At 38.3% G+C, this 72,089-nt stretch overlaps 3 protein-coding genes across 3 annotated transcripts; 2 read left to right on the top strand and 1 right to left on the bottom strand.

The window, feature by feature from the left end:
• The first annotated feature begins 51,208 nt into the window (after positions 1-51,208).
• On the top strand, positions 51,209-53,864 carry LOC142626242 (1,4-dihydroxy-2-naphthoyl-CoA thioesterase 1). Its single transcript, XM_075800045.1, has 3 exons — positions 51,209-51,606; positions 51,693-51,884; positions 53,492-53,864. Exons 1-3 carry the CDS (start codon positions 51,478-51,480, stop codon positions 53,642-53,644), a joined length of 474 nt encoding a protein of 157 aa, XP_075656160.1. The 5' UTR covers positions 51,209-51,477; the 3' UTR covers positions 53,645-53,864.
• Positions 53,865-54,176: 312 nt separating this feature from the next.
• Positions 54,177-55,511, bottom strand: LOC142626241 (uncharacterized). Its single transcript, XM_075800044.1, has 4 exons — positions 55,072-55,511; positions 54,918-54,968; positions 54,702-54,835; positions 54,177-54,587 (listed from the first exon to the last, which is right to left on the bottom strand). Exons 1-4 carry the CDS (start codon positions 55,420-55,422, stop codon positions 54,539-54,541), a joined length of 585 nt encoding a protein of 194 aa, XP_075656159.1. The 5' UTR covers positions 55,423-55,511; the 3' UTR covers positions 54,177-54,538.
• Positions 55,512-68,384: 12,873 nt separating this feature from the next.
• On the top strand, positions 68,385-71,506 carry LOC142626291 (guanosine deaminase-like). The gene is made up of 5 exons (XM_075800103.1): positions 68,385-68,578; positions 68,798-68,857; positions 69,180-69,370; positions 71,032-71,136; positions 71,219-71,506. The coding sequence occupies exons 1-5, from the start codon at positions 68,563-68,565 to the stop codon at positions 71,405-71,407; spliced, it is 561 nt and encodes a 186-aa protein (XP_075656218.1). The 5' UTR covers positions 68,385-68,562; the 3' UTR covers positions 71,408-71,506.
• The last annotated feature ends 583 nt before the right edge of the window (positions 71,507-72,089 follow it).

Below are 72,089 nucleotides of genomic sequence, written 5' to 3'. Positions count from 1 at the left end.
ATATTTCTTTTCTTATTGCCTTTGAATAGTGACCAGAAGTTTCAGTTCTACTGTTCAGGGGTCACTTCCCCATTAATGCGGCTAGGGAGGTAGGTGCAGAGTCTTTAATGTGGAGGTGGAAGCCTTTACTCTTGGTATTTTTCTAACACTGGTATATCTAAAAGGTCCAGGGTTTCCCCCTTTTAACCAACAGTCTTTCCAGAATTCTGCCTTGACCTTCGTAGTGAATCTCTGAGTTCTCTTGAATCTGTCCGAGGAGAAACTCACCATGAGCTGTATCCTCGAACCCTCGCAATATGGGCCGATTCGCAGTACTAACAAATCCTTAGCTCAAGAGCAGTTCGGCTCTCCTTGCTAGAGCCCAAAGGCCCAAATGCCTGCTTGGGTCCTTTACTCCCCACAATAGCCCCTCAAAACTCTATTTTTCAGCATCCGAGGAGAAAAATAGGGTTTTGATCCAACGAGAACTTACCCCACACGTTTTGTAAATAACTGCGCGTGTGAAGATCGTTTCGTGTTCCAGAGGATGCCACTTGGAGGTTTTATTTTCAAAAATGCGCGCATTTATTACCGTAAGTTACACTCTGTCTCCCACGTTCAACGGTGAGATGAATATCCAACGGCCCTTGTTACCCCTTGAAAATTTGGGAGGGACGAATACAATTTCGAGGCCGCTTTCCCGCACGTCGTGACGCTTTGGGAACCTGCGCCTTCATTTATTTCTTCAGAAGCTAATCCCATCAAAACATCAGTAATCACCTTTTCTCTGCAGAAATCCGTGGAAATTCGTACAACTTCAGATCTGTAAGTGCTTATTCTTTTTCCTTAACCCATTCTCCTCGGATCCTGTCCTCAATTCCCCTCTTTACCGTTCTCCCTCTTAGAACTTAATCTTTCATTCCTTTCTAATGGGAAAGTTTAAGTGTCTAGTTGATACCGTCGCTGGGATGGAAGGTTTTAGAGCTAAGTATCATATTCCCAGTGACGTAGGTTTAAAATATTGCCTGGCGGAAGCGGTGGCCGGTTCTAGGAAAACTGGAAAGGTCATCATCCCGATGGTCGCCTTCGTAGAAGGTAGGATGACCCTTCCAATGAAAAGCGTAACCAGGGAGTACCTTCGCAACCACCGGTTGTGCCCCAATCAATGCGCTCCCAACGTTTTTAGAGTCTTAGGAAGCGTCGACGCTCTAAACGAGCAGATGGGTCTGAACCTCACCTGGCATGATGTCGCTTTTATGTACGAATGCCACAAACTCACTAGAGTAGGATACTATATCAAATCCCGCTCTAGCGTAGTTAGGTTAATCTCCTATCTGCCCAAGTCCAATAAAGGCATGAAGGACGACTACCTCATCGTCTCAGGCAATTGGCACAACGGACCCCACTGCCTAGTTGAGTGGGGAGATCCAGGTGCGACACCTTAGGATCTAACTTCCCGCCCCATAACTCCATCTAAACATCTTAGAATGTCATTTGCCTTTACAAAATATTTGACTTTAGTTTATTACATGTTCTACGAATCTGACCATGTTTGTTTGTTTTGGTGTCTTTCTTTGCAGATAAACAACACATGCACTCCCGCTTGAGCCACTGCAACATCGCAGATTTGAACAGAGTGCTTCGCTCAGAAGTGTTCACAAGTGCAGACTTACAACTTAAGGCGGCTCATTTGATACTAGGGTACGACCCTATCTCCTCGGACTTCCAGGAGATCGAGAATGCCATTATTGCCGATGACTGGCGGCGTAGGAGGATTCACGTAGCCAGACCACACTTCCTGGCCGACCACGACCTTCCTGACGACCCCCACACCATACTGTACTCACAACCGATTGCTGCGATCCCTCTCGCTACGCACTCTTAGGCAATTGTTGTCCCGGAGGAGCAGGTGTCTTCTTCGAACACGTTGGACGAGGAGATAGAACAATTTCGATTCGAGGACGCCCCACGACCTCGTGGAAACCCGTTCGTTGTTCTTTCGATGAGGAAGAAGAAGCAGCCGAGACCTCTGAGATCGCGGGCTTAGTGATAGCGCATCCAGACGATAGCTCCATTGAGGAAAACATGGACGAGCTTAAGGACCTTGTGACCGCGAGAGGTGCGAGAGTGGCCAAAAAGGGAACGAGGGGGTCCCAAGCTCCCCCAGCCTTGCCACCACCCCCTCCTCCAACCGACCCCAAACCTCCCGCCGACGATCTGAAGAAGAAAAGGAAGGTGGAGGTCGAGGGGGCCGGTGGCGAGAAGCAAAAGAAGCCACGACAACAACCACAACTAGCTCAGCAACAGAAGCTGGACAAGGGCAAAGGCCGGGCTCGCTCAGTCAAGAGTGGGGAGATCAGAGACATGGCCGAAGTGCGCCGAGCACCGACTACCTGGTCTCCTGACCTAAGACTGGACGACACACCAATCCCCTGCCACTCTAGTATCAGGGCAATCCAACAAGGCCACGCCCACTACTTGGCCGAGGCGTTGGAGCGTCCTCTTCTGCTGCCCAAGGACATGGAAACCTTGGAGAAGATGGGCCAGCCTCAGTTGTTCCTTTCATTAAAAATGGATTTAGCTCTGGTAAGTTCCACCTCACACTTGTACTCTAGATTCATTTGTAAACACTTTACCATATTTTAACCTCTTGACATTTTTTGCAGGCCATCCAAGAAGTTTTCGCTGCCGAGAAGTTCGTGGAGGATTCTCAGAAGCGCGCTGGGATGGAGCAAGAGCTACGGCTAGAGGCAGAAAGGTCCCTAGGCCAGGTCCTAGCAGAGAATGGAAAGATCACATCGCAGCTGGCCGACTTAAAAAGAGAGAAGGATGGTGCCGAGGCCAGCTTAAAGACGATGGAGAACCAAGTGGAGGGGCAACGTAAGCTTCTTCACCAAAAGGACGACGAGCTCTCTCAAGCCCAACGGGCACGCTTTGATTTGGAGAAGGAGCTTACGCGGGCGAAGGAGGAGGCTCGCGCCCACAAGCACGCACTAGAGGCCGCGAAGAAGGCCAGCTATCAGGAGGGAGTAAATGCAACATAAGAACGGTTGACAGAAGCCTTTACGGCCTTGTGCCGAGAGTACTGTCAACAGGTCTGGGGAGAGGCCATGAATGCAGCAGGGGTTCCTTAAGCTTCCAAGCTGAGGAAGCCCGAGAACATTTGGCTTCCCCTAGACATACAGGAGATAGAAGACTCTCCTGTTGTTGCCTCATCTGCCCTTCCTCCTGTGGTACAAGAACTCGTTCCTGATCCTACAGAACTTGAAGGTTCCCATAAAGAGAAGGACGAGTGTGGCGGTGCCGAGAAGGAGCAAATTCAGAACGTGGAGCCCCTCATTCCTTCAACAGACAAAGGGAACCAAGTTCTGTCTACCTTTGAGCTGGAACTGAAGAGCACTGAGGCTGGCAGCAGCTCCCTCCAAGACCCCTCTCCCCAAGCTTAGGGCCTAGCATAGGACTTTCATGTACTCCTTTTTTGATGATGTATATAATTAATGAAGAACAATTTTATTCAACTTTCACTCATGTCGTATTTGTTTTACTTTATTCTTTTTGTGCTTGTCATGAAAGTTCTCACTAATACATAGTTAAAGGAAGAACAGAATAAACAAATCTAACTCCAAGAGTTGCACAATTATAACCTCCAAACAGCCATGCGCATATTTGCTTTGCAAAGTAGAATATTTAAGAACCTGACAGAGATTAACTTAGTTTGGATATTTAAATAATGCCTTAGTTAAAAAACTCATATGATGGTTAGACTTTTGTAATCTGAGGTATTACTTTCAGTAGGATGTAAGGTCCGAGGGCCATTCCTTACAAAAATTTGTTTAACACTTAAAGATATAGAACTTAAGATCTAAGTCAATGAATGGTAAGATACTGATTTCCACAAAACGTGTGATAAGAATAAGAACAGTGACTAAGGTGCTGTTTAACAAATGAAAAGATATCAATTTCCACGAGGTTTATGATCCGAGGACCATACTTAACCAAGTTTCTGTTTAACACTTAAGAATAGTAATTTCAAATATTAATTTCCCCAAAGTAGAAGGTCCGAGGACCCGGCATAACTAAGGTTCTATTTAACAAATGATAAGGTATCAATTTCCACAAAGTTTGTGGTCCGAGGACCATACTTAACCAAGTTTCTGTTTGACACTTAAGAATAGTAACTTCAAATGTTAATTTCCCCAAAGTAGAAGGTCGGAGGACCCGGCATAACTAAGGTTCTGTTTAACAAATGATAAGATATTAATTTCCACAAGGTTTGTGGTCCGAGGACCATATTTAACCAAGTTTCTGTTTGACACTTAAGAATAGTAACTTCAAATGTTAATTTCCCCAAAGTAGAAGGTCCGAGGACCCGGCATAACTAAGGTTCTGTTTAACAAATGATAAGATATCAATTTCCATAAGGTTTGTGGTCTGAGGACCATACTTAACCAAGTTTCTGTTTGACACTTAAGAATAGTAACTTCAAATGTTAATTTCCCCAAAGTAGAATGTCCGAGGACCCGGCATAACTAAGGTTCTGTTTAACAAATGATAAGATATCAATTTCCACAAGGTTTGTGGTCCGAGGACCATACTTAACCAAGTTTCTGTTTGACACTTAAGAATTGTAATTTCAAATGTTAATTTTCCCAAAGTAGAAGGTCCGAGGACCCGGCATAACTAAGGTTCTGTTTAACAAATGATAAGATATCAATTTCCACAAGGTTTGTGGTCCGAGGACCATATTTAACCAAGTTTCTGTTTGACACTTAAGAATAGTAACTGCAAGCCCCTGAGGTATTTATAACTTTGAACTGCTAACTAACAAAAGCACACTTTATTAATAATAATATCTTCGAAGGTTATTTACATTCCATGGGCGTGGTACAATTCTTTCATTTAGGTCAGCTAGCCGATACGACCCTATGCCTGCTACTGAAACAATGCGATAGGGGCCTTCCCAGTTTGGTCCTAGCTTACCCCAGGCCAGGTTCTTAGAAGTGCCCACAACTTTTCTTAGTACAAGATCCCCAGGTGCAAGTGACCTTAGCTTCACGTGGGCATCATATCCCCGTTTAAGCTTCTGTTGATAATAAGCCATTTGGACCATAGCTGCCTCGTGCCGTTCCTCAATTAAATCAAGACCTTTTTCCAGGAGGCCATCGTTATTCTCCGAGCTAAAAGAACTCGTCTTCAAGGTGGGAAAACCTGATTCCAGAGGTATCACCGCCTTGGTTCCATAAGTCATAGAGAATGGCATTTCTCCCGTGAACCTGCGCGGTGTAGTCCGATACGTCTAGAGAACATGTGGGAGTTCTTCTACCCACCTGCCTTTCGCATCGTCCAACCTTTTCTTGAGCCCACTGACTATGACCTTGTTAACGGCCTCGGTTTGCCCATTTTCTTGAGGATAAGTTGGGGTGGAGTATCTATTTATGATGCCCATATCACCACAATATTTCCTAAAAGCCTTGTTATCGAATTGAACGCCATTGTCTGAGATAAGTGTATGTGATATACCGAATCTAGTGACGATGTTTTTCCAGACAAACTTCTTGGAATCAACGTCTCTGATATTTGCTAAGGGCTCGGCCTCAACCCATTTAGTGAAGTAGTCTGTTCCCACGAGAAGCCATCTTTTGTTTCCTGCAGCCCTCGAAAATGGCCCCACTATGTCCAATCCCCATTGTGTGAAAGGCCAAGGACTGGAGAGAGGGTTGAGAACCCCTCCAGGTTGATGAATATTAGGGGCGAACCTCTGGCACTGATCACATTTCCTGGCATAGTCCTGAGCCTCCCTCTGCATATTGCGCCATCAATAACCCTGAGTCAGAGCTTTGTGGGCTAAGGATCTTCCCTCAGTGTGGCTCCCACAAATCCCTTCATGCAGTTCTTCCAGAAGTGCTTCCGTTGATTCAGGGTGCACACACAATAAGTACGGTCCTGAGAAGGATCGTTTATACAGTTTCTGATCCTCGGACAACCAGAAACGTGGCGCCTTTCGACGTATCTTATATGCTTCAGATTTGTCCTTAGGAAGGATGTCATTCTTAAGAAAAGATATGACCGGGTCAATCCAACTAGGTCCAGGCCTTATCAGATGGATGCGAGCTGCGTTGACCACTGTAAGAGTTGGCTCTAGCAAATCCTCTACAAGGATAATTCTGGGTAAGCACTAAGCCAAGGGCGTGGCTAATGTGGCTAAAGAATCTGCATGGGTGTTTCCACTCCTAGAGATGTGAGACAAGACAAAGGAATCAAATTTAGCTTGCTGACGTTTGACCTGGGTCAAGTATTCTTGCATTCTTGGGTCCCTAGCCTCCATGGTCCCCATGACCTGGCCGACCACCAACTGTGAATCCGAAAACACATGAACTTCCTTTCCACCCATACTGTGTACCATGTTCATGCCCACCAAGACTGCTTCATACTCAGCCTCATTATTAGTAGTCGAGAAGGCCAGTCTCAAAGACTTTTCAAAGACAATTCCCTCAGGGGATATTAGGACAAGTCCAATACCAGACCCTCTCTGATTAGCTGCTCCATCCACATACACTTTCCAAGTCGGAGGTACTGTGGCTGTGATCACACCAACTGATTTTTCATCCATGTGTGCTTCTTTCAGAGTTTCTTCTAGCAATGGTTCAGTAAACTCTGCCACCAAGTCAGCGAGGACCTGGCCCTTCACCGAGGTGCGAGGCCTGTATTTAACGTCAAAGGCTCCCAGAATGGTTCCCCACTTTGCCACCCTGCCAGAGTAATCGGCACTGCTGCAACTGGGTAAGAACCACCACCGTGTGGGACTGGAAATAATGAGGAAGCTTCCGCGTGGCATGAACTATGGCCAGAAGTGCTTTCTCCAAGAGTAGATAGCACACCTCCGCCTCATTCAAAGACTTACTAACGTAGTAGACTGGTCTTTGCACCCCGCTTTCATCCCTTATAAGGACCAGACTGATCGCATGGATGGCCACTGCCAGATGAGCAAACAAAACCTCGTCCGTCTCGGGGCGAGACAATATAGGTGGCCGAGAAAGATATTGCTTAAGCTGTTGGAAGGCTAACATGCAGTCCTCGGTCCATTGAAACCCCTTCCATTTATTCAACAACTGGAAGAAAGGACGGCACCGGTCAGCTGACCGAAAGATAAATCTGTTCAGTGTGGCAATCATTCCGGTCAATTTCTGGATTTTTTTTGGGTTCCGAGGCGGCTGCAAATCCTGAATAGCCTTGACCTGCGCTGGGTTTACCTCTATGCCTCTATAAGTAATCATATATCCCAAGAACTTTCCAGATCCCACGCCAAAAGAGCACTTTGAGGCATTAAGGCGCAACATGTACTTTCTTAGCACCTGGAAGGTGTCAGCCAAATCTTTAACGTGTGAAGGTGTTGTTTTACTCTTCACCACCATATCATCCACATAAATCTCAATGGTCTTTCCTAGTTGCTGTTCGAACATTCTGGTCATCATTCTTTGGTAGGTAGCCCCAGCATTTTTCAACCCAAACGACATGACCTTATAGTGGTAGTTCCCTGTTGGAGTAATGAAAGCAGTCTTCTCTTGATCCTCCAATGCCAATGGAATCTGATGGTAACCCTGGAAGGCATCCAAAAAACTCATACGAGGATGTCCGACAGTCGCGTCCACAAGCTGGTCAATACGCGGCATTGGGAACGAATCCTTGGGGCAGACCTTATTCAAATTCGTGAAGTCCACACATACTCTCCACGCTCCATTCTTCTTTTTGACCACAACTGTATGCGCCAACCATTCGGGGTAGAAAACTTCTTTAATAGCCCCAGCCCTCTTGAGTTTGATCACCTCCTCCTTGATAGTATCAGAATGTTCCTTGGAAGAACGCTGAGGTGGCTGCCTTCTCAGAACAATGGCGGAGTTGACATTTAAATAATGACAAATGAAGCTCGGATCTACGCCGGGAGCCTCATAAGGGTCCCACGCGAAAACATCTATATTGCCTTTCAGAAATTCCAACAACTCCATCTTCTCCTGGTGCGGCAAACGCATGCCGACTTGGAAGAACCTCTCTAGGTCATCCGCTATCAAAAACTTCTCTAACTCCTCACAAACAGCCTCCTCTCCTGTCACCGCTCCAGGTGCATCCGAAGCTGTTAATTGCTATGAGTCTTGGATGAGCAAAGCCGATGACTCGGCTTCTGTCTGATGAAGCACTGCGGCCGACATGCATTTCCTGGCCATCGATTGGCTGCCGAGGATCTCTTCAACATGTTCCCGAGAGGGGAACTTAACCTTAACATGCAAGGTAGAGGAGACGGCTCCCAGAGCGTGCAGCCATGGCCTGGCGAGGATGGCTGTATATGGGGAGTACGCGTCAACCACAATGAAATCCACCTCAATCGTTTCTGAGCCGGATTGAACGGGCAAACGAATCTGTCCCTTCGGCACAATGGCATTTCCTTCAAAGCTTATGAGTGGCGAGTCATAAGGAGTAAGATCTTCCAGCTTCAACCTCATCCCCTTAAATAAATCAGGGTACATGATATCTGCACCACTGCCCTGATCAATCATCACCCTCTTCACATCATAATTCCCTATCCTGAGAGTGACCACCAGAGCATCGTCATGGGGTTGAATGGTACCAACCTTATCCTCCTCCGAAAATCCCAAGACGGGTAAATTCACCTTCAACCTCTTCAGCCTGGAGCCTGCCTCTTCGGCCTGAGAATGGGAAACCACCATTACCCTAGTGGGACCTGAGCCGGTCCTGCCAGGTGTAGCAAATATAACGTTAATTGTTCCCAATGCCGGCCGAGATGGATTATTCTTCTGATTGTTTGAGCCAGATTGACTGCCCTGCCCATTAGTTTGACACAGGTGATGCTTCAGTTTTCCTTCGCTGACAAGCTGCTCCAAGTGGTTCCAAAGGGTCCGATAGTTCTCGGTAGTGTGGCCCACGTCCTGATGGTACTGACAAAAGAGGTTGTGATTCCTCTTCGCGGGGTCTCCTGCCATCTTACTAGGCCATCTGAAGAAGGGCTCCTTACGAACTTTCTCCAATAATTGGTGTATTGGTTCTCGGAACACAGTGTTCACGGCTTGAGGTACTGCCGAGCCGAACTGCCCTATGTAATCTCTCCTCAGCTTGTTGTTGTGGTATCTGTCCGACCTGAAATCCCTTCTCTCCTGCAGGATAACCTTCTCCTTACCCTTTCCTTGCTGCTGGTCTTCCTCTACTCTTTTGTATTCATCAATAAGGTCCATGAGGCGACGTACGCTGCGGACGGACTTTTTGGTCAAGAACTTCCTCAAATTGTGGTCAGTAGGAAGACCTACCTTGAAGGTATTGAGCGCCACCTCATCAAAATCACCATCAATCTCGTTAAACATCTCCCAGTACCGGTCGGAATATGCTTTCAACGTCTCTCCTTCCCTCATGGTCATGGATAACAGCGAGTCCAATGGCCGAGGCACTCTACTACACGTGATAAACCGCGAAGCGAATGCTCTAGTAAGCTCCCTGAACGAACCTACAGACCTCGATTTAAGGCCGTTGAACCACCTCATAACAACAGGTCCCAAGCTAGAGGGGAAAACTTTACACATCAGGATCTCGTTATGAGAGTGCACCGCCATCCTCTGGTTAAAGTGACTCACGTGCTCCACCGGATTAAACCGGCCATTGTAGATGGTAAAGGTGGGCTGGGTAAACCTCCTGGGAAGCCTCCCTTTCTCAATCCTCCGTGAAAATGGAGATTTGGAGAGTTAGTGCAATGCCCGACTCAAAGCATCGTTCCCTAAGCCCCTAGAAGGAAGTTTCTTGTGTCTGCGAGCTGGCGGGTCGTCCTCTTCACCAGAGGACATTGCGCTGGGGGGTGAGCATGACCTCGAGCTGTAACTGCCTCCCCGGACCTCCGCTGAAGAAGGATTAGATGAGGATGGTGAAGACTTACGTCTGGCGCAGCGCAGCTTTCTTTTCAAACGATTAATCTCCTTCTGCATGGCTTTAGCACCGTCCTCATGGGTGGCGCTGCCCCCGCCATGAGTATGGCTAGCCCTAGGGTATTCTGTATGGATACTTCCCTCACGATCCATTCGACGCTCAAAACGCTCGAAAAGATCTTCCGGTTGTGATCCTTGAGACTCTGCATGGTGTGAGCCTAGGTCTTCCATAGTATCCCAGCTCCTTTCAGACTAGATTCCCACAGACGGCGTCAATTGTAAGTGCACAATTGCACCTGGACCCAAAGAAAATTATGGGCTCAGGCCCAATGAGCCTTAAACAATGAAATTTGTAGCGTGTGGGCTTGAAATCTAGACTAAAGGTATTGAGAACTTGATAACAGGCTTTGGCGTGCAAACACTTGTAAATAACAAATGATAATTGCAAAAAGTCCTCCTCGGACGTAAGCCGAGGACTACCTCCGTATTATTTCTCTTTCTTTTTTAAAGATTACAATTCTTAATTTTTTTTTTTTGAGCCCCTTCTTTTTTGGCCTTCACCCCCTTAAATACTTCTTTTCCTGATACTTTATCCACGTGTTGCTCAAACCCCCTCTAGATATTTCTTTTCTTAGTGCCTTTGAATAGTGACCAGAAGTTTCAGTTCTACTATTCATGGGTCACTTCCCCATTAAGGCGGCCAGGGAGGTAGGTGCAGAGTCTTTAATGTGGAGGTGACAGCCTTTGCTCTTGGTATTTTTCTAACACCGGTGTATCTAGAAGGTTCAGGGTTTCCCCCTTTTAACCAACATTCTTTCCAGAATTTTGCGTTGACCTTCGTAGTGAATCTCCGAGTTCTCTTGGATCTGTCCGAGGAGAAACTCATCCTCGGCTGTATCCTCGGACCCTCGGCGTATGGGCCGATTCGCAGTACTAACAAATCCTTAACTCAAGAGCAGTTCGACTCTCTTTACTAGAGCCCAAAGGCCCAAATGCCTGCTTGGGTCCTTTACTCCCCACAGATACATATTTTGAAAATTTAATAATTGAATTGTATGTTCTTTATATTTTTAAAACACATTTCAAATTTCATTACAATCAGATGTTATTTAACATTAGATCCATAAATTTTCTTTATGTGTAATTTTAAATTATAAATTTTAACATTTGATTGATGATATGAGGATTGATCTTTGATTTGCTTGAAATTTTACAAGAGAAAATATAATTTAATTATAAATTTATCAAAATTCACATCTAATAAAAAATATTGAGCGAAATTATAGTCTTAATTTTCAATTTTTTTTAAATAATTATAATAGCTCGTTAATCTCAGCTGCTCGAATTCTTTTCTTAGCAATATTAAGTAGATGGTAAAGATTTTTAATTTAATTTTTTTTAATGGGAACGGGTGGTAGAGATTTGATTGGTGACTTTGCAATAAATTCTTGGCCATTACAATGATGTCGCTACCGTTGTTTTTGCTGCCAGTACAATTGTCACTGTTGTCATTAAGAAAGAATAACGAAGACCTATGTGGTTGCTTTAGATTAAAGAGAAACTGAATGTCTGAGAAGAAACAAACTAAGGTTGGAAAAGTGAAGAAACATTACGAGAAAGAGACGTTGAATCTCAGTCATGTGCAAAAATTAGGCCCCACCCACACATGTTAGCTCAAGTCATAACTTTCTGTTTTGGGAATTCTCACCCTTTTTTTTTTTTGAAAAAGATACTTTCAAATAAAACAAATTAACCAAGCTCAGTTAAGGGAATAGAGTTGATACGTGGAGGGACATTTTTTATCTACACAATGACCGCTAACATGTCTTGTAAGGTAATTGTGTTGCTCATAACCTTACTTACAAATATATAAAAAATAAAAATAAAAAAAATAAATAAATAAACTAAAATTAAAGGAAGCCATATAAAGTTTAGCCTAAAAAATAAAGTGACCATAAGAGAAAAAAGACTCATCTTCACTACAAAGAGCTTTGATGACTATCTCGGAATTGCCCTAAAAGACAATCAAAGAGAAGCAGAGTTCTTAAGCAAAATTTACAGCTTTCACAACAATAATGGCTTCCACCTCTGTCACAGAATTGGGAAGAGGCATCTCTTCGAACATTGAAGCCAAAACCATCTCATGTGTATCACAAACCATGACACCAACACCTGCTTTGCCGAGATCTTGGAACACAGTGCCTGTGAAAGACTGAGGAAATTTCAGTGCTCTCAAAAAAGATATTTGGGTGCTTTTTCAGAGCATCTCTCTTTTTGGATAAGTGGTGTGGAGTCGCTACTTATTTTCTATACATAAAAAAATAAGAAAAAATTAAATACAACTTTACATGACCAAAATATTTCATTGTCATTAATTGTATAAAAATAAATACAAACTCGATAGATTGAATATTACATGGTTTTGAGTCCTAGTTACAATCTACCCAAAAGTGAAAATAAAGACAAAGCATAGGTCTACTTATCCAAAAGAAACTAAGTTCAGAAACTAGGTTACGGAATGGAAAGGTGTTAGGCACCCATTCTACCTAGAGAGAGTTTGGTCTTCTAGACTCTCGTGACCAATATACCCTTTATGCATGATATGAATGATATGTTGCATACATGACAAACTTAACCCTAAACTAACTCACTTAAATCCATTTTATGAGTGTGTCCTCTTCTTTTAGAAAAAAATTCAGATTTGGTTTTGTAAATAAAAAATTTGATTTGATTCATTAAAAAGGAACCAGATCTATTTTTGTATATGTAAAAAAAAAATTAGTTTTGTAAAGAAAATCATATATGTTTTTGTTAAGTGAAAAGAACAATGTTTTTTGCAAAAAAATATCAGAACTATTTTGAAGTAATGTAAAAATGGTTTTTGATTTATATGTAAAAAAAATCAGATCCATTTTGTAAGTAAAAAAAAAAATCTAGATTTGTAAAAAAGAAAAAAAAAATAGTGTTTTTTTATGACTAAGATGAGATAAAGACTTTATTAGAGGAAGACTACACTCATGAAATAAATCTACATTATCAATTCCAACTCTAAAACTGTATTTGGACTAATTTCAAAGTTATTTTCATGATAAACCTCATTCCAAAGTGATAATTAGGACTTTTAAATTTTGAATATAATCATCCCAAATGCCTAATTATCTACAGTCTTTAAATATTATCAGCTTAACTACTGTTGTCATCACTATTGATGTTGTTGTGACCATCATCATGTCCACTATCATTGCTGTTGTTGTCACTACTTCTATCACTCTTGTCATCGCTTTCATTTTCATCATCACTAGGGGCTACTCCCCCTTCCTCATTTTTGTTATGGGCTCTTAGTTCATATGGGCTCTTCAATGCATGCTGACTAGCCTCCCAATACTCTTCATCTTTGATGTTACATAGGATCTCCAAGAAGCGTAGTCATGGCATCAAGATCCATGTAATTGGCACAATCAGTAGGAACCCACGTTGTGTCTTCTTTCTTCAATTTTGGAACCATTTTGTAGCAATCAAGTAGCATCTCGAACCCAGACACTATTGTTCATGTCATAGGATCAAATCTCCATTCGGGGAATCCCCAATAACATTGACTTTCTCCAGCTTTTACAAACTTCCCATTCAATGTAGAAATGTAGGGCTTTAGAGGTTCTGGAGGACAAAGGAGTCCTTTTGCTTTAACTTTGGCTCGGGTCATCATTCTTACTTCCATCTTTAGTAAATCATTATCAGTGGGCTTGTAGCCTAGCCCAAAAGGTGGTGTGGCAATAGGGATCGTCGAATCCTAAACAGTTGGCCTCTTCACAGTTTTTCCCAAATTCATCCCCAGAAGGTAGTTTATTCTTCTCATCATTGCTACCACATTGTTGTTACGATAAGGAGCAAAGTCCATTGGGATCTTCTCAACTTCTCCTCTCTCTTTTCAAAAATGGGTCTTCAATCATGAAGCCATCCAAGGTCAATGGCTCTTTCTCAGAATCAATACCATAAATAGGTTTAGGCACAGTCAAAGTATCCCCATAAATGGTCATAATAGCTCCTTCATGTAGAAACTGAACCTTTTGATATAGGGAAGAAGGTACGGCCTCTATGTCATGAATCCAGGGTCACCTAAGGAGCATGTTGAAGCATAAGGCTATGTTAAGGACTTAAAAATCCACCTTCTTGACCATCGGTCCTATGGCAAGCTCTAGTGTTATGGTTCCCAAGACTTCTCTTCTACTATTGTCGTATGCCCTTACATGTTGATCAGTAGGCACAAAATCTTCAATGCTGAAGCCTAGGCGGCTTGCAGTCTTCAAAGGACACACATTCAAAGCGCTTCCATCATCTATCAAAACCATCAGTATCCTCTTCCCTATGGAATCTACAATGATATGCAAAGGGTCGTTGTGGTGCTTCCCCTTCTTGGTCAGATCCTTGTCGGAATAAGAGATAGTGAGTTCCCTGTTTATGGACCCAATCATAGCATTTAGATCCTAGGAAGTTGGGGTTGTAGGAACTTGGATTTGGTTGAGCATGTCTACTAGGTTTTGTTGGTGTTTGTATGAGGCCATGAGTAAACCCCCATAAGGATATGTTGGCTTGTGTCTTCTATAATAGCTTAAGGACTTCATCTTCTTTGGTAGGTGTTTGTTAGGTAGATCTATTCAAAGCTTTCACTGGGTTGTCGGTCTCTAAATGTGGGGGTTTGAAGTGTCTCCCCCCACTTGTCGGTGTTTGGTTGTTTTCTTGGGGTTTAAAGTGTCTCCCCCCACTTGTGGATGTTTGGTGGTTTCCTTGGGGTTTGAAGTGTCTCCCCTCACTTGTAGATGTTTGGTTGTTTTCGGGTTCTGGTATTTCATTCCATATGTCATATCCTGTGGTGGTAGTAGAGGTCCTATCCATTAATTCTTCCCATATCATCATGAAGCATTTGGGTAGGTCATAGATCAGGTTGGATGGGTCTTCCTTATTCTCTTCTTCGGTCATTAAGCAATTAATCCTTGGTCCTTTCCCAAAATTGTGATTGGGCAAGGGATTGTTAGTGATGCTAGGCCTTGTAGGCATCGCAATCACTTTGTTGTATATTAAGTATTGAATTGCATGACGAAGGGTGAAACAATGGTTAGTATCATGACCAGGTACTTGGTGGTAGGCACATCTTTTATTTACATCAAACCTTGAGGGAAAGGGTTAGGAATTGGTCTTGGGTCTAAGGGCTTCAGTAACCCTTTTTCTTTTAGCTTATCAAACACTTGGCTCATGGGCATGTACAACTCATGAATTTTTCTTTTAGGCCTAGGCCCTTGTGGTACTTGAACAAGTGCAACGGGTGCAATCAATTGAAATGGATCATTTTTATGAATATTAGAAATTTCTGCAACCTTGGAATTGGATCCTATATTCTTTCTAAACCTTGGAAGGTCATCAATCTTTATAGTTCCATTGTTTACGGCATCCTCAATTTGGGTTCCGACAGCAATTAAAGCTTTAAAATTGGGAAAATACTGTACAAACAAATATTTATGATACACAAGTAACAAATTCTTTACAACCGTGGCTAACTGTTCTTTCTCACTAGGCCTACTCATCAGCTGTGCGGCTTTGGCTCTCCACTTAGTAATGAAAGCAGAGAAGGATTCTTTCGGTCTTGCTTGGTAGTCTCAAGGTCTCTTCTTGTGATGTCAACTTCCATATTGTACTTGTATTGCTTGTGGAACTCTCGGCAGATGTCTTCCCAACTTCTTGCTCTTGCATCGTCCATGTTGAGGAACCGCCTAAGTGCGGCTCTGGTCAGTGTGATTTGGAACTGTTAGGACATATGTGATTCATGTTAGGAACATATGTCAAAGTTTTATGTAATTGTCTAATCCTTTGACAAAACGCATTTTACTTGTAATTGGGTAGATCTAGGACGTGTTTAGTGCTTTAAGAAACAATGTTTCAAGTTCAAGTGTTAAGGCTATGCAAGTCTATCCAAGAATCAAGTGAAGAAGTGTTGTTCAATAAAGCTCGACAGCTAGTATCTACGAGGTTTAAGAAGCTGCTTCAGCCCGAGGCTCGACAGCTACTCGATAGATAGGGTATCTGTCGAGGTTTATGAAAAACAGATTTTCAATTCTGATTTTCATCCAATTCGTGAATGTATGTTTGGGTTTTCTTTTCTCACAACCCTAAACATATATAAGGATTATTTTAAAGGCCGTCACACAGAGCACAGTTTCACAAGAGCACAATTGCATAAGTGTGAAGAAAAGTGTGACCGAAAACCTAGTTTGCCCTAGTTCATCTTGAAGAAGCTGTTGTGTTTGTATACCGTAGGGTATTGTGACCAAGCAACTTCATGATCTTCATCGTGTGATGAACTGAAGAACTTTGCAGCCAACATCCTTCTCAAGTTGGTGATAAAGTCATGTACTAGGATCCGTGCATTTATTGGTTAGTCACGTACTAGGAGCCGTGCAATAGAAGAACAGATTGTCACTACAGAACAAGTCCAATTGGGTATTGGGGTAAGGGTGCAACTGTAGGTTGGTATAAGGTACTGGGATTCCTTTACTTGTAACCGCTTGTTTTGATAATAGTGGATTCTCGGAAGTGGTGACCTTAAAATCACCCAGCATGGTTTTTGCCTCGGAGGTTTTCCCCATTCGTAAACAAATCACCCGTGTCAAATTTAATTTTCGCTGTATTTAGTTATTTGGTGATTTATTTTTGCTACCACGCATTTTGCATGTTAATTGGATTAATTACTTAACTTGGATAATTAATTGGTTAATCCATCACAAAGGGTCAATACATTCTTGACCTGTCAAGAACATTTGAGCAAGTACTTCCTCGGTCGCGCCTAAGGGATGCATAGCCCTCATATACATCTTCAGATGGGACTTTGGGTAGCCAGTCCCATCAAACTTGTCCAGGGCTGGCATCTTGAACTTGGGTGGTAACCTTACATTAGGGAACAGTGAGAGAGAATTGTAGTCCATAAGGTCCTCCATCTTACGGGCTCTTCTAATCATCTCATCCATTTTATTCATCCTCTCGTTGATCTTTTTCTCACTTTCTATGGTTGGTGGATCATGATCAATCTTGTCTTCCTCTTAACTACTCTTCAGATTCTTGAACTGTTGCATCATACAATTCACGTCTTCCCTCAGCTGAATCTGACTAGCTACCATAGTGTTAAGTAGCTCTTAGGTGTTCATGGGTTCCTCTGTATTTGGGTGTTCTCCTTTTTCTGCCATATTGTGGGGAGCTTTAAATTTCTGGTGGCTTGAACTATCTTGAAGGTCAAAGATGGGGTTGTGATGTTGCAGCAGTGGAGTTTCTTCTATGCTTGACGGCTTCAGTATGGTGATGGGAGTGACGAGCTTGGAACTGGAGCTACTGGCTTAAGTGTCAGACTTAGGTTCTCTTTGTAGCCTTCCTTCAGATCTTGACCAAATTCTCTAATGACAGGCTTGGTTGGGTTAATCAAACCTAAGACCCTATCCATATCCATCAATCAACCAAAACAAACACATACAGCATGCAATGCAATTTTAACGGGACCGACCTAGGATAGGTTCTAAGTCATTACGTTGTAAGGTGAGTTTGTTGTTTCATTGTTTCCCATAGCTAGGACGTTACACCTCCCAACTTGTAATGTAATGAACATTGTGTTGGTCCGAACGACATGATTTGTCCTTTACAATCAACAAGAAATGATTCAATAACTTTGGGCTATGAGTTGGTGAGTTTACCACTCGGTACCCGAATCTAATGAAGACCGGTGATCCATGGTTACTACCACCACAAAATTGTTGAAAATGGGTGCATACATATTGTTTGAATGGCACACACAATGACAGTTAGGGAAAGATTTTAACAAACAATACAAACAACAAATTCCATATACTAAAATATCATACAATATCCCATCAAACATAAATAAACAAACAAACAACTATATCATGTAAGACCATGCAAAATAATGGTACATATTTGGTCACTTAAGTCTAATATGAAGCTTAGCCCTCGACATCCTCAGCAGAGTCGCCACTGTGAGAGACCTCGAAAAAAAGCGTCCCTCAAAAAAGAGATTCGGGTACCTTTTAGGGCACCTCTCTTTTTGGGTAAGTGGTGTGGAGTCGCCACTTATTTTTTGTACAAAAAATAAGAAAAACTAATATACAAATACATGACTGAATTGCTTCGTTTCATTGATTGAATAAAAAAAAATACAACTTTGAAAATTTGAACTTTATATGGCTTTGGGTCCAAGTTAAAAACTACCAAATATACATGGTTTTTTGTCCTAGTTACAATCTACCCAAAATAGATAAAGACAATACTAGATTTGCTTAACCAAAAATCTAAATCCGGAGGCTAGGTTACAAAATGGGAAGGTGTTAGGCACCCATTCCGCGCAGACAGAGTCTGGTCTTCTAGACACTTTTGACCAATGTACCATTTTAGGCATATCATGAATGATATGTTGAACATGTGAAATAAACAAAACAACACAAAACCATATATGAATGTATCCTCTTTTGTTTTAAAAATTCAGATCTGTTTTAATGATTAAAAAAAAATTGATTTTGATTTATAAAAAAAATCAGATTTGTTTTGTATGTGTAAAAAAATGGTTTTTTTGAAGAGAAAATTCAGATCTGTTTTTGTATGTGTAAAAAGAATGATTTTTGAAGAAAAAATTTAGATCTGTTTTTTAAGAGATAAAAAAAATGATTTTGACTTTTGTAAAAGATCAGATCTGTTTTGATGATGATATAAGAAATGGTTTTTATAACAGAAAAATCAGATCTGTTTTTTCTTTTTATACTTGAAAAAGATATTTTTTTTATGCAGAGGATCTCATTCATAAAATTATTTCATGCTATATGATTCAAACAAAACAAACAACAAAAAACAATTCATAATCTCTTTCTTTATTTCAAAAATCTATATGCATTTTTTTCCTCAGATCTGTATCTAAAAAGATACAAAATCTGTTTTTATTATAAGAAAAAAAAATTCAGATCTACATCTAAGGAGGATGTAGATCCATTTTGTTTTGAAGAAAAATTCAGATCTACATCTAAGAAGATGTAGATCCAATTTATTTTAAAGAAAAAGAGTTAAGTACATGCAGATCTTTAAAGTTAAGAAACAGATTATAGTGACAATAAAAGAATCAAGAACATGTTTTGATAATCTAAATTAACAAATCAGAACATGAAAATTTAGAAACAAGAAAGCATGCATCATCATGATTAGAGAAACATAAAAACAAAAAGGGTTAGAAATCAACCTCTTACATGAGCACACTTTCTTCTTGAAATGATGTTTTAGGGTTCAAAGAAATTTGTTCAATTCTCTTTGAAACCTAAAAACCCTAATTTAGGCAGCAACACTCAGAGAATGGATCAGAAAATATGGGTAATTTGAGAGCCTAAAACGTATGCCTCTCAGAGCATAGAAAAAATGTGTTGAATTATGAGGTTTAGTCTCTATTTATAGAGGTTAGAGGACTCTAAAAAATAGGTACGGACGATTAGGGTTTGAATCTGAACGCATCCTTTTGCGAAGAGGTCAAAAAGGGTGTGCCTTATAGTCACCCAAAGATTGTTGGGCCAAAGCTCAACCAAGTGAAATTCAGCACTTTCAAAGTGCCGTTCGGCACTCCAAAAGTGCCAAATTGGCTGTTGGAGACCGAACGCACTTTCGTGTTCGTGTGCCATTTGGACTCATTTTCTAGGGTTTTTTTACCAATCCTTGTATTTAGACGTGTTTTCATTCTCCATCCATGATTTTTTCTTATCTCTTTTCTAGATAATTCGGGCTTTTTAAGAATAATTTTCTTGTGTATAAATCCCTTAAAACAAATCTTGATAAAGTTCAGATTATCCACAATTTCATTGTTATCCAATCATCCTTTTTATTCCCATGCATGCATCCCTATCTTAAACACTAATTATCAACCAATCACAAAATTATTTATTTAATTTTAATTGTTCAACCAATCAGAATTAATTTAAACTAATCATGTGTGGTCGACTTTACCTAAACACCATGCATGTTGACCGTGCAAACTTAATCATGCGATATATTTCGATCCGATGGCCCGATTTGGAAACCTGAAACACCGCTACGACCGTTAGAGTCTCAAGATCATTTTATGGTATGTAATGCATGAATTAATGCATGTAATGCAAAGACAAATTGATGCATGTAATGCAAGAACAAATTGATGCATGTAATGCAATCATGATTTTTGAGGTACATGGATGGTCATTCAAGTCATTCTCCTTGATTAAATCAAGGGTGCAAAATTGAGTATCTACAGTCCTCTTCTTTTAGAAAAAAATTCAAGTCTGTCTTTGTAAATAAAAAATTTGATTTGATTCATTAAAAAGGAACCAAATCTGTTTTTGTGTATGTAAAAATAATTAATTTTGTAAAGAAAATTAGATTTGTTTTTGTTAAGTGAAAAGAACAAGGTTTTTTGCTAAAAAATGTCAGAACTGATTTGAAGTAAAGTAAAAAATGGTTTTTGGTTTATATGTAAAAAAAAAAAATCAGATCCTTTTTGTAAGTAAAAAAATCTAGATTTGTAAAAAAGAAAAAAATCAGATATGTTTTTTATGAATAAGATGAGAAAAAGACTTTTTTAGAGGAAGACCACAGTCATGAAATAAATATATATTATAAAAAAAAACATCTCAACTATTGACTTCCTTTTTTAAATCTCAAAATCTGCTATTTTTGTGACAAAGGAAATTTTTCTTGGAAAAATCAAATTTGTATTTAATGAAAATACATATCAATTTTGGTGTTATAAAAGAATCATATCTGCATTTAATGAAAATACATATCAGTTTTGAGGTGTGAAGAAAATTCAGATCTGTACTTAATGAAAATACAGATCAGTTTTGAAATGTAAAAAAATTCAGATCTGTTTTATGAATAAGAAAATCTAGATTTGTAGAGAAGAAGAAAAATCAAATCTATTTTTATGAATAAAATAAATAAATAAATTTAGAAGAGGAACTACACTCATGAAATAAATCTTTGTTACATGCATCATACAAAAAAAAAATTATAAAAAAAAAAAAAAAAAACTTCTCAACTTTTGACTTCCGCTATTTTGTGACAACGAAAATTTTTCTTGGAAAAATCAGATCTGTATTTAATGAAAATACACATCAGTTTTGATGGGTGAAAAAAATTTAAACCTGTATTTAATGTAAATACAGATCAGTTTTGATGGGTGAAAAAATTTAGATCTGCATTTAATAAAAATACAGATCAATTTTGATGGGTGAAAAAATTCAGATCTGTATTTAATGAAAATACAAATCTGTTTTGATGTGTAAAAAAATTCAGATCTGTGTTTAATGAAAATACAAATATGTTTTTGAGTTGTAAAAAAATCAGATCTATATTTAAAATACAGATCAGTTTTGAGTTGTAAAAAAAAAAAAAAAACTTTGTTAATTAGCAAATTTTTGAGAATTAAGAACATGTTTTAAAGAAAATTTTAACAACACATGGCATCTACATAAATTAAAAATAAGAACATCCTAAAGCTATTCATGCATCATCAAGTAGAATTAATAGAAAAAAAAACACAGAAAATGGAAAAGAAAAAAAAAAAACTACCTCTTGCACAGACGTGCTCTTCTTAGTGAAAGAATATTTTAGGGATCAAAGAAATTTATTCAATTCTCTTTGAAACCTAAAATATTTTGCTTACAGAAAAGAAATTCCTAAGGTCAGAGCCTCCAGAACATCTTTAACTTAAGAGAGAAAATAAATGAATGGAAGAGTCAGAAAGAGGGGAGTTAGAGAACGTGAAAAGTGTGCTGAATTTTGAGAGGCATCCCCTATTTAAAAAGGTTGGAATGCTTAAAAAATAAGCAAAAAAACGTATGGGGAAAATCCTAAAAAAAAAAAAGGAGATTTGAATGAGTAAGCTGATTTTTCAGATCAGAACCAGTTTCAGTGTTTTGATCATATCGTTTTACTCAAAATTATGATTAAGCTTAAATTTTTACAGCGGAAGGGAAATTCGATTCTCTACAACTTTGCCAGAAATAGTCTAGTCCGAATTTTGAGTTCTACTATGCCAAAAGTACCTTGGAATGTGAATATGAAATCTACTATCGTTTTACTCAAAATTATGATTAAGCTTAAATTTTTACAGCGGAAGGGAAATTCGATTCTCTACAACTTTGCCAGAAATAGTCTAGTCCGAATTTTGAGTTCTACTATGCCAAAAGTACCTTGGAATGTGAATATGAAATCTACTACTTGATTAGCACGTTTTTGAAGTGTTTTCCAACTCTAAAACTGTATTTGGACGAATTTCAAAGTTATTTTCATGATGATGATTGAAGAGGATAAAAATATGATACGGATCTTTCTTCAAGATGAACGATGGAGTATGGTCGACGGATTGATATCGCAAGGATACATAACGGACGAATCCAACATTTGGTATTTGTCCAGTATGATTAGTTGTCATAAATTCTTAATTGTACGTCACACGATATGTTTGACGTGGCTCTGCTTTATCTCCACACAAGCGTGCACACCGGGAGTTCTTGCGTTACACGTTTGACCATAATAAAAAGACTCCTATATCGAAATGAATTCTAAGAGATTCGCAAGATCCACGAGTCACTCTCCTAGAAGGAAAGAACTTCTTGACCAAGGCGTGAATTTAGGCCCTACGCTACTATAAATACCCTAAAACCCTCACAAAGCAAGGTACGCATAATTATCTCGACTCTGGCACTCTAGGGTTGTAAAAATAAGACTCTAACTTGACCTTCGGAGGGTTTTTGGCCGGCACCACACCGGTGCTCTCTTTTAGGTCCTCTATTTTCTTTTTGCAGGTGTTGCTTTGGTTTGAGGAGTGCTTGCAGCTTACTGGTGATTTTTTCGGCATCATCAGTTGGCGCCGTCTGTGAGAACCGATTATTCAGCCTTTGCTCTAGTCCTGAGACAAAAAATTGCATGGTACTCACTCAATCGATGGCAACGAACAACAATCAAGGCGACGAACCGCACGCCACAGCTCTAGAGAGGCATGTCCAAACGCTTGCAGCGGCGGTTGAGCGCCTCACCAAGCAGAATCATGATTTAGAAGAACAATTGCGACAAAGGAATGCACACCCAAGTGCACCGGAGGAAGACCAGAAGGGTGCTAGTCCGGAAGGAAGGAACGCGGAAGGGCCTAAGGGTAGCAACGCTCCGACTAGACCGGAACGGCAAGAGACCAACTGACCATCCGTCTCGGACACCTTGCCGACTCACATAACTGCTGAGATGCAGGAGATGAGGGAACGTATGGATGTGATGATGAACGCCCTTAGAGGACGAGTATCCAGCGACCTGGACAACCTAGTCCATAGATCGGATTCGCCTTTTACAGTGCTCGTGAATTCATGCCCTCTTCCTCCAAAGTTTCGCATGCCTCACGTGGAGAATTACGACGGATCCAAGGACCCATTGGATCACTTGGAATCTTTCAGAACCCTAATGCATCTTCAGGGCGTACCGGATGAAATCATGTGCAGGGCCTTTCTCACCACTTTGAAAGGGCCTGCGAGGGACTGGTACAGTAGGCTGACGCCTAATTCCATCAGCACTTTTAAGGAATTAGGCACACAGTTCGTATCACATTTTATCGGAAGTCACCGACATAAGAAGTCTACTGCGTGTATATTGAGTATTAAGCAACGAGAAGACGAGACATTAAGATCATACATAGCCCGCGTTAACAAGGAAGCCTTCTCGATAGACGAGGCAGATGACAAGATACTTGTGGCAGCATTCACAAACGGGCTACGAAAGGGTAAGTTCTTGTTCTCTCTATGCAAGAATGACTCAAAGACTATGTCCGATGTGTTTTACAGGGCAACGAAGTATATGAATGCAGAGGATGCCTTGCTAGCCCGAGAGGACAAGCCCAGAAAAAGGGAAAGACAGGAGGATGCGTAACCGGACAAAGGACGAAAAAGGGCAAGAAGCAGAGAGCGACGAGAAGACCGACGACCCAAACCGCCTTCGGGAAGATTTACGAGCTTCACCCCCCTCACAGCCCCAATTGATCAAGTGTTAATGCAGATCAAAGATGAAGGAACCTTGACGTTCCCAGGCAAGTTGAAGGGAGATCCGAACAAGAGGCCAAGAGATAGATACTGCCGTTTTCATGGCAATCATGGCTACGATATGACGGACTGTTACGACTTGAAGCAACAAATTGAGGCCCTCATCAAGCAAGGAAGGTTGCAGAGGTTCGAAAGGAAGGAGAGAATGGATCAACTCCAGGAGCAGAATCCCTGACGGGAAAACGAGCGTCCCAGGCCACCTGTAGGAGATATACGGATGATTTTAGGGGGCAATACTTCTGCAGGGTCATCCAAAAAGGCCCAAAAAACCTATTTGCGGACGGTTCAAAGCGTCCAGTCAACAGGTACCTCAGCAAAAGCGACACGGCACGATAGCCCCAGCATCGGGTTTTCGGAAGAAGATGCGCGACGCCTTTACCACCCACATGACGATGCGCTCGTGGTCAGCGTATGGGCAGGGGACTACAACATGCATCGAGTTTTGGTGGACAACGGAAGCTCAGCAGATATCCTCTATTACCCCGCATTCCAGCAAATGGGGATTGCTAAAGAACGACTGGTCCCAGCGAATGCACCCCTTGTTGGCTTCGGAGGAAGAAGGGTCTATCCTTTAGGCGTCGTTACGTTGTCTGTGACGGTTGGAGATTACCCACAGCAAATAACCAAGGATGTTTCTTTTCTCGTGGCTGATTGCTCTTCAGCGTATAACGCCATCCTTGGACGGCCCACTCTCAATGCATGGAAGGCTGTAACCTCTACTTACCATCTAATGATCAAATTTCCTACCGAATATGGAGTTGGAGAACTGCGGGGAAATCGGGTGGCTGCACGGGAATGTTACGTCGCCATGATGGAAATGGATGATCACCTGCAAACTATGAACATCGAGGAACAGAGAACAGCGGCGGAATTGATGGAAGAGTTGGAAGAAGTACAACTGGATGATTCTAGGCCCGAACGAACAACCAGAATCGGCACCCTCGTCGACCAAACAGTCTGACAAGCGCTCGTATTATTCCTCTAAAAAAATCAAGATGTCTTTGCATGGAGTCACGAGGACATGCCGGGAATAGATGCAACAGTCATAGTTCACAGGTTGAACGTATCACCCTCATTCTCTCCAGTCCGACAGAAAAAGTGAGTGTTTGCCCGAGAACGAGATCGAGCCATAGCGGAAGAGGTGCAGAAGCTACAAGAAGTAGACTTCATACGCAAGCTGTACTACCCTGATTGGTTGGCGAATGTAGTAATGGTCAAGAAGTCCAATGGGAAGTGGAGGATGTGCGTCGACTTCACGGATCTTAATAAAGCCTGCCCCAAGGACAGTTACCCACTCCCACACATTGGCACCTTGTAGACTGCACCGCAAGACATGAACTTTTGAGCTTCATGGATGCTTTTTCCGATTACAATCAAATCAAATTGGATAAGACTGATCAGGAAAAAACCTCATTTTTAACAAGCCAATGACTTTTTTGCTACAAGGTAATGCCTTTCGGGCTTAAGAACGCGGGAGCCACGTATCTGCTGAGCTTCCGTTGTCCACCAAAACTCGATGCATGTTGTAGTCCCCTGCCCGTACGCTGACCACGAGCGTGTCGTCATGTGGGTGGTGAAGGCGTCGCACATCTTCTTCCGAAAACCCGATGCTGGGGCTATCTTGCCATGTTGCTTTTGCTGAGGTACCTGTTGACTGGACGCTTTGAACCGTCCGCAAATAGGTTTTTTGGGCCTTTTTGGATGACCCTGCAAAAGTATTGCCCCTTACAATTATTCGTATATCTCCTACAGGTGGCCTGGGACGCTCGTTTTCCCGTCGAGGATTCTGCTCCTAGAGTTGATCCATTCTCTCCTTCCTTAAGAACCTCTGCAACCTTCCTTGCCTGATGAGGGCCTCAATTTGTTGCTTCAAGTTGTAACAGTCCGTCGTATCGTGGCCATGATCGCCATGAAAACGGCAATATCTATCTCTTGGCCTCTTGTTCGGATCTCCCTTCAACTTGCCTGGGAACGTCAAGGTTCCTTCATCTTTGATCTGCATTAACACTTGATCAATTGGGGCTGTGAGGGGGGTGAAGCTCGTAAATCTTCCTGAAGGCGGTTTGGGTCGTCGGTCTTCTCGTCGCTCTCTGCTTCTTGCCCTTTTTCGTCCTTTGTCCGGTTACGCATCCTCCTGTCTTTCCCTTTTTCTGGGCTTGTCCTCTCGGGCTAGCAAGGCATCCTCTGCATTCATATACTTCGTTGCCCTGTAAAACACATCGGACATAGTCTTTGAGTCATTCTTGCATAGAGAGAACAAGAACTTACCCTTTCGTAGCCCGTTTGTGAATGCTGCCACAAGTATCTTGTCATCTGCCTCGTCTATCGAGAAGGCTTCCTTGTTAACGCGGGCTATGTATGATCTTAATGTCTCGTCTTCTCGTTGCTTAATACTCAATATACACGCAGTAGACTTCTTATGTCGGTGACTTCCGATAAAATGTGATACGAACTGTGTGCCTAATTCCTTAAAAGTGCTGATGGAATTAGGCGTCAGCCTACTGTACCAGTCCCTCGCAGGCCCTTTCAAAGTGGTGAGAAAGGCCCTGCACATGATTTCATCCGGTACGCCCTGAAGATGCATTAGGGTTCTGAAAGATTCCAAGTGATCCAATGGGTCATTGGATCCGTCGTAATTCTCCACGTGAGGCATGCGAAACTTTGGAGGAAAGGGGCATGAATTCACAAGTACTGTAAAAGGCGAATCCGTTCTATGGACTAGGCCGTCCAGGTCGTTGGATACTCGTCCTCTAAGGCCGTTCATCATCACATCCATACGTTCCCTCATCTCCTGCATCTCAGCAGCTATGTGAGTCAGCAAGGTGTCCAAGACGGATGGTCAGTTGGTCTCTTGCCGTTCCGGTCTAGTCGGAGCGTTACTACCCTCAGGCCCTTCCGCGTTCCTTCCTTCCGGACTAGCACCCTCATGGTCTTCCTCCGGTGCACTTGGGTGTGTATTCCTTTGTCACAATTGTTCTTCTAAATCATGATTTTGCTTGGTGAGGCGCTCAACCGCCGCTGCAAGCGTTTGGACCTGCCTCTCTAGAGTTGTGGCGTGCGGTTCGTCGCCTTGATTGTTGTTCGTTGCCATCGATCGAGTGAGTACCATGCAACTTTTAGTCTCAAGAATAGAGCAAAGGCTGAATAATCGATTCCCACAGACGGCGCCAATTGATGATGCCGAAAAAATCACCAGTAAGCTGCAAGTACTCCTCAAACCAAAGCAACACCTGTAAAAAGAAAATAGAGGACCTAAAAGAGAGCACCGGTGTAGTACCGGCCAAAAACCCTCCAAAGGTCAAGTTAGAGTCTTATTTTTACAACCCTAGAGTGCCAGAGTCGAGATAATTATGCGTACCTTGCTTTGTGAGGGTTTTAGGGTATTTATAGTAGCGTAGGGCCTAAATTCACGCCTTGGTCAAGAAGTTCTTTCCTTCTAGGAGAGTGACTCGTGGATCTTGCGTATCTCTTAGAATTCCTTTCCATATAGGAGTCTTTTTATTATGGTCAAACGTGTAACGCAAGAACTCCCGGTGTGCATGCTTGTGTGGAGATAAAGCAAAGCCACGTCAAACATATCGTGTGACGTACAATTAAGAATTTATGACAACTAATCATACTGGACGGATACCAAATGTTGGATCCATCCGTTATGTATCCTTGCGATATCAATCCGTCGACCATGCTCCGTCGTTCATCTTGAAGAAAGATCCGTATCATATTTTTATCCTCTTCACATGATAACCTTATTCCAAAGTGATAATGAGGACTTTTAAAATAATTGGTTGCTAATACGTGCGATGCACGGAAAAAGTGTTAAGTATGATATATGATTTAATTTCTTTGATGAACATATAAAATTTAATCTTGATTTATTTTAATACAATCAAATAAATTGAATTTGTAAATAACACTATATAGCTAAAATATATATTAACAATTATATGTTATAGAATGAAGAAAACATAAAGTGGATTTCATCTTCAAAATCAAATAAGGTGGTCCTCCAATATGAACAACTTGGATTTCATCATCATCTTCTTCTTCTTCTTTTTTCTTTTTCTATGAATAGATGGGATTTTGTTCTTCTTACACTCTAGAATCAAGAATTGGATAGTCATAAAATAAACTAATTAAGAAATTCAAAAACCGAAAATCAAAACCAAAGTAGGAGTGGAAAAATTAATAAGAAATTGGAATCTTACGAAGGAATTGAAGGTTGATGGTAGAGGATTTGGGAAGCTCACACTGTTTTTTATTTTTTATTTTTTCCTATAGTCCTCTCTGATCTTTTGTGTTTGCCTTTTGAGAAGAAAAAAAAAAACACAATTTTTATAAACTCCATTAAGCAAGAGCTTGGAAGACCCATCAAAAATAAAAAATAAAATTCTTCCTAGACTCCTTTCATACCCAACAAAAGCTAACACACACAAAAGCCTTGGAATAACGTTGCTCTCTAAGAAGCTTGGCTCACTCCATTGGGCCATAATCATGTGCAACAACCCTGCGATCAAATCACGATGAAATTTTTATTACCTTCAGCCTTGAAATAACGTTGCTCTCTAAGAAACTCTTAGGGTTTTGTTCTTCTCTTCCTAAACGTAGGATTATAAGTCAGAGATAAAATAAGAGGTTGCGAGAGATTGGCTGAATTGGTAAGATTGGAAAGTGGAGTGGAGATGGAGCCAGGGAGAAGAGAAGGAGTCGGGTATAATTTTTTTTTTTTTTTTTTCAGAGAATTTAGGGTCCGTTTGGTTACAGCTGAAAACTGAAACTAAAAACTGAAAAATACTGTAGCAAAATAATTTTTTAATGTGTGAAAAACACTGTTCATGCCTAAAATCACAGTTCATTGGCCTAAAATCACTGTTCATGGCCAATGAATAGTGACAGGTGCGCATCCAGCAAAAAAAAAAGGGGGGGCTGAAATGCAGACGCACTGCGTTTCAGCCCAATCCAAATCCATCCTTAGTCAGCTGTAAAATCGTAATATAATATTTATTAATTAATTATAATATTTATTTAAGTAATGCTGATGTGGAAAATTGTGGAGAGGTCAAAGGCTTCGGTTTTATATATATAATATATTGATTATTTTGAATATTATCCCAAAAGCCTAATTATCTACAATCTTTAAATATTATCATCTTATTTGTTTTAATCCCATGCAACAAATCTCACTTTAAGAAAAAATCTTAACCAATCACAAAAATTTATTTAATTAATTTTAATCATTAACCAATTAAAATTAATTTCAATTAATCACACGTGATCGGCTTCACCCCATACAATGCATGAAGACCATGAAAACTTGATCTCGTGATATCTTTCAATCCAACGGTCCTATTTGGGAATCAGACATACCGTCGTGACCATTAGAATCTCTAGATCATTTTTATGATATGTAATGAATGAATTAATGCATGTAATGCAACTCTAAATTTTGGGTATATGAATGGTCACTCTAGTCATCTTCCTTGATTAAATCATGGGTGCAAAATCGAGTGTCTACAACGCCATTAAAATTGATCTTAACCGAAGGAGGAATTGGTTTAGACCAATGTGCTCAGCTTCTCTGGACAATGGGGTTTGAACCCGAATTGACTAAGTTGGCTCTCAAGAAGTATGTAAGAATCTGATTTGCCATAGGTTGAACATCACCAATTGGAAAAGGTTTATCTTCAATTCGAAGTCTATTTCAACGAAACCATAGTGCCCAAATGAGCATAGTAAAATCTTGTAAATTCTTATTTTCTTCTATGATATTGGACCAGGTCAGTGAAGCTAGAGAAGTCTGTTGAGTGGCAAAAATTCCAGGTTGAGGCTAGATCCCATACTGCAGCTATTTCTAGGCAGTACCAAACGGCATGAAATGTGTCTTCAAGAAGTTGCTTACAGTGATCACAAACATCCTCAACTAAAACATTACGCCTTACTAAGTTTGTTTTGATTATCAAAGCATTTTTACATGCTCTCCAAATAAAATTCCTAAGCTTGTTTGGAACTTTACAAGTCTAAATTTGTTTCCAAAGCCCTTGAAGTTAAGGTGTCCAAAAGCTACCTAGGGAAGCAGAAACGTTTCCCTTTGAGAGAAAGTTGTATTCTAATTTGATAGAATAAATACCTGAGGATACATGGGGTCAAATGAGCTTATCCTCAGAGGAACCTCTACCAAGTGGCAAACTTGTGATCAACTCTATTTCCTGGTTAGAAAACAAATGGTGCAAGAGTTCTAAATTCCAGGTAGTAGAATAAGGAAGGAAGTGAACACTTACAATAGCTTCAGAATAAGAATCCACCACGGGGGGATTGTATTTTGCAGTGTTCCATCGAAGGAAGCCAGGCATCCTTCCAAATACTTACTGTTGTTCCATTCTCCATCCTCCATCAAGCACCCCTCATAAGAACATCTCGCCCTTTTAAAATGCTTCTCCAAGCATAAGAAACGGAGAATTTGTAGCTTCCATAATCGAAAAATTCGGAAAGAATCTTGCTTCGAAAATATGATAACATAATGATTGTTTATTGTGTAAAAGCCGAACTTGTTTTGTCAAAAGTGCATCATTCAAAAGGCTAAGATCTTTAAACCCCATACCTCCCTCAGATTTGGGCTGACATAAAGTCTCTCACTTCACCCAGTGAATTTTCCTTCGATCACCCCGTTGTGCCCACCAGAATTTCCTAAACAGACATTCAATTTCAGAACACAAGCCTAGAGATAACTTGAAATATCTTATGGTGTAGGTTGGAATGACTCGCATCACCACCTTAACTAAGACCTCCCTCCCTGCTTGAGACAAAAGCTTTTCTTCCCATCCCTAAAGCTTCCTCCATACACGTTCTTTAATGTAATTAAAGCTCGCTTTTTTTTTTTCCTCCTTGTGAAAGATGGCAAGCTTAAGTATTTCTCATACTGTCTGATCTCAAGAACACCCAAAGCTGTTTCAATACTCTGTCTTATATTTTCTGCTGTAGCTTACTGAAGAATATAGTTGTCTTGCTTTCGTTTATTTGCTATCCAAAACTGCTACCATAGGTTTCCAAGATATCAAGTACTTTCTAACATTCCTGTTGATTGGCTCTGCAAAAAAAGAAGACTATCGTCTACAAAAAATAGGTGAGTTAATCTAGGGCTATTTCTACAAAGAGAAAAACCTTCCAAATTTCCCAAAGCCCCTTCTTGAGAAATAAGACCATATAGGCCCTCAGTACAATTAAAGCAAAAAGAGGAAAGGAGAGAGAGGATTTCCTTGTCAAATGCCACGGGTTGGATGGATCTTACCCTTAGGTTCTCCATTAGCCAGGAATGAATAGGAGACCATTCTGACACACAGCATCATGAGCTTAATCCATTGATCCCTAAAACCCATTCTTCTCATAATAGCTTCAAGATAGGACCACTCCACCCTATCATAAGTTTTGCTCATGTCAAGTTTTATAGCCATATAATCATCTTTCCCCTTGTGTCTCTGCAAGTTATGTAAAGTCTCAAAAGCAATTAAAATATTATTAGAAATAAGTCTGATTTTTGTAAAAGCCCTCTGGTGTTTTGTAATAATACTTGACAGAATTTTCTTAAGTCTATTAGCTAAAACTGAGAAAGAGAAATGCAAAATGCATTCTAAAGGAAAATTTATTTTACAAAAATAAAAAAAATGCCCAATACTTTCAAAGAATTGCTAAATGCATTTCAGTTTATAAAATATGTGTAATGAACTTCCAATAAAGATGCCAAAAATTATTCTTAAATCTTATTAAAAAAAAACTAATTGAGAGTAAAAACTGTAATTGTTTATCACTTTATCTCTTACATAAAACTGTTTATATACTGAACAAACTGAGTCAGTTAGAGAAGAGAGGGAATTAACTAGCTTAATCAACTATCAAACTAATTTAACCATGATATTAAAGCTATACACTTATAGTCACGTGAGTAGCACACTTTAGCTATTGTTACAAACATAGACTAAACTACCTGTAGCTTACCAACACTGCTGATTTATGCTACTGTCATTTACTCATTTTTTGCTGAACAAAGTGAATCTTCTTCTTTCTTTTTTGGCTTTAGGGTACATTTGGTTGCAGGGATGGAAAAGTGGGAGGATAGAAAATGAAGAAGGAATAGAAAAGTGAGAGGATAGAAAAGATTTAGTTTTCTTTTATATGTGTTTAATTGGGAGGATGGAAAAGTGGAGAGATGAGAAATTATGAAAAACTGCCGCTAATCCGTGCGATGCACGGGAAAACTATTAAATACGATTTTAAAAAAAATTTATATTAATTTGTTTTTGCTATTGACAATGTTTTCTATTGTGATAGTTTGAAAATTTATTATGGACAAAGTTTAACATGACTACTAATCGTTGATTGCAAGTTTTTATGGTAACATAAATAACCTACATTATGTAAAGTCAAATATGAAATTCAACTCCAAATTGTAGACTTAACTTGTAAACTAAATGACTGAGTTCATTTGATATGAGTACTTAGACTTTGAAATTATTATTAATTAATACTCAAGAATGTAAAAAGGGTCTATCTCCCTTGACACAATATTTTGCAAGCTAACTACTTGTACTTTGAAAATCATGGTTCTCCCACTCTCCTTCATCTCTAGATCAAATTTAATGTAAAATTCCACCTCCTTTATGGTGCCTTTGAACCAAAACAACACAATTGCTGAATGTATATTTGAAGGCACACTACAGACACTACAAAAAACGCGGGCTGTAGCCGCGTTTTTTAGCCGCGTTTAAAAAAAAACGCGGCTATACATGACCTATAGCCGCGTTTCAAAGAAACGCGGCTATAGACCAAACCTATGGCTGCGTTTCTAGGAAACGCGGCAATAGACCTAACCTCTAGCCGCGTTTTTTATAAAACGCAGCTTTAGACATAACCTATAGCCCCGTTTTAAAAAACGCAGCTATAGGGAAGGTCTATAGCCGTGTTTGTATGTGTGTAGCTGCGTTTTTTTAAGGGCCTATAGCCGCGTTTCCGAAAACGCGGCCATAGGTCCAGCCAAATTTTACTTTTACGCTTGATAGCATGTACAGCCCAATAAATTTTTTTTATAAAGTTGGGGCTATAGCCGCGTTTCTAAAAACGCGGCTATAGGTAACAGGCCAAATACACATTCAACATGAGCCTTAACCGGACTAAAATATATATATATTTTTTTTTAAAAGGAGGACCTATAGCCGCGTTTTAAAAAACGCGGCTATAGGTAACACAGAAAACAAAATACAACTACGCTGAGATATGTAGAAGAATAGAATATTATATTTCTAACAAAGTAGGACCTATAGCCGCGTTTTTAAAAACGCGGCTATAGGTCTACTTTTTAAAAAATAAAAAAGTAATGACCTGACCCCCCACCTACCCCATTTACTCCCTACCACTCAATTCAAAATATCTCATCTTTTCTCTCTCCGTGTTCTTCTTTTCTTTTCTTTTCCTCTCAACACATCCATTCTTTTCTTCTTTTCTTTTTCTCTCAACACAACACAATGGATTTTTTTCATTTTTCCGGCAAAGATGACCGGAAATCTTCATTGGAGAAGCTAAGGTTCACTCGGTTCACTCATCTCTACTATATGTATGGGTTTTACATTGATGGAATTATTTGATTTTGAATTTTTTTTGATATGTGCTTGAATTTGTGCTATAGTGTTTATGTTTAAATGGGTTTGTGTTCTTGAGCTTGTTCTTTTTCTATTTTGGGCTTATGCTTTTGTGTTCCTTGAATGGATTTAGTGTTAGCTTTGGGTTGATTTTGTTGAATGAGAGGAGATTTATGGGTTTGTGTTATTATATTTTGGAGCATATTATGTTTGTATTATGAGGATATTGTGTTTGATTTTGAATTTTTTGGGTGTGTTTGTATTGTGGGTATGTTGTGTTTGATTTTGAATTTTTTGGGTTTGTGTTTGGTTTTGGATTTTCTGGGTTTGTGATTAATTTTGAATTTTTTTTGTTTGAATTTTGAATTTTTTGAGGAAAAAAAAAACCCAGAATTTTTTTTTTTGTTTTTAATAAAACCTATAGCCGCGGTTACAAACACAGCTTAAAGTGGGTCTGTAGCCGCGTTTTTAAAAAACGCGGCTATAGACCCAATGCCTATAGCCGTGGTTAAAAAACGCGGCTTTAGGCTTCACCTTTAGCCGCGGTTACAAAAACGCGGCTATAGACCCGCAAGGGCTGTTGCTGCGCCGCTTAGGCCTCGGATGTAAACGCGGCTCTAGAAAACGCAGCTATAGCCTATAACTGCGTTTTTGGGGTCTATAGCCGCGTTTTTGAAACGCGGCCATAGACCCCGTTTTTTGTAGTGAGACTACAGTATATAAAAGCTAACCTCTCTTTTTTTTCTCTTTTTGCATCAATTAGTATGTACAAAGCTACTCAAACATATCATTACCATAATAGACTTTTTTTTATATATATATAAGTATTACTAGGGAATAGACAACATAAAATTGGGTCAAGAAGGTGAAATCAACCAAGCTTTCACTGTTATTGGCAATATCATGGATTACTTACCTTCACACTCACTCTGGGTGATCAGTGTTGTTCAGCTAATGCTTATATAGTTGAGTCAGCGACTCAGCACCAGATAGTAGAATGGTCTTTTATTGGGAGCAACATTATGGGCAGGAAACATACAAAAGCTATGGTCGCTACTTGGGTAGTTCAGATAGCCTATTAACAAAATCATATGGTTGGGGCTGTGAGCTGTGGCTTCATTGGCTTGTGAGTAAGGTTCAATTTGCAAGGGTGGCCAAGTTTTCAGGTTTTATACTTGTGACCGTGCGGGTCTCAGGTTTTCAGTTTAGGGTTTTCAGAAACAAAGTCATAAAATCATGTAGTCGGGTTTTCAAAGGTGAATCGTATGGTTTTTACTCAGGAAATTAAATAATTTTTAAAATTAATATGAGGTGTAAAATTATGGAGCTCCAAAGCATAATTCGAATTGTGTTGAATAGTGGAAAAAGAAAGAAGTTTAAGTAAAACGTAAAATATAAAATGTAAAATAAAAAGAAAAATAAAATAATGCTGATGTGAAAAATTGTGGGAACTTTAGATGCTTCGGTTTTATATATTGTGGGGGGCAAAATTGCTTAAATGCACATTTAGGCCTTGAGCCTGGTTTGTTGGTATAATTATGTTCAATCAGAGTCTTCGAGACCCACAGGCCAATTCGCACTACAAGCGGCAGAGGAGTTGTTCGAGGACGAGTATCTCCTTGGACGGGCCCAGTAAAGGCCATGGGACGTGCTAAAGGATTTAGAGACAGAATTCTAGAAGATCTGTTGGGTAAAGGCATGATCCAAGCACTCGTTAGAAGGAGGAACGTGCGAGAAATATCTGAGAAAAAAAGCTATTACCACCGCATTAAAGGCCCTGCATCTACCTCCTTGACCGCATTAATGGAGAGATGACCTCTGAACAGTAATATTCAGCCTTCCAGCTATTATTTGAAGACTTTAAGAAGGTGGTGGATGGGACAAGTATCTAGGAGGAAAATCTGTGCTACACATGGGGGAGAAAGAAAAGAAGAAGATGGATATAAGAGGACAGTAGAGGTATGAAGAAGGGGGGGGGGGACGAAAAACTTCAAGACCAATTGTAACATTTTGCTTAAAGAGAGAAAGGCAATACACGTGGTCCTCGGCTTACGTCCGAGGAAATTTTTTTGTTATATTCATCTATTATTTGCATAGATTGCGGCATTCTAGCCTGTTTATCAACTCTCCAATATCCCTAACCTAGATTTCAAACCCATACTCTATAAATTTCATTGTATAAGACTCTTTGGGCCTAGGTCCATCTAGTGATTGGACCGGGTACAAATTGTGCATGTACAATTGGCGCCGTCTGTGGGAATCTAGTGTTGAAGGAATTGGAACATCATGGCAAGCTTAGGTTCGCATCATGCAGAGTCTCAGGGGTCTCAGCGCGAAGATCATTTTGAGCGTCTTGAGCATCGAAGGGATCGAGAGGGAAGTGTGCATACAATACACCCTGATGCAAGCCATTCGCGTGGTGGAAGTAGGGCCACCCATGAGGATAATGCCAAGGCCATGCAGAGGGAGATTGGCCACCTTAAGAAAAAGCTATGCCGTGTCACACGAAGGCAGGCTTCACCTCCGTCCAATCCTTCCTCTGGAGGGTCCCAGGGAAGCAGTTATAGTCTAAGGTTCAGGACTCTCCCTAGAGAAACCTTCTCTTACAAGAAGGATGAGCTACCAAGTCGTAGGCATAAGAAATTTCCCTCCAGGGGCTTGGAAAATGATGCTATGAGCCGGGCGTTGCACCAACTCTCCAAGTCACCCTTCTCACACAGGATCGAGAAGGGAAGGCTCCCATGGCAGTTCACTCAGCCTACCTTCACAATCTATAATGGTAGGACAAACCCAGTCGAACACATGAGCCAGTTTAATCAGACGATGGCGGTACATTCTCAAAACGAAACCTTGATGTGCAAAGTCTTTCCCTCTAGCTTAGGACCTGTTGCTATGAGATGGTTTAACGGACTAAAGTCGAGGTCTGTTGATTCTTTCATGGAACTCACTAGGGCATTCGCGTCTCAATTCATCACATGCAGCAGAGTCCCTCGGCCTTTGGACTCATTGTTGTCCATGGCCATGAGGGAGGGTGAGACTTTGAAAACATACTCTAACAGATACTGGGAGATGTTTAATGAAATCGATGGCGATTTTGACGAGGTGGAAATTAACACTTTTAAACCTCCTAACTGATCATGACTTAAGGAAATCTCTAACTAAAAAGCCTGTGCGGAGTGTACGTCGGCTCATGGATCGCATTGACGAGTATGAAAGGGTTGAGGAAGACCAACAACAAGGTAAGGGTAAGGCGAAGGTTATCCCTCAGAGAAGAGGGATTTCAGGTTGGAGAGGTACCATAACAATAAGCCGAGGAGAGATTACTCAGGGCAATCTGCTTCAGCCAATCCTCAAGTAGTTAATACCGTATTCCGAGAACCGATGCACCAATTGCTGGAGAAAGTCTGCAAGAAACCCTATTTCAAGTGGCCTAGTAAGATGGTGGGGGACCCTGGGAAACGGAATCAACCTTTTTTGCCATATCATCAGGATGTAGGTCATACTACCAAGAATTGTTGGACACTTTGGAACCATTTAGAGTAGCTTGTTAGTAAGGGAAAATTGAAGCAACACCTGTATTAGCCCAATGGACAAGGAAATCGTTTGGGTTCAAATAATCAGAAGAACAACCTATCTCGGCCGCCCTTAGAAATAATTAATGTCATCTTCGCTGCACCTGGTAGAACTGGTTTCTGTCCTACAAGAATGACGGCGGTGTCACATTCTCAGGCCGAGGAGTTTGGTTCGAGGCCAAAGAGGATCAAAGGGAGTACTCCCAGTTTGGGATTCTCTGATGAGGATAAGGTTGGGACCATTCAACCACATGACGATGCCCTGATGGTCACATTGAGGATAAGGAATTATGACATCAGAAGAGTGCTGGTTGATCAGGGTAGTAGTGCAGATATTATGTACCCCGACTTATTCAGGGGGCTTAAGTTAGAGCCGGAGGATCTCACTCCCTATGATTCGCCGTTGATAAGCTTTGAAGGGAAGACTGTCATACCAAAGGGACAAATTCGTTTGCCTGTACAGTCGGGCCCTGAAACAGTTGATGTAGATTTCATTGTGGTTGATGCATATTCTCCATACACGGCCATTGTCGCAAGGCCTTGGCTGCATGCTTTGGGTGCTGTCTCCTCGACTTTGCATGTTAAAGTGAAATTTCCCTTGGGTGGATTGATTAAAGAAATTCTTGGGAACCAATAAGTAGCAAGCCAATGCATATCGGCCGTAGTGCTGCATCAAGCCGAATCAGAATCCTCGACCTCAGCTGTGGAAAACTTATAGCAATTAACAACTCTGGATGCGCCCGTTGCGGTGACAACAGAGGAGGCCATGTGTGAAGAGTTGGAAAGATTTCTTATAAATGATGACCCCAAAAGGTTCTTTCAAGTTGGGATACGGCTATCACATCAAAAGACGATGGAATTAGTGATGTTTTTGAAAAATAATATCGATGTTTTTGCATGGGATCCCTACGAGGCTCCGGGGGTTGACCCAAGTTTCATTTGCCATCATTTGAACGTCAATCCTGCCGTTATTCCTAAGAGGCAACCACCTCGGCGTTCTTCGAAAGAACATGCCAAGGCCATCAAGGAAGAGGTGCTCAAGCTCAAAAAGGCTAGGGCTATTAAAGAATTTTTCTACCCAGAATGGTTGGCGCACACTGTCGTAGTAAAAAAGAAGAGCGGAAAGTGGAGAATATGTGTGGACTTCACAAACCTGAACAAAGCCTACCCAAAAGACTCGTTCCCGAAGCCTCACATCGATCAGCTAGTGGATGCTACGGTTGGACATCCTCGAATGAGTTTTTTAGATGCCTTTCAAGGTTATCACCAAATACCTTTGGCATTAGGTGATCAGGAGAAGACTGCCTTCATTATTTCTACGGGAAATTATCACTATAAAGTGATGTCATTCGGTCTGAAAAATGCAGGGGCTACTTACCAAAGGATGATGACTAGGATGTTCGAGTTGCAACTTGGGAAGACTATTGAGGTATATGTGGATGATATGGTAGTGAAGAGTAAAATAGTACCTATGCATGTGAAAGATTTGGATGACACCTTTCAAACACTTAGAAAGTATAAGCTACATCTTAACGCCTCTAAATGTTCTTTTGAGGTGGGCTCTAGAAATTTCCTAGGCTACATGGTGACTCATAAAGGAATAGAGGTAAATCTGGCACAGGTTAAAGCCATTCAGGGCTTGCAACCACCTCGAAATCCCAAGGAAGTTCAGAAATTGACTGGGATGACTACTGCTCTCAGTAGGTTTATCTCTTGGCCCACTAATAGGTGTAGATCTTTTTCCAATTGTTAAATAAGTGGAAAGGATTCCAATGGTCCGAGGAGTGCGCTTTAGCTTTTCAGTAACTTAAGGAATATCTTTCCTGGCCACCCATCATGTCTCGGCCGGAGGTCGATGAGATCCTGTTTGCATACCTAGTTGTAGCTATCTATGCAGTCAGCTTGGTTCTGATAAGGGACGACGATGGAGTACAAAGACTGGTTTATTATGTTAGCAAATCTTTGAATGAAGCTGAGGTGCATTATTTGCCTTTAGAGAAGGCAATTCTGGCCGTAATCCATGCTACACGAAAGCTTCCTCACTACTTTCAATCCCACACCGTCATGGTTTTGACTCAACTTCCTCTCAAGTCAATATTGCGATGTGTTGACTACTCAGGAAGGGTAGCCAAGTGGAGAACTATTCTGGAAGCCTTCGATATCAGATATATGCCGCACACCTCTGTGAAGGGCCAAGTCTTCGCTGATTTGGTGGCAGAGTTTGCCGAACCATCGTTAAAAGAAACTACAAAGGAATTGCACATGGATGAAAAATCAGTTGGCATGATCACATGCAAAGGGCCTCCAATTTGGAAAGCGTATGTTGATAGGGCAGCAAATTAGAGAGGATCAGGTGTTGGACTTGTTTTGGTATCCCCTGAGGGAATTACCTTTAAGAAATTCTTGAGATTAGCGTTCTCGGCCACTAATAACGAGGCTGAGTACGAAACTGTCTTAGTCGGCATGGATATGGTCTAGAGAATGGGGGGAAAGTCAGTTCATATGTCCTCAGATTCTCAGTTAGTCGTGGGCCAAGTGTTGGGAACTATAGAGGTTAGGGATCCGAGAATGCAAGAATACCTAACTAAGGTCAAATGTTTACAATCCAAGTTTGATTCTTTCATCCTTACGCATGTTTCTAGAAATGGAAACACACATGCAGACTCGTTGGCCACTTTGGCGACGTCCTTGGCTCAATGTCTGCCTAGGATTATCCTCGTCGAAGACTTGCTCAAACTGACTTTAACCACCGCAAGTGTCATCCGTATCCATCTGATACGGTTCAGACCTAGCTGGATGGACCCCGTAGTTTCTTTTCTAAAAAGCGATGTTCTGCCTGAGGAGAAGTCAGCAGATAATATTCGTCGAAAGGCACCTCGATTCCGGTTGTCTGAGGATCAGAAGCTATATAAACGCTCTTTTTTTGGACCATACCTGCTATGTGTACACCTTGAAGCGACGGAGGCACTTTTGGAAGAATTGCACGAGAGAATTTGTAGAAGTCACACTGGGGGGAGATCCTTAGCCTATAGAGCTCTGACTTAGGGATATTGGTGGCCCAATATGTAGAGAGAAGCTCAGGACTATGCAAGAAAATGTGACCAATTCCAGAGGTTTGCTCCCAATATTCATCAGTCTGGTTGTGTCCTTAATCCTTTGTCTAGTCCTTGGTCATTCGCTCAATGGGGACTGGATATAGTTGGGCCTTGTCCGAGGGCCGTGGGAAACAAAAGGTGGCTACTCGTGGGGACTGATTACTTCACCAAGTGGGTTGAAGCTGAGCCTTTATCAAATATTAGGGATGTGGACACCAAGAAATTTATCTGGAAGAACATTATCACTAGATTCGGGGTACCTCACACACTTATTTTAGATAATGGTGTGCAATTTGATAGTAAAGTTTTCAGGAAATATTGTAGTGACTTGGGCATCACAAATAGATACTCCACTCCAGCTTATCCTTAGGGAAATGGTCAGGCCGAGGCCGTTAACAAAGTTATAGTCAATGGACTTAAGAAGAGGCTGGATGAAGCAAAGGGTAGATGGATAGAGGAATTGTCACACGTTTTATGGACATATCAGACTACGCCACGAAGATCCACTGGAGAAACAACCTTCTCCATGATTTACAGGGCTGAGGTAGTGATACCTTTGGAATCTGGGTTTCCCACATTAAGGACGAGTTCTTTCAGCCCAAAAAATAACGATGGCCTCCTATAGAAAAGCCTGGATCTGGTTGAGAAACGGTGAGAGGCCGCCATGGTCTAACTGGCTTATTATCAGCAGAAGCTCAAACGAGGATATGATGCTCATGTGAAACTAAGGCCACTAGCGCTTGGGGATTTGGTCTTAAGGAAAGTAATGGGTACTTCTAAGAATTCAGCGTGGGGAAAGTTAGTACCAACTTGGGAAGGACCATACCGAATTATTTCTGTAGCGAGCATTGGGTTATATCGTTTAGCCGATCTAGATGAAAAAATTGTACAACGCCATTGGAATGTAAATAACCTCCAAAAGTATTACTATTAATGAAAAGCACTTTTTGATCTGTTATGTAACATTATGTAACGTTATGTAACTATTAATGAAAAGCACTATCTGTTTCTCAATTATCATATGTAACATTTTTGATTCGTTATATCAATCTATTTATTGTAAGTATCAAACAGAAACTTGGTCATGTTTGGTCCTCAGACCACGTACCTTGTGGAAATTGGTATCTTATTGAATGTTAAACAGAACCTTAGTTATGTCGGATTCTCAGACCTTCTACTTTGGAAAAATTAACATTTCGACCTATTTATTGTAAGTATCAAACAGAAACTTGGTCATATTTGGTCCTCGGACCACGTACCTTGTGAAAATTAGTATCTTATTGAATGTTAAACAAAACCTTAGTTATGTTGGGTCCTCGGACCTTCTACTCTGGGAAAATTAGCATTTCGATCTATTTATTGTAAGTATCAAACAGAAACTTGGTCATGTTTGGTCCTCGGACCACGTATCTTGTGAAAATTGGTATCTTATTAAATGTCAAATAGAACCTTAATTATGTCGGGTCCTCAGACCTTCTACTTTAGGAAAATTAACATTTCGATTTATTTATTGTAAGTATCAAACAGAAACTTGGTCATGTTTGGTCCTTGGACCACGTACCTTGTGGAAATTGGTATCTTATTAAATGTTAAACAGAACCTTAGTTATATCAGGTCCTCGGACCTTCTACTCTGGAAAAATTAACATTTCGATCTATTTATTGTAAGTATCAAACAGAAACTTGGTCATGTTTGGTCCTCGGACCGCGTACCTTATGAAAATTGGTATCTTATTGAATGTTAAATAGAACCTTAATTATGTCGGGTCCTCGGACCTTCTACTTTGGAAAAATTAACATTTCGATCTATTTATTGTAAGTATCAAACAGAAACTTGGTCATGTTTGGTCCTCGGACCACGTATCTTATGGAAATTAGTATCTTATTGAATGTTAAACAAAACCTTAGTTACGTCGAGTCCTCGGACCTTCCACTTTGGGAAAATTAACATTTCGGCTCATTATGCTAAGCATCAAATAAAAATCAAGTCCTATTGTTACATGCCTCAATGCGAAATGACGTATTGATAAACCATGGTAAGTTTGACACTTTGCTTTATGTCTTGAACTAAGTGTCGAGTTAAGTTTTAGATTATGTGTTGTCGAATTTTAGATATTATCATCTATGCATGTAATTTACAATAAGATAAACAAAATTGGCATGTTCCTATTGGAAATTGGAAATCAATTGAAAAAACAACCTTTCAAATTGCTCGTTGATTCTGTCAAGAAATACATCGGAAATAAAATTCAGAAATAAGAAGGTTAAAGTAAAAGTTCCGATACAAAAAACTCATTACATATGGAAAAGCGGTCCTAATTGGTCTAGGCCTCAAGCTTTGGTGGAGGGGTCTTGCTTGGACGTGCTGGCACCCCCTTTTGCTTTGTTGTCCTCCTCTGTTTGTTTGAGCTCCACCTCGAAAGAGGTTTGGATTTGTTTTCCTTTATCCTTTGCCACTTGTGGGGGAATGTTGGGCTCAGCGTCCATGCCCGGAAGCTTCTCGGCTTCCCCATCCTGCTCCTTCTCTTTCTAGGAACAAGCAGGTGCCTTAGGAATTGGGGTGGGTTCTTGAATCATGGACGGCTGTGTAGTAGGCGCTATCTCGAGGGAAAATGTGGCAGGAGGAAGTTCCTTGATCACTTGAATGTCCCGAAGGATCCAAATGTTCTCGAGCTTCCTTAATTCAAAGGTGGTAGGAATTCCTGCCATATTCAGAGCTTCTGCCCATACTTGTTGGCAATATTCCCTACATAGCTCAGCCAACTCCTCTGTCAGTCGATCTTCAGTTGCCTCCACCCCTTCATTGTAGGCAACCTTCTTGACAACCTCTATGCTTTCCTTGAGGGCACAAACCTCCTCATTTGCTTGAGCAAGCTCCTGCTTTAAATCATAATTTTCTTGCTGAGCTTTGGACAGGTCCTCATCCTTTTGGCACAAGAGTTTGTGCTACCCCTCCACTTGAGTTCTAGTTGTCTTAAGGCTAGCCTTGGCACCGTTTCTCCCCCTTTTTTCATCTGCCAATTGCTTGGTCAGATTCTCATTCTCCGTTAGATCTTGGCCTAACGCCTTCTCAGTCTCCATTCTAACTTCGAATTCAGCCGTAGCCTTCAACCTAGAATCCTCCACCCACTTTTCTGCAGCAAAAACTTCTTGTATGGCCTACAAAAAAGTGTCGAACAAGAGTACTATTATCGAAGCAAAGATTAAAGTGTGTAGACTATATACTAGAGTACGTTGACAGCAGTAATATGGGGATGATGGAGGACACTCACCGAAGCCAAGTCCCTTTTCAGGGAAAGGAAGAGATGTGGTTGACTCATGTTGTTTAAGGCTTCCATGTCCTTCGGTAGAAGAAGAGGTTGCTCCAATACGTCAGCCAGGTGATAAGCATATCCTTGCTGGAATGCCCTAATGCTGGACTGGCAGGAAATGGAAGCCCCATCTAGCCTCAGCGCTGGAGACCAGTTGGCATGCGCGCGGCGTACCTCGGCCAGATCACGGCTTTCTCCACTCTCTACTGAAGAGGCACGTCCCTTACCTTTGCCTACCTTCTATTGTTGTTGTTGCTATTTTAGTTTCTTCTGCCTCTCCATATCTGCTTCCTCGGCTTCATTTTTCCTCTTCTTCTTAGGCTCCGGAGTAGGAATCTTAGGATCAGAGGGAGGAGGGGGTGGTGGTAGAGGGGGAGGGATCTGTGACTCAACCGCGCCCTTTTTAGAGGCTTTTGTGCCCCTTTTAGACATTAGCTTCCTAAGAATAGACATGTAGTCTTCCTCAGAGCTAGAGTCGGGTTGTGCTATTATTAAACCCTTTATGCCAGAAGTTTCTGTAGGCACGTGCTCTTCGTCCGAGAGGATGATGAGTTGGTCCTCTCGAGGTCTCTCAGCTTCTTCAAGGCGAAACTATTCAATTTCCTCGTCAAGCGATCATTGCGAAGATGACGGTTCTTCTCAGATGGCTGTCGTTTGGGAATGCGCTGAGAGAGGAACTGCAGCAATGGGGCGAGAATACAATATGATGGAGGGGTCGTCTGGGAGTTCGTGGTAAAAAAGGAAGCCTTATCGTGAAATATCTATCCTTTTGTGTCATTGGTCTCCTACGGTGATCGCGTAATCAATCTCTTGGAAATCGTCTGATAAAGGATCGTATCCTAATATTAGGTGGGCTGCTCTCACTTGTAGGTCTTCGCTAACAAACCCTTCGGATCGAAGAACGCGATTGAGGTCAATGACGCTGCAAAGACTTAGGCACGGCCGTACGTGTTGTTTATCTATGAAAAACATCCGAGGAGACGAGCATGATTAGATCAGCAATGAATATCAAAGAAAGGTGTAGAAATACACAATGTAACAAAAAATGGTAAAGTTAATGGGACTAAGTCACAGGTTAGGAATCTAACTCCTATGGAGTCACACTTGGGTCTCCCCATTCGACTGGGTAGTGAGGATCGTCAGACCAGTTTCCTGTGGCGATAAGATAGTCATCTTTCATGCCTTTATTAGATTTGGGAAGACAGGATATGAGCCTAACAATGCTAGATCTGGATTTAAGGTAATATCCTACGCCTTTAAGTTTATGGCACTCGTACATGTAAACGACGTCGTGCCATGTGAGGTTCAGACCCATTTGTTCATTTAAAAAGTTGACACAACCTAAGACTCTAAACACATTTGGTGTGCACTACTCTGGACATAACCTATGGTTACGTAGGTATTCTCTGGTTACATTTTTCATGGGAAGGGTCATCACACCTTCTAGGAATGTGATGATGGGGATGATAACTTCTCCCTCTCTTCTAGTATTACCTACGGCTTCTACTGGGCAATATCTCTTAAGAAATATGATATTTGGCCCGAAAACCCTCCATACTGGCGTTGGTATCTACTAAACACTTAAATCTACCCATTTGGTGGGAGTGAGAATGAAAGTTTAGAGAAAGGGAGGGGTCTAGTTAGTGGCCAAGGACAAAAGCCGAGGAGAAATGAGTAAAGGAAGTTGAGAATTTACGAGAAATAGTTAGGCAATTCTTCACGAGCTTCTTGAGAGGAAAGAGAGTGAGTAACTCTTAGACTTGATTGATTTCTAAAAGGATGGATGAAGCTTCGGTTTCCTAGGCGTTTTGACGTGTGGTAGGCGGCCTCGAATCATAATTATCCCGCCCAAATTTTTAGAGCGAACCTGGATTGTTGGATGCGTATCTCACCGTTGAACATGGGGAACAAGACGTAACTTGCAGTCATTAATGCGAGTGTTCCGGGTTTCGAAGCGTCAGGGGCGATTTTAAAGGAACGAAAGGACCCCTACACGTGTGGCGGTATGCAGAGTGTGTGGAGGGTGCGTTGTTGGTTCAAAACTCCATTTCTCTCCTCGAATGGGGGGAAAATGAAGTTTTTAGGGGCTATTGTGGGGGGCAAAATCTCTTAAATGCACATTTGGGCCTTGGGCCTAGTTTGTTGGTATAAGTCTGTTCAATCAGAGTTTTCGAGGTTCACAGGCCAATTTGCGCTACAAGGGGCAGAGGAGTTGTCCGAGGAGGAGTATCTCCTCGGACGGGCCCAGTAAAGGCCATGGGGCGTGCTAAAGGATTTAGAGACAGAATTTTGGAAAATCTGTTGGGTAAAGGCGTGATCCAAGCACTCGTTAGAAGGAGGAACGTGCGAGAAATATCTGAGAAGCTGCTACCACTGCATTAAAGGCCCTGCATCTACCTCCCTGGCTGCATTAATGGAGAGATGACCTCTGAACAGTAATATTCAACCTTCCAGCTATTATTTGAAGATTTCAAGAAGGTGGTGGATGGGACAAGTATCTATGAGGAAAATCTGTGCTACACGTGGGAGAGAAAGAAAAGAAGAAGATGGATATAAGAGGACAGGAGAGGTATAAAGAGGGGGGGGGGGATAAAAACTTGAAGACCAATTGGAATCTTTTGCTTAAAGAGAGAAAGGCAATACACGTGGTCCTTGGCTTACGTCTAAGGAAAGTTTTTTGCTATATTCATCTATTATTTGTATAGATTGCGGCATTCTAGCCTGTTTATCAACTCTCCAATATCCTTAACCTAGATTTCAAACTCATACTCTACAAATTTCATCAGATATTAAATTTGGGCCAGGTCCATCTAGGACCGATTGACCGGGACAAATCACGTGCACATACATACATATATATATATATATATATATATATATATATATATATATATATGAAGTTGATATAAATTTGCAATTATGTTCCTATTAAATAAAAACAAAAGACAATACTATTTTTATACACTTATTTATTTAAAAAATTATATATGGACACTTCACTTTTTTTTAAAGTTATTATTTTATAAGGCAGAAGTCAAATCCAAAACTGGTGAGAAAAAAAAAAATGAAATAAAATAAACGAGAAGGTAACTATGGAAGAAATTGATAAAAACAAAAGATAGAAGAAGACAAAAAGTGAGATGAGCATCGCAAAATATAAAAAACCATAACAATGAAGTGAACGGACAATGAATAGAAAAAATAGAAAAATAAAAAGATGAAAAAGACAAAAGGTGGGGCGAAAACAAGAAGAACAAAGAGAAATTTTATATAAAAAAAACATGAAAAGAAAAGGTGATGAACAACATGAACTAAAAAACAAGAAAATATTATTAAATTGGCTGAAGCAGAGTCAAATGCCAATAGTTATGGTTACTTGAGATTTTCATGTTCAACGTTACGAAAAGAGGGCAAAAATGTAATTGATTGGGTTGAAATAAAGTCCCCCAAGTTTTCTTTCTAAATTGAAGAGATAAGATTTTGGTGGGCCAAAGGAGAAAACATCTAGCCTCACCAAAGTTTCCTTCCACTCCCCCTCCCAGCCAAACACCTCTCTCACCTTTTTTTTTTTTTTTTAATTTTTCTTTCCTCCCTATTTTACCTCCAACTAAACGAAGCGTTAATCTTTAAGGGTCCATTTATTTGAAGGAGTTAAAAAGTAAGAAGATGGAAAATGGGGAGGAGATAGAAAGTGAGAAAATTGAAGAGACTTGGGTCATGTTTGGTAACTGTTTTCGTTTTCTATTTTTGTTTTCTTGTTTTTAAGGGAAAAAGAAAAAAAAAATTATGTTTTCAAAATGAAAAACACGTTTGGTTAGTTGAAAGGAAAAACACATTTTCCAAAAACAAAATTCAAGAAATTAGTTTTCTCTCATTTGTGTTTAATTGAAAAGATGGAAAAGTGGAGATATGAAAAACTTATTTGTTTTGTTAATAAGAAAAATGAGAGGATGAAAAAGTAAAATTAGTATAATTATGTACCTATTAAATAAAACAAAAATGTAATACATTTTTTTAGTTGTGTGTGTACAAGTGAAAAAAAAAAAGAAAAAAGCAACTGGACGAAAGAAAAAATAAATTGGGACTTAGCATAAAAAGAGTCAAAATGTCAAATGTCAAAGTCTTATATTGGCGCAATAAAAGTGGGCTGTTCATGCAAATTAAAAGTGGCCTTGACACTTTAGGCCTAGTACACGGTTTACTTGAGAAGCCCTACATGAAAGTTTGTCATCTAAATAGCTTGTGCAAGGGAAATTTTCTATGTGAAAAAGGCCAGGGTTAGTATAGAAAATAGGAAAACTTACAGCTGGCAGATTATATGGGATCGTCGAGGTAGATGGAGTTTTAAATGGATGTACTTTTTAATTTACTACAATCTATTAAGGCAGAATCAGTCTACATTGGAATTTCCAGATACTATCATTAGAGTTTTCTTGAAGGTAAAATACTCCAAAAAAAAAATATATATCATTTATATGGATTTTGGTTATCCCAACTGATAAAGTCTTTTATTCTATAATAAAATATTTAAAATTTTATCTCCATCTATACAAAAAATCAATTAATATATTAATTTAATAATAAAAGACAATTATCAAAATGAGATACTCTAGACTGAAAGTAAAAACTTCCCCTCTTAATAAAAGAAAAAATAGATGATCACTCATGACTCATGTAGACACATGCCCTATCTGCTATAGACTAAGACTAGCTTTGTTATTTCAATTTCCTTTTAGAAATATTAGATGTTTAACACCGTGATGATTGAAAGCAGCGTAATTTTCCTTTTAATAAAAGGAAATTGAAATGTAATAAATGGGGCATCCCAAAACTCAAATATAAAAGATTAAAAGTTGATGCTAAACCAATTGATGATCTTTTCGTATCATATTTCAACATTGACTGTACAATCAAGGGTAATAAGGCCATAAATTTCATAATTACGAAGGTGGTAATTTGTGATTTGTGAAAAAGTTGTTGCAATAAACGTTTTTATGCACAGATATTCATGTTTCTTGTACAAAAGTTACATTCTTTTCATCCTGATGAAATGCGACAAGGAAACAATAGTACCGTTGTTTTGATAAGGAATCAGTTTTTTTTTTTTTTTTTTATTTGGTAGAAAGTTAGTTTTAAGGAATCAGTTAGTAGTACGACTTTTTGTATTATAGTTTATATATTTAACCTTCTGCCTGTGTTGTATCTATCAATATCACGTATATCAATCATGATTCTCAAAATCATTTATATCAATTATTGGCATATATTTCGGTGTTTGATGGCCTGGACTTTGGTGTACTCTAAAAAAAAAAAATTTATAAAATTTTTACTTACAATATCACTTTTTTATATTGGCAAAAATTGAATTTAAGTTATTTATTCATCACAATTTTTACCAAATGAACTAATTGAAACTCATGACTTTGGTATACTTAATTTCGTTGTATGAACAGAATAAATGCTACCCAAGTATAATAATTTTTTTTTTAAAGAAAAGAAGTTGTGAAGTTAAGAGATGAGAGAGAAAGAGGAAAAGGAAAGAGAAATGGTTTGCCCACTTCATCCCTATACCGTGTCCAAAAATGAGCCACAAAGAAAGTCAAAAAATAGTCTCCTTATACAACTACCCTTTTGTCACAATCTAATTTATGCATGTACCAAGAGTAATTGATTATTATCAAGTGGGTCAAGTTTCAATTAACTCAACTGGTAGAGTCTCTGATAATTGAATAAGAGATCTGAGATTTAATTCCTACCTATACCAAAAACAAATTGGTATCTTAGTCTAATAATAAAAAGCTATCATCAAAAGAAAACACGATAGGTTGAAACTTTTTAAAAATATATTATTATTATCAATTTTCACACTAAACCATTACTTTTTTCTCGATTCTTTCTATAAAAACACACTCTTGCCTATATTTTGATACAACTTTCACTCACACACATATGCGTGCACGCGCGCACACACACATATTAATAGCTAAAGTTAAGAAAAAATTCAATTATATTTTAATTAGATTCTCAATTTTGTGTCATGTACCCCATTTAATTTTTAGTTTTATGTCAAATGAAATATTGAGTGTAAAAATCAAAGAGTCTAAATCCAATTAGATTATTTCAATTGGAGTCCAATTTTCCGCCACATGTCCATCTAAGTTTTTAATTTTTGTGGCAAGTGAATTATTGGATGGAAAAACCGAAGAGTCTAAAACCAATTAAATTCTAAATCATATATATAATGAGAAACCATTACATATTTAAAGATATATGGTTTAAAAAAAGTGTAAACTAATGCCATATATAATTTGAACCTATTCTTAAAAAAAAAGTACAATTTGAACTATATAATTATGATTATTTTTAATTGTACCCGTGCATAGGCACGGGGCTACACACTAGTATATATTAAAAGCCAAAACTCATAGAAAATTCAATTAGATTTCATTTGTATTCTCAATTTCATGTCACGTGTTCTATCTAATCTTTAATTTGTGTGTTAAGTGAATTATTGAGTGTAAAAATCGAAAAATCCAAATCTAACTAGATTCTTATTGGATTTCAATTGAAAACCAATTTTGCATCACGTGTCCATTTAATTTTAAAATTTTTGTGGCAAGTGAATTATTGGGTGTAAAAACTGAAGAATCTATAACCAATTAAATTCTAAATCATATATATAATTAATGAGAAACCATTACATATTTTAAGATGTATTGTTTTAAAAAATGTGTAAATTAATACCATATATAATTTGAATCTCTTCTAAAAAAATGTATAATTTGAACCATATAATTGTAATTGTTTTTAATTGTACTCATGCATATGCACGAGGTTATGCACTAATTTTGTTAATATATGAATGCATTACATAAGAGCATTTGCACCAATTAATGTAAAATAGAAAAATGTATCAATTTTACATATTCAACCCCAAAATTACTCACATCAGTCAAGATAAAAATATATAATTGCAAATTTACACTAACACTATCCAATTTGCATATAGTTTTTTATTCTTACTTTATGTATACCGACGCCTGAAAGAAGAGAGTAGATAACGGTTATTGTGTGCAAAAAAAGAGAATCAATTTATAAAAAAAAATCAAGAAAATTTGATATTTTAATGTAATGTAGTGTAAAATAGATAATTTGATGTGAGATGTTTTGAAAAATGAGTATATATATATAAAAAAAAAAAAATTTTTTTTTTTTAAAGTAAGTTCTTATACTTAAATAGATAAAATTTTTTGCACTGACTGATTCATGTGAATGATATTATGCCTTTGTCCCTATTTTCTGTGTGTGTTTTTCTACTTACTCACATTATCAAAACAAATTAATAGTATGTTTCTAGACTTTTTTGCTTTTTCTTTACCACTTTACAAAAATTGTGTTACAAAGTTGTGTGAACATATTTTCTTGTAAGGAATTTTTACTTTGTACAATTAATGCATGAATAATCCATGATATATCTATGATCTACCTCCTCATCCCTTTCACCCATCTATCTCTCTTCCCTTGTGACTTTTGTGCCTAAGTAAAGCTAAAGGCTAAGCTCACCAAACAACTTATTCTCTATCGCTCACTCCATCACGCTCCCACCTACCAACCTATCCTATCCAATGATACAGCGACCACTAATTTAGAAACGGGCACGCACAACAAAGACCAAAAACAAAAGAACAAAAACAGAAAAAGGTCATCGATCACCTCAAAATTCACAGACCCAAGAAAAAGCAACAAGGAACAAGCCCAGTTTTTTATAGATGATAGGATGAGAAAATGATTTCATGACACAGAATCAATAAGAAAGAAACAGATCAGAGAGTTTGTTATGGCAGAAACATCTTCGACCAAGACAGCAGTTTTGGATGCTCCGCTACATGCAATCGGATTCGAGATTGAAGACTTGTCTCCTCAAAGAGTCACCGGCCGCCTTCCTATTACAAACAAATGTTGTCAGGTTTGGTCAAACACAATCAAACCCAGTTCAATTCATTCATTACCTTTGCTTAATTTGATTTAATAACATATGGGAAAAAAGTACAGCCATTCAAGGTGTTACATGGAGGTGTATCGGCACTGATATCAGAGGCACTAGCAAGCATGGGAGCTCACATGGCTTCTGGTTATCAGAGAGTGGCTGGTATTCATCTTAGCATAAACCATGTGAAGCGTGCTGAACTCGGTGACCTTGTGTTTGCTGAGGCCACCCCTGTTAATGTTGGCAAAACCATCCAGGTCAGTCAGAGTCTCTAGTTTGTACACAAACATTTATGCACTCTGAAAGGACCATATGCTCATACAACCTTTCCTTCCAAACACTTTCCTTGTTTCCCGCAGCCAGAGTTGACTTCTTTCTGGATTATGTTTTGGTGAATCATCTATCATTTATTATTATTATTATTATTATTATTATTATTATTATATGTTGTGACCTTACCATTCACTCTGTGATGTATTTTTTATAAGATTAATTGAAGAAAAAATTGTTCTGTTCTAAGAATTAGTTGGGAGTGAATAGACACAAAACTCAAATGATGATTGAAAGAAAAAAATTGAAGAGAGAAAGGTAGAATATCTTTGTCTTCAATTCTTTCTCAGTTAAATTTCCTAAAATTAACAAAAATGCCCAATGTAATTAACCATAAGATGTAAGAGTCAAAAAATAATTAAAGACTCATATTTGGGTATACCTCAAAGTGACATCTATAATTTATTCCTCTTTTAATTGTGGATACATTTCAATATAGGGGGCCCAAATTAGAATTTTTTTTACTGCTAGATGTCATTCTAAAATGGGTTTGGTTTACTTCCAATACTTTTTTAATTGGAAGTTTCCGTTTTGTTTTATATTTATAATGGCAAGTGGTGGATTTTAATCTCTACATTTTATTTAATTAGTGCATGATGTGTCAGTTTCTCATTAAAATATTAGAAGATTACAATTAAAAAAGTACTAGGGGTAAACCAAACTTTTCTAAAACACTAGCTACTATAATTTTCATTTATTCATATTCATATCCATATCCTCCATTTTCATTTTTTGAAAAGTTATTCAATCTTCTTGGAGCAATGTTTCTTTCTTTTACATGAGAGCATTGAGCATTCACATCAAAGTCTCTAAATTTGTCTCTCTAATTAAGGTTAATAACCTACATTTCCTATTTTAGCTAATGACTTTTGAAAACACTCATATCAGATTCTCTATTATAAATCCTAATTCATTTAAATATAACTCTTCATTCATTTTATATATACACACACACACATTTCAAGACACTTAATTCTCTTTATTTCATTTACTAAAAGCATAGTTTTTTTTTTTTTTAGAAACAAACATGCACACTTACAAAAGGGAGAGAGTAAGGAGTTCTAATTTAAAGGCATACCATAACTCCACTTAAAAGTCATGATAACTTTTAAGGAAGGGTAGTGCAAGTTATACTACACACAACAACCTCTCTTAAGTAATATGAGACAATTAACAATTCTTTTTTGAGAAACAAACACACACACAAGGAAAAGGGAAATGAGTTTTAAGTCTAACACAAAGGCACACCACTAATCCACTCAAAAGTCATGGTAACTTTTAAGAGAGGATAGAGCAAATTATATTACACACAACACACTCTCTTAAGTAATGTAGGACAATTACCCATATTTTTTATTTTGAGAAACAAACACAGGGTAAAGCATAGTTAAGGGAAGCATAATAACATTATTTTCCCCCTTTACATTATTTTTACTAAATGAAATTAATTATATTTTTGGAGTATACATGCATATAACTTAATACTAATAAGTCTTATTTTTCAAATGGGTGGATACTGTCAAATTTTGAGCAGGTGTGGGAAGTGCGACTCTGGAAGATTGATCCTTCAAACTCACAGAGCAAATCTTTGGTATCGTCATCTAGGGTTACACTTCTAAGTAACATGGCAGTGCCAACGCATGCAAAAGAAGCCGGTGAAAAACTCAAGAAGTATGCAAAATTGTGAACCAGCAGCTGTACACGCACTATATTTGCATGATTCTGCGCACTGGACATTTAAATACACAAGTGAAATCAATGCACTAATAAAATCAATTATTTCCTGGAAATACTTAATTGTGTGTATGAAAGAAACAATATTTGATATGGGAACATGACTTTTGCCACAAAAATGTCTAGGCAAATAAAACTTATCTCATTGGTGGTCTATCTGAAAGTAATTGTCCATTCACTATTGCTTACAGGTTACAATCTACCACTTTATCAAGTTGTGTCACATGTCAATCGAAAAAAAAAAAAAACAAAAAAGTTGTGTCACATGATTTATGGTGAAAGAAAAGAGAGGCAACACATTATTTTGCACATAAATACTGATGGTGCTTAATATGTTGATCCCTTTCACTATTCTGATTTGGCAATTTTCTTTCCCTTAGCAATCACAATTTCACTCAAAAGTGGTACTCTAAAAGGAAGAGCCATTAAGCACATCCAAGTTATACCACAAATGGGCTAAGTTACAATTGGGGCCTCCTTGTACATAGCCTAATTTGACTTAATATTTGACATGAGACTTGGTGTACAACTGCGCAACACACACTTATTTGATACAATCCGCACATAATTAGAGGTATCACAACTACTTCAAAAAGCTTTTCTACTATAGTGCATAGATTCAAAATAAAAGTGGTGATAGTTGCCTGCAAATGTAATCTACATGATGCTAATTTCAACTTCTAAAATGGACAATAAGATGGACTGGGAATGCCCTCAATGCCTCTACACTTCAAGCAAAAGATTCATTGATCTTCCACATTCTTCAAATCTCATATCTCAGCCATGGCATAATCCTCTTCAAGGGTAGTAGTACTAGTCTCAGTTTCTCCTTCCAAAGGAACTGGGCTTATTTGTTCCTTTCTTTCTTTCGGTAACGAGTTCCAGAAAGTATTTGCCTTGAAAACCCAGAAGCAGAAAACGAATGCAATTATTAATTAGGCTATGGCACACACAAACAACAAATTCAAAATGTGAAGCAACTCAAGCAATAGAGTTAAGTTTCACAGTACCTGAGCTTGTCAAGTTCTTGGGTCAACTCGTTAATCTCCAACCCAGAAAGTTTTAGAGAAGACAAGGTACCTGGTACCTCCTCGGAGACAACTTTGGACAATTTATCCATAGAAGCTGCCAATCTTGTAAAAGCCTGAACAAACACAATAATACTCCACTAGTAACTAACACATACACATATAGTACTAGTAATAGACAAAAACAATGAAACTTACATTCATGGTAGGAATGGAAAGTATAGCCAAGGACAAAATAGAGCCAAGGGCCTGCAATACCCAAAAGAAAATTTAGAAATTAATTAACAAAGTAAAAAAATTTAGTGGGTAATTAATATTAAGTTAAAAGTCACCCAAAAAAAAAAAAAGTAACCATGGAGATGACAAAAAGGAGAGAAAAAAGAGCCAATTGAGGAGAGGGTTTGAGGAGGAGTTGCTGTTGAATGGGCAGAGGCGGAGCAGTGAGTGTGAGAGTGAGAGTGGATGGGAAGGAATTCCAATTTGGTAAATGAAAATCCCGCGGCCGCCGCAGTGTGGAATTTGAGCCATTTCCTGCCTCAGACACAGACACAGATGCATTTCTCTGGGCAACTAATCCGATTGGCTTCTGACTCTGCCTCCCTGGTTTTAGCTTCACTGCCACTGTCCGGGGATTCCAAAGAGGCAGAGAGAACAATTGCTTTTGCCCCCACATACGATTATGATTGACCAGAGCTTTTTCCATCGTTTCGAGTTTCGCCACCACTTTCTTTTGCCTCTTTCCTTTCCTGAATAATTTCACTATTTTTCTCTTTTATGCGTGTGTTATCTTAGATGTTACTTTGTACTTCTCCTTTATTTTTATTTTTAGCCAAACAACAAGATTTTATATTGAAAATAAAGGGTTACAAAACAAGGGAACTTACAAATATTGTATAATTCGATTATTACAAGTGAGAGGTTGATTTGAATCATGAATGTCTCTTGGTGTGTGTCATTATGTAACTAATACATAAAAGCAATCACATCAATGTGTATATACTATAAAAAGTGGTCAAGTTTACATATTTTCCCCAAAAACCTACTCACATCAATGGATGTATAAATTTGTAAATAAACACAACTACTTATCTACTATAGTAACTGTGTAAATATACACAGTTACTGTAGCTGTGTAAATATATATATATATATATATATATATATATATATATTTGGTCTTTTTTTTTCTCTCAACTCCTTATCAGACCTCCGGTTGTCCACCGGAACCTATAATCGACCAACCCGATGCTGCTGTCCAATCTGTACTCGAAAATAGGCCAACCTAACATCAGTGATGGTCGGTAGTGGGTCTCAGCCTCTTGCAACTAAGACTAGCGGGTTAGTTGATAGGTCTACTCTTCAAAATTTGATTAAAACCGATCTAACCGGCCTATATATTGAAAACATGCCAATTTTCGACGGTATGAGGAATTTATGATCATGTATTGCTAGATATGTTGAGATCTGATGAGATCTCGTTGAGATCTGATGAGATCTCATCGAGATCTCAACAGATCCAGCCAAATCCCATCGAGATCTCTTATAGATCTAGTGAGTTCTTTTAGAAATCTCGCTAGATCTAGCCATGTGTTGGCCAATCTAGTAGATTTTAGCCTGTTCTGACACGTTTCAGCTATTTTCTTCTACCCCGAGTCCGACCAACACCAATCAATATCCAACTTGCTCGAACCGACTTATCTTATAGGTCGGCGGCCGGTCTAGATTTTGAAGACCCGAAGTGGTCAGGTGGGATATGGGTTGGACACAAACTTGACCCTGCCCAATTTGTGGACAAGCCCAATCAAACCTTTCATTTTCTCTTTTCTCCAAAATCTTTCCTTTCTCCATCTTCATCTCCATCTCACTCACTCACTCTCTCTTCCTCTAAACAAGACAAAGCCAGTCAACCATCCACCACCGTCCAACCACCACATCCAAGCCAAAAATCCCACCTTTCTCAAACCTTAAAACCCGAATCAAACCACAAAACAAACTACACCTACAACTTAGAACACCAAAAACCAAACAAAACCACCAAGTCCCCAAACCCAAGAGAGAACCCAAAGTTGAAAGTCTTTTGTTTGTGGTGGTTGATTGGCTGAACCTATGGTGTTTGGCCATGGTGGTCTAGGCTAGGTAGAATTCAGGTTTAAAGAGCAAGAAAGAGAAGGGGTTTAATTTATGTGAGTTTCGGCCTTTGTGGTGCTAATGTGAGGTCTGGTTATGGCCATGGAGCTCCAGCCATGGAGGTTTAGCTTTGTGATGGTGAAGAGAGAAGAGAGCTGAGAGATGAGAGAGAACTTTTTACTTTTTTGAGGAAAAGATGAGAATGAACGTGAAGAGAATACTCATTGTTGAGGGCAGAAAATTTTTCCTTCTAACAAATAAGATTTGTGTTAGGTTGAGGGCCTTAACTGAAACTTGACAATGGGCTTAAAGCACGGCCCAAAGGCTATTGGTGAAGATTTAGAAATTCGCCTTATTTTATACCTTGGGCCTAGGTTGGGACTAACAAGAATTATGGGATGGCCTAAAAACGTTTCCTACAACAAATACATTAGCACAACAGAAAAGCATACTATAATGAAGAAATATTCCAGCAATAAAATATTCCAGCGGTAAAATATTCCAGCAATAAAATATTCTAGTGGTAAAATAAGACAAAACAGAATAAACTTCCAACCGTTAATTATTTCATAGATTAAGAGAGTGTCTACATCTCCAAAATCATCATCTATAGGTTCCAGTGAGAAGAAGTCCTCCAATACAAAAACATCAGAGAAAAACTCTATAATAACAATTACATTATAACCATCAATAATAAATGAATAAACAAACACTAGATTCCATCATAACAAGTAATGGAGAAAGCCTAGTGTGAGATGAAGGAAGAGACAGAGATTCCAGCTAGCGCAGCAAAATTTTTGTGATGCCAGGGTATGCTCATGGATATAGTATATGTAGTGAGTAATGAGGGTTACCTTGGTAGTATGAGTAGTGAGAGAGAGTGAGAGTATTTAGTAAAGCTGCTTGGACTTTCTGCTGGGGGTGGATAAGAGCTTATAAGTAGAGGTGTAAGGGGTATTTGTGAGCTAGGGATTGAAGAGCTTAGTTTCTAAGTTTGAAACTAAGAGCTCAAAAACTCACTAAAAGCTTTAATAAAATTAGAGAGAGAGGAAAATAGAGAAGTTTATGAGAGAGTTCTTCTCTATTGGTGTGTGTTGAGATGTTAGTAAAGAGCTCTATTTATAGTTGAGCTTGAGGGGCGTTTTTAGCAAATAATTTCTACCAAAATTAGTCTCAATCTTTAGAAAAGCCTTAAAAATCCACTCCTAGGATTTGGCCAAGAGTGGTAAGTTCAGTTTTAGAATGTTCTTGTTGTTTCGGGTAATAGCAACTAGAATTCTAACTTAGCATTAAATGCTGATTGTCCTCAACCAATGAGATTAAAGCATGTTTTAGGCTAATGATCTTGGTTGCTAGTATCAAAGCGTCCCAGGGCAGATTGTGTTACCCCAATCTAGGTGTCAATCTTGTAGCCCTTTGCTGAAGATCTTCTCGGTGTCTTCCAAACCACATTTCCCTATGTTTCCCCATTTAGGTTCATGTGCTTGGTTCATAAACCAGAAGGTATACATTTTTGACATGGTAATAAAGTGCTTACAAGTAATTCCAGAAGCTTCCATGGTCTATTCATAGCTGCTCTTTGTTCCTTGACCTTCCCTGGCCTGTTGTGTTGGAAAAGAGGGAGAGAATGGCTGGCTACAGCTTCACAGCCTTGTATCTTATCAACACAGCTTTATGTCACATCAATAATCATGAAAATCAGCTTGCCAAGGAAGGGAGTAAGCTCAACTAGACATGTGTCATCTTTTTATTTGATTTGACAAGCTGAAAATGATGGTAATGGGCCTCAGCTGTCAGCTTAGTTGTGCTAAAACTTGACTAGTGGTTAGTCTAACCACTTTAGTTACTCAAGTGAACCTTGGTTGCTGGGATTAGTGCATGGGTTGGGCTGTCTCGATTGGGCCTTGTTGTTGGGCTTCTTTAGGCTTGTTCATACTTATTAAATGAATGGTTTTGCCATGGGTAACGCATATGGGCTTTTGTAGTTAGAGTTTCTCATGAAAAAATAAGACAAATTCCCATAAATTTTGTAGAAGAAGTAATTTTAAAAGATGAGTTATATATCATAAGTAGTTTATGCTTCCCATGAGTTAAGGAATTTAGTATATGAAAATATATTTTTGCCAAGGAATAGTTTTGAGTTTTGAGCATAATGTAATTGTTTTTGCCAAATGATATTTGGGCTTTAATAGAATAATTGTTTGCCCAATAGTTTTGGGCTTTTTTTTTATATATAAAATAGTATTAGGGTTCTTGTAATTGTTGCCAAAATAATATTGCTCTTTTGTAAATAGTTGTTAAAATAGTATTTGGGCTTTTTTAGATAGGTGCCAAAAATTTAGGCTTTTGTAAATAGTTGCCAAAATAGTATTTGGCTTTTATAAATAGTTTGAGATTTTGTAAAAATATTGTCATGTAGCAACGTGCTTAGTAAATGTGCCGTGTAGCAACGGGCTTTGTAAAGAGAGTTTTGTTGGGCTTTTTGTTTTTTGCCCACAAGGTAAATGAGTTTGAGTTTTTTGTAGAGATGGTATAATTTTGTAGCCCAATTTTGGTAGTGGTATGATAAGTATGTGTGAGAGCCCAAGTTGGGTAATATGTGGGATATAATGGGTAATATTTGTGAGAGGGCCTAAAATAATTTATGGGGCTTATATGAGAAATATTTGTGAGAGCTCAATATGGGTAATAATATTGGAAAATATTTGGGTAATATGTGGGAAGTATGTAGAAACTATTTGTGTGGCCCAAAATAGTTTATGGGCTTGTATAAGTATATTAGTAAGTGAGCTAATGAGATTATGGCCCAAAAATTTGTGCCTCAACACTCATAAAGTATAAAGTAAAAAAATTAAAAAAAAGTATTTAAATCAAATGGAATGTATAATAGATAATCTGATGTGGGTATTTTATAAAAGTGACTATATAAAATAGAAAAAGTGGGTTCTTATGCTAAAATAGACATCAAATTTTACAAAGACCGATACAAATGCTCTAAGAGTAACCACATCAGTCCAGTTAAAATCATCTAAAATACAAAAAATTATCAATTTTACACATTTTGATAGTGTAAAAACATGCAAAATTGTGCAAACCCAACCCGAGCTACAGTAACCGTGTAAATATACATGGTTACTGTAGCTCGTTTATAGATTATTTTATTAATTTCCGTTCGCTCGTTTTTTTCTCTCTCTTCTCTGTGCTAAAAAACAGTTAACTGCTCATCTTCTTCTTTTTCCTCAAATACACACAAACACACCAACACACAAACCCATCCACACAGACAAATCAACACAACACAAAGATACACTTGCTCAAAAAAAAAAAACAGAGATACACAAACAAGATCGGAGCTCGGAGCTTGGATCAGAGCGGATTGGAGCTTGGATAGGAGCTTAGAGGTTTGTGGAACGGAGCAAATCGGAGCTCGGAGCTTGGATCGGAGCGTGGAGGTTGTGGAACGGACGGATCGGAGCTTGAAGGTTGTGGAACGGTGCGGATCGGAGCTTAGAGGTTGTGGAATGGAGCGGATCGGAGCTCGGAGCTTGGACCGGAGCGTGGAGGTTGTGGAACGAACGGATCGGAGCTTGAAGGTTGTGGAACGGTGCGGATCGGAGCTTAGAGGTTGTGGAATGGAGCGGATCGGAGCTCGGAGCTTGGATCGGAGCGTGGAGGTTGTGGAACGGACGGATCGAAGCTTGAAGGTTGTGGAACGGTGCAGATCGGAGCTTAGAGGTTGTGGAATGGAGCGGATCGGAGCTCGGAGCTTGGATCGGAGCATGGAGGTTGTGGAACGGAGCGAATCGGAGCTTGGAGGTTGTGGAACGGACGGATCGGAGCTTGAAGGTTATGGAATGGTGCGAATCGAAGCTCGGAGCTATGGAGTTTTTCAGGGGAGAGGGAGCTCAGAGCTATGGAGTTTTTCAGGGGAGAGGGAGCTCGGAGCTATGAAAAACGGAGAGGGAGAGTTGTTTCGGAGGGAGAGTTTTTCAGGGAGAGGGAGAGTTGATTCAGAGAGTGTGGGTATAGAGAGAGAGAGAGAGAGAGAGCAAACACAGAAATGGGTAGAGAGAGAGAGAGAGAGAGAGAGAGAAAGCAAAAGAGAAATGAGAGAGAGAGAGAGAGAGAGAGAGAGAGAGAAAGAGAGAAATGAATCAGAAATGAAGAGAAGAAATGAAGAGGAGAGAGAGAGAGAGAGAAATTAATCAGAAATGAAAGAGTGGCGCGCGTACAGGTAGTTGGGGGAGAAATAAAAAAAAAAAGTAAGGAAATTATTATTTAATTAATAGATGTAGTAGGATAGATGAACTGATGTAGGTTATTTGTAAAAATGAATGTGTAAATTTTTAAAAGGAGGATTTTTGTGTAAAATAGACAAAATTTTTACACGAGCTGATGTGGTTGCTCTAACTACCTATCAATAACATATAGTAAAATGACAGATTAGATCTTAATACAATTTGCTTATGTCTTTTGCCCAATGAAATTATTTTGTTCAGCAGGTGTATTATACTCTTTACTCATATAAAGGTAAATCCCACATGTAAAACCTTACATAAAACCTATATTAATGTGAGATGAGGATGTTGTCCATTTGAGTGTACTAAATAATTTCTCATTTTATGACCGAACTCACAATCATTTGGCCACTAATATTCTTATTTCTCATTATTCACAAAATCTGAATAAGAGATGAGACCTTTATGTAATTTTTAATACTTTAACTAAAAATATATATTGTGCCACTATATTTTTTTTTCAATAATACAGGTTAATGAAATCTACTCCATATTAAAACTTTATCAGGATGTTCCATATCAATTATCAAATGTAAAAGAACCTATAGCAACTAATTATGAAGTCATGATTTGTCTATTTGTGTAAAATATGTTGTAACTTTCTTTTTTGTTAAGTGAATATGACAACGATCGAATCAGATTTCTCAACTTTTTGTGTGAATACACTAAATAATTTCGGCATTATAAGATAGAGATATCAATAGAGCAAAGAATCATTGGTGATCAGCAAAGAACAACGAAGAAGTTGTTTTAATATTTCTTTGTTTGCAACGAAGAAGTTGTTTTACTTAGACCATCGCAAATGTTATTTTGACATCATATAGAATCTGAATTAAAAACTTCCCATAACAAATCACAACTAATTTTTTCTTATAAAATTTCCACCAAACTATTTTAAAGGAAAATTTTCTAACCATTTAGGTAATGATTTAAAAAAGTTACACGAATGGCCACATTATAAGTAGAAAAAAAAAATTAATACGATTACGAGAATATTTTTATCTTTATCTTTTCAACTTTTTTTATTCTTTTTTTTTTTAAAACAAGACATCATATAGAATGTGAATTAATAACTTCCCATAACAAATCACAACTAATTTTTTCTTATAAAATTTCCAACAAACTATATTAAAGAAAAAATTTCTAACCATTTAGGTAATGATTTAAAAAAGTTACACCAATGGCCACATTATAAGTAGAAAAAAAAGGCTTTAATATGATTATGAGGATATTTTTATCTTTATCTTTTCATCTTTTTTATTTTTTTTAGGAAAATTTTCTAACCATTTAGGTAATGATTTTAAAAAGTTACATGAATGGCCACATTATAAGTAGGAAAAAAAAAAAAAGTGTTAATACGATTACGAGGATATTTTTATCTTTATCTTTTCATCTTTTTTTTTTTAACAAGATAGAATTTCTACTCTAATCTAATCTATGTGTATATATTTGTGAAACTCTCTCTTGAAGATTTGAACTACAATCCTTACCCCTCACACCCTACAAGCATTTATACTTGTAGAGTGACCACCACCGCATCAAGGGTGCGCACCAAGAGTGTCCGATGGTATCTTTTTTTATTCCTATTTCTATATATATCTCCTATCCACCTCCTATCCTTCTAGTTCAAAATCTAATGTCAACAAAGCGCAACAAAGTAACGTTAAAAATACTACAAATTTCATTATATAAATTATATAAATTGATGTGTCAGTTTTAAGTACAACACAAAAAAATAAATAATAAATTCAACCATTATAGTGTTTAGGGGTGTTCACAGGTTAGGTTTAGTTGAATTCCCCGCTAACCCATAACTCAATCCAATTGGATTAGGACACAAAAACCCCTAACCGATGCCGATCATGGTTCTATGAGTTGTTGACAAACAAGTTGTCGGTTTTTCAGCAATCAGATCAATCAAACCTGCTAGCCTCCAAGTTGATGGCAGCGCATGGCAAGTATCTTGAGTTCTTAGTAAATTTTGTTGGGATCTCACCATATTTGCTAGATCTCACCAACTTAGTAGAGAGCACACCGAATAATGGGAGATCTTCACTGTATTTGGCAAGATCTCCACTGCATTTGATAAATCTTGAACAAGGAGTGACAAGAAGTTACGAACGAATGGCGAAGAGTTGAATGGTTTAGTTGGAGTTGGATTTCTAGATGGGAAACTTGTCACTCCACCTAAAATGATTTGGTTTCAAAAGTGTGCACCCATCTTCAACTAACCCTTTACTCAGATTGAAAGAGCTCTGTCTTGGTGCCTTCGAGTTGTGTGGTTTTCTTACTGTTGGGTGTGGGTTGAAAAATTCTATTGTCGTTTATGTGACATTAACAGAGTGAAGATAGTTTTTTGCATTTTTCCATGTTTGTCAGCATAAAAAAAAATATAAAAAAAACATGTCAAAGGAAAACTATCTTAAGTGAACAAAAAATATTATTAAAAATATAACTTATTTTTAGAGATCATTTTTCACTAAAATTTTTCAAAAAACAACTTTATCTCATGTCATGCTAAATAAAGAAAGTTGAGAGGCAATATGGGAATTATTGAAACAACTCTATTTCATTTTTAAGGTCGCTACCTAACATAGGAAAATGAGATTGTTTTCGAAAAAAGACAACAAAACATAGAAAGATGAGATAGTTTAAAAAAGTTATTTTTTTAAACGACTCATTTTTTAGAAAACATTAATGTCAAAACAAATGGTGTACTACAATCTTCCTTTTTTTTTAAATTTTTATAAGGGAGTTTCAACCTATGTTGTTCGCTTCTGATATGGTTCTTTATCATTAGACCAAGACACCAATCATTTTTGGTATAGACAGAATTGAACTCCAGATCTCTTATTCAACCATCAGAGACTTTACCAATTGAGCTAATTGGAACCCACGAGCACTACAATCATTGCATCATTAGTTTGTATATTTTTGTAATGAAGTTGGTAGTTCTTTTATAATTTTCATAATAAAATTTGGAGAGGGAGATTAGGGATTTTACAAATTTTACAACATTAGTTTTACAAAGTGGAAAATTATAAAATATCCTAATAGTATAATAGATACATATTCACCCCTCTCACATGGATTGCTAGTACCACTACCTATTATTATTATTATGTAAAGGCCTGGAGGGGAAAGAGTTCGTAATTATTGAACTTGAGGAGTCTTACAATTTGACTTATTAGTATAACTAATCACAATTGGTAAAGTTCTGATGGTTGAATAAGAGATTTAAGGTTCAATCTTCACTTACACAAAAAAAACTTATTGATTTTTTGATCTAATAATAAAGAGCACAATCATAAAAAATGAAAGCCATAAGTCGAAACTCATCCTCTCTCTCTCTCTCTCTCTCTCTAGACACACACACACACATAATCACTGATCACAATAAAATGTTCTGTTTGTCCACAAAAAATTTAAAAAAAAAATCACAAAAAGAAAAATAAAATAAAAAATTATTTATTATATATTTATACTACTATATAAGGAGCTTTCCTTATTTGAGATCTTCAATTTTGATGCCCAAAATACTCTCAAATTTTCTAGTTCGTAAAGCTTAAATAATATGGTTATATATATGTAAAATTGCTAATTTAAAAACTCCTAAATTTTAGCTCCCACCTAAAACATAGCCTACAAAAGAATAACTCTATGTTGGTTTTCAAACTTAATATTTAGAAATGCTTCAACTCTCCTATATTCCTTCAATCACTCACGTTTTCAATTTTTTTTTGCGCTTTATCAAGACTTACCTTTTCTTTTTAATTTTCGGTTTTCTTTGCTCCCTATTCTCACTATGTTTAATTTGGTTTTTTTTTACCTCAAATGCATAATATTATTAAACATACACTTAAATCTCAAATAGTGATGAATAGAAAATTAAAAAGACTACACTCAAGTTTTACCAAACACATTTATTATTTATAAAGTTTTACTAACATGTGCCCTAAGGGCATATGTTAGTAAACCATTTTAAGAAACTTTTTATAAAAAAATGAAAAAAAAACTAATTAATTTGACAATTTTTTCAATTTCTTATAAAAAGTTTCTTAAATTATTAATATATATGTCATACGTTAGCCGGACTCTTATTTATATTGTTTTATAAACTTTTTTGATGAAAACATTATTTTGGTCCCTACATTTTGGGGTCACAGTTAATTTGGTCCTTACATTTTTTTAGCAGTCAATTAGATCCCTGTTATTTTCAACTTGCAACCAAATTGGTCCTTATCGTTAAGTTTTTATCGAAATTTGATTACATGGAAAATTGTGTGCTTTGTTGGCATACTTGAAGCTAACATGGCTGCTAAAATAGTAGTAAATTTTTTTTTTTATTGAAATGAGAAAAATGCCATCTCAGATTTATCAATATTAGAGAAATAAAAAACTATTAAAAACAAAAAATAACGTGAATTCAGATTTGAGCAGTGGGAACACAGACTAAACTTGAACTTAAAGAACATAAGCCCAGAAAAATATATAATTAAATTTATTTTCAAATGGAAAGAACACAAACTCAGTACATACTGATTTGAACAAAAATTTCTTCACAGGTTCAATCCAAAATTTGTATTTTATAACAAAAATTACAAAACAAGTCAGATCAAACTCAGTACATTCACAAAACAAAATAACTATGAAGCTCACAAGTTACATCCAACCTCTGAAGCACCAATATCATAAACAAATACAAAGGGATAGTATCAAATAATTAAAATCAAAGAAAACCAAGCACAAAATGGTTCCTCTCCTTCTCTCTACAATTAAGACCCATCTCTGCATTTCTCTCTTCCTCTCCCTCTCTTATTCTCTACCTCATACCTCCGTCGCACCTAGATATCCGTCATAATCAATCCATAGCCGTTGTCAAGACCCAGATTTGCTCATCTCTCAATCTCCCTTTTTCTCTCCCACTTCTGCTTAGTGAGTGTTTGTGCCATGGCCATGGCTCAGGTTCATCACAATGAGCTTGTCATCTTGTCCCCAACAACTAAGTTTAATGGTGGTGGTAGTGGTGGTGGAGAAGATGAATTCAGGCAAAAGCACACCAAGTAATGTAAAAAAGTTGATTTTTTTTTTCTAGGTAGGTTAGTTGAAAAGAAATTAGAGATTTAGAGGTTGATGTGCAAGGAGAGGATTTGAAGAAAATTTAGTGATTTCTTGTAGGAATTTCATATCGATCTGTGTTTTCCAACTTCTCAAATCTGAATTCATGTTTTATTTATTTATTTATTCTTAATAGTTTTCTTTTTCTTTTTTTTTTTTCTAATATTGATAAACTAATTTTTTTTTAGATCTTTGGTGTAATGTCAATAAAAAATTTTATTATTATTTTAGTTGTCCTGTCAGCTTTGAGTGTGCCAGCATTGCACTCTATCATGTAGGCATTTTTCATTAGTGACTTAACGGTAAGGATCAAATTAATTGCAAGTTGAAAATAACAGGAATCAAATTGACTGTTACTAAAATGTATAGACTATATTGATTGTGACCCCAAATTATAAGGAACAAAATGGTGTTTTCGCCAACCTTTTTTTCCAAGTATCTTAGGGGGTGTTTGGTACATACACTTAAAAACTGAAAACATGTGTTTGAATATATGTGTGAAAATATGTGGGTAAAAAAGTGTGTAAAAATACGTGTAATATTGTTTAAAAACTAAAAACATGTGTTTCATTAGGGGTATCAAACAGGCCTTAAAATTTTAGGCATAAATGCACTTTTAGCCCCTACATTTTGCACTTTTTCCATTTTAGTCCCTATATTTTAATATTACCACTTTTAGTTCCTAAACCAATTAACGTCTAACATTTAGGTCATTTCCGTCAGTCAACCGACGAAAATAGTTGACGTGGCTGACGGTGGAGTAAAAAAATAATATAACCACATAGAATATAATGCCACGTCAGTATATAAATTTAAAAAATTAATTTATTAATTTTAATTAAATAAAAAACATAAATAAAACCAAAAATAACTAAAATTAAGATCTAAAAAGTATTTTGACTCTCTCTCTCTAGGAAGAGATCACAAATTGTGTTCAAATTATTTTCTCTTCCATCTCACTTTGTTAAATTAGTTTTTCTTCTCTCTCTCTCTCTCTCTCTCTCTCTCTCTCTCTCTCTCTCTCTCATTCGTGTTTTTCACTCTTGTGGTAATTGGTGGTGCAGTGGCTTGTGGTGGCTGTGATAAGTGGTGGTTGGGGTGGATGGGTTGAGATCAGGGTAGGGTGGGTTAAGGTTGGTCTGGGGTGGGTGGATTTAGACCGACTGGGGTTGCTTGAGTCGGGGTGGCTAGGGTTGAGTTCGGGGTAGCTGGGTTTAAGGTTGGGCTGGGGTGGGTGGGTTGTGAGCCGGCTAGGGTGGGTAGAGGTCGGGTTGGGTTTAAGTTAGGCTGGGGTAGGTGGGTTGAGATCGGCTAGGAAGGCTTGAATCGGGGTGGCTGGGGTTGAGGTTGGGTTGGGTTAGGTTGAGTGTGTTATGAGTCAACTGGGGTAGGTAGAGATCAAGGTGGCTGGGGTTGAGACCGAGTTGGGTTTGGTTGTGGCGGTTGGGATGGGTTATGGTGATTGGGATGGTGGGTTGTGGCGGTTGTGATGGTGGGTAGTGATTGTTTGATTGGTGGAGGTGGTGACTGGATTTTTCTGTGTTTGGGTAGAAAGAAAATTTCTAAGTTTGGGTTCGGGTGGAAAGAAAATTCCTGGGTTTGTGTTTATGTTTGTTGGTTGGGTTTGATCGATGGAGGTGGTGGCTGGATTTTTCTGTGTTTGGGTAGAGAGAAAATTTTTAAGTTTGGGTTCGGCTGGAAAGAAAATTCTGTGTTTAGGTTTGTGTTCGTAAGTTCTTTGATCTGGGTTGGAGTTCTTGTTTTCTTTGTATTCTTTCCAATTTTTTTTCTTTTTAATTTTTTAATTTATTTTAATATTTATTTTTAATTTAATTAATTAATGTATGATTATATTATTATTTTTGTTTCACCGTCAACCACATCAGTTATTTTCGTCGATTGACTAACGAAAAAGATCTAAATGTGACACGTTAATTAATTTAGGGACTAAAAATAATAAAATTAAAACGTAGAAAATAAAATAAAAAATATATAAAATATAGGAACTAAAAATGTATTTACCACTGCAATTTATAGATTTGGATTCTCCAAAAAAAAATAAAATAAAATAAAATAAAAAATTGCAGATTCGAATACTTTAACAATTGTGTGGACCAGTTTTGCTTTCATTTTATTAAGACCCGTCTCCTACTTTACTTTCTGATAGGAGGAAAACGGTTAGCTGAATTTGCATCGGAGAGATTCTGTCTTGGTATTCTTTCGTGGATTGACAGATTCATTGATTTTGATAGCAACCCAGATTCAAAGATCCTGTCTTTTTTGGGCTCACGACAACAAAAATGGAGGAAGCTACTGGTAGAAAGAGCAGCCCTTCCCCCTCGTTTCTTTTCTATTTCACTCTTATGTCCTGTTTGGTTGTGTTGTTTTGTGTTAATTCATTTTCAATTTATATATTTATGATCACATAGCATTTTTTTTTTTTTGGATCCAAGTCCTTTTCTCTGTAAGACTGAAAATTTATTAAAATGAAGATGCCACTTCTTTAATTGTTGGACTATTTTGCTGATCTCTCAGTGGTCGAAACCAATGATGGAACTGTTACTGTGGCTTCTGCATTTGCTGCTCATCAACAAGGTAAGAATGAGATAATACTAATAGCTTGCATTTAACTCTGATTTTGTGCTAAAGTTTCGGTTTTGATGATACTAATAGCTTGAATTTAACTCTGAGTTTGTGCAAAAGTTTGGGTTTTGAAAATACTAATAGCTTGCATTTAACTCTGATTTTTTTTCTCAAAAAAACTCTGATTTTGTGCTAAAGTTTGGGTTTTGATAATTCCATACACTCAAATTCTCTTATTTGCCATCCAAATTTATGTGGGTCATTCCAACAATTATGGCCTTTGATAGTACTAGCTGTTTTTGTTGATGTTTCAATTGTTTTGGATATTGAGCAGCTGTGCAGGATAGAGACCACACATTCTTAACAAAGGCAGTTGAAGAAGCGTATAGAGGGGTAGAATGTGGGGATGGAGGCCCTTTTGGTGCTGTTGTTGTACGCAATGATGAAGTGGTTGTGAGTTGTCACAACATGGTCTTGAAGAACACAGATCCGACTGCCCATGCTGAAGTCACTGCAATAAGAGAGGTTATCAAAGAAAGACTTTCATTACATTGCAGTAGATCTTTTCTTCTAGTATGTGACCTTGTTTCCATGGTTAGATCATCACTGAATTATTAGTGGTACAGTTAAAATCTAAGCAGGGAGGTGGCCTCTTAATAGTTTTCTTAGTAAGGAGATCTATTGAATAAAAAGTTACAAATTTGACAGATAACACAAGTCTAATATATTCCATATTGATGGTTAGAAATAGAATTATGTGATATGGTTGAATTTGTCAAAGTGTCTAACTTGATTCAGTTGGCACTACTTCGCTTTTGGACTATTATAACTACAACCTGTAGATTTCTTTAACGTCCTCATTTAGGGTATATTTATCATATGAAAATGCTGTTAATAGCTATTGCCTCTGCTCATTAAAACGTGGCTTGTTGTAATTTAGATTGGTAGCTTCTGTAACTTTATCTGATCCGGGTGCTGTTAGAATAATGGTGAAGTACCCTTTCCTAATAGAATAAACTTTTGGTGAAGTGGTAATTTATCATAGTATCAAAGCATGTGCTCCTAAGTTTGAACTTGTCTCCACTACACATTCCATTTAAAAAGTTATAAATTCCCACGTGTTGGGCCCATTTATTAAGGGGGAGTCTGAGCCCACACGGAGCTCTAAAATAATGGTTAAGTACCCTTTCCTAACAGTTTAAAATTAAACTATTAGGATAAGCGGTAATTTATCAAATGCATCTTTTTGTGAAACTGGAAACCATTAAGCTCCTTAGATTGTGGACAACATCAACCTCCATTAAAGTCTCCCTCATACTTGTGACTGCAATAGTATTCATGAATCATGATTACATTGAGTATTCCTCTGTGATCAATTCAACCTACTACAATTCAATTATTTTTCTGCAGTAATTAAATTTGACAGCTGAAATAGGAATTTCTAGCCCCTTCTGTAAACTTTGATATATTTGCACTTACAACAACTAGACTTAAGCTCTTAAGACCTGGTTTTAGATCCCAATTGTAATCGGGCATATTGACTGCCTGGTTGTGAACAATATCGTGCTTGTATATATCTTGTATTCTAGTGGCAAACAGGAAGAATCTTACATAATCTTTTACTAAATTAATGATTTGCTACAGAAAGTAACAGGATAATTAAATGTCACATTTTCATGAAAACCATGATATCATGATTCAGTTAGTCTTTATGAATCTTGTCGCCAATGATCTCTAGCTCAAGTTGCACCTCCTCCCCTTGTAATCGAGGCAGAGCATGAGGCTGTGATCCTCTGGGTGCATAACTTTTACATGAAAGAATGCTAATATGGTCTTGCGAACAACTTAAAAAAGTAGCATATAAGACATCAGAATTTGCTGCCTCAGTTCTGGAACAGCAAGATAGCTATTAAGGCCTTGACAAGAATGAACAATTTGACTCACCAGTAGTTCTTTACAAAAGCTATGAAAGCCTTACGAATATGCTAAAGATAGATAATCCCATTGAGTGTTTATGTGCGTGTTTGTTCTTTTTCTTACCTTTTTATTTATCATTTATTTGGGATTTGAGTTATAGAGTTTTCAATTGCAACAAGATTCTAGTGTAAATGAGGAAGTTTTTGTACGCATTTTTGCTTGTCAAAGGTACACGATCTTTATGCTATGTTATGTTGCATATATTCCAGGCATGCAAAAAGCTCCAACAGGTTGAGCTTTCGGACTGTGAAATCTATGCCTCTTGCGAGCCTTGCCCCATGTGCTTCGGTGCTATCCATCTGTCACGAATTAAGGTTGAACTACCCTGTTCTTTATTCATCTCTCTTTCTTTCCCCAGATTTTGTGACATTACATTTTTTGCTACCTTTATGTCAGAGGTTGGTTTATGGGGCCAAGGCTGAAGCAGCAATTGCTATTGGGTTTGATGATTTTATTGCGGATGCATTAAGAGGTACTGGTTTCTATCAGAAGGCTCACTTGGAAATCAAAAGAGCAGATGGCAATGGGGCTGCCATTGCAGAACAGGTCTTTGAGAAAACGAAGGCAAAGTTCCAAATGTATTGAATACTTAAGATTCCCCTTTCCATTATTTGGCTCTAACTGGTCAGTCATTCTGAATGGCTTCATTTCTAATGCAATTGTTTAATAATGGTTTATACACTATCAAGCTAGACATATTGATATGCCTCACTATGATGCATACATGCTTGGTGGATCCCATTGACGGAGATATATGATCCACCTCCTTTAATCCTTTCTTTTGGTAAATAGGTTTTGGCCACAAGGGAAAGGCGGAAGGGGTTGATCTAATTATCTCACACACACACACACGTGTGTGTGTATATATATATATATATAATAAACAAATATTCTACAGTTTGAATAAGGTGATCCTGGAGTATGCTTCCTGTTATTCACTTCAATCAAAAAGAATTAGTGAACTTATCTGGTAGTAGATCAAAAGTGCAACAAGAGTAGGGTTATGAATGCTTGGACAAATTTTTTGTGTCCACAAAACCTAAAGGGTAGGAGCATATACAATGTAGTAGACGGGTTTTGCTCTCCGTCAGGCAAATATAACTGAGTGAAAATATGCAGAGGTTAGCAAAGCAGCCAGACTAGAGAATGAAGTACAGCCAAGCATCCGTATACTTCCTGTTTCACTGTCCAAATTTAAAATGTAAATCATTTCAAAAAATGTTGCCCCTACCATTACTTATCTATACTATTATTTAAGGACTTTTCT

This window comes from Castanea sativa, chromosome 2, assembly GCF_040712315.1.
Source record: "Castanea sativa cultivar Marrone di Chiusa Pesio chromosome 2, ASM4071231v1".
In the NCBI taxonomy this organism is placed as follows: Eukaryota; Viridiplantae; Streptophyta; class Magnoliopsida; order Fagales; family Fagaceae; genus Castanea; species Castanea sativa.
The sequence above is the reverse complement of the archived record's forward strand: the minus strand, read 5'-3'. Positions and strand labels throughout refer to the sequence as shown.

What these genes read in the sequence shown, in the direction of transcription:
- LOC142626241 (XM_075800044.1), bottom strand. Translation starts at nt 55,422, where the DNA reads ATGGAAAAAGCTCTGGTCAATCATAATCGTATGTGGGGGCAAAAGCAA. An exon ending in TTTCCATTCCTACCATGAAT is followed by an intron (nt 54,836 to 54,917) that starts GTAAGTTTCATT and finishes GTGTTTGTTCAG; the next exon opens with GCTTTTACAAGATTGGCAGC. An exon ending in CAAGAACTTGACAAGCTCAG is followed by an intron (nt 54,588 to 54,701) that starts GTACTGTGAAAC and finishes TGGGTTTTCAAG; the next exon opens with GCAAATACTTTCTGGAACTC.
- LOC142626291 (XM_075800103.1), top strand. An exon ending in ATTTGCTGCTCATCAACAAG is followed by an intron (nt 68,858 to 69,179) that starts GTAAGAATGAGA and finishes GATATTGAGCAG; the next exon opens with CTGTGCAGGATAGAGACCAC. An exon ending in AAGTCACTGCAATAAGAGAG is followed by an intron (nt 69,371 to 71,031) that starts GTTATCAAAGAA and finishes CATATATTCCAG; the next exon opens with GCATGCAAAAAGCTCCAACA.
- LOC142626242 (XM_075800045.1), top strand. Translation starts at nt 51,478, where the DNA reads ATGGCAGAAACATCTTCGACCAAGACAGCAGTTTTGGATGCTCCGCTA. An exon ending in TTACAAACAAATGTTGTCAG is followed by an intron (nt 51,607 to 51,692) that starts GTTTGGTCAAAC and finishes AAAAAAGTACAG; the next exon opens with CCATTCAAGGTGTTACATGG. An exon ending in ATGTTGGCAAAACCATCCAG is followed by an intron (nt 51,885 to 53,491) that starts GTCAGTCAGAGT and finishes AATTTTGAGCAG; the next exon opens with GTGTGGGAAGTGCGACTCTG.